The 72,089-nt window shown below is 38.5% G+C and overlaps 1 protein-coding gene and 1 pseudogene across 1 annotated transcript; one reads left to right on the top strand and one right to left on the bottom strand.

Moving 5' to 3' along the window:
- The first annotated feature begins 45,606 nt into the window (after positions 1-45,606).
- LOC120072334 (zinc finger BED domain-containing protein DAYSLEEPER-like) lies at positions 45,607-48,682 on the top strand. Its single transcript, XM_039024807.2, has 2 exons — positions 45,607-45,904; positions 46,392-48,682. The coding sequence occupies exons 1-2, from the start codon at positions 45,849-45,851 to the stop codon at positions 48,418-48,420; spliced, it is 2,085 nt and encodes a 694-aa protein (XP_038880735.1). The 5' UTR covers positions 45,607-45,848; the 3' UTR covers positions 48,421-48,682.
- Positions 48,683-50,735: 2,053 nt separating this feature from the next.
- LOC120080160 (protein FAR1-RELATED SEQUENCE 6 pseudogene) lies at positions 50,736-53,144 on the bottom strand (annotated as a pseudogene).
- Between the last annotated feature and the right edge of the window lie 18,945 nt (positions 53,145-72,089).

The raw sequence follows: 72,089 nt of genomic DNA, 5'->3' as shown, positions 1-72,089 counted from the left end.
AATATAATTCTGACCATTCGATGGTAGGAATGGTCCCATGAAATCAATGCCCTAGACATCGAACAATTCCAGTTCCAACATGGTGTTCATAGGCATCGCATGTTTCCATGAAATATTACTCGTGCGCTAACACCAGTCACACTTCATCGCGTAGTCATTTGCATCCTTAAATAGTGTTGGCCAATAGTATCCACTTTGTAAAACTTTAGCTGCGGTGCGCTGGCCTCTAAAGTGCCCGCCATATGGTGAATCATGACATTGCGATAATATGTGTTGTTAAGCAGCATTCGGTACACACAGTCGTAGAATCTGGTTTGCCCCCTCTTATACAGATTTGGCTCATCCCAAAAATATGATCTGCATTCATTCCTGAGTCGCCTCTTTTGGTGGTCAGTGTAATCTGAAATTGCTCGCAAACCAGATAATTTACCACGTCTGCATACCATGGCAATTCTTCAATATGAAACAACTGCTCGTCTGGAAACACTGCACTCACCTCTGATCGATTACGATCAACCTCTGGGTTTTCCAATCTGGATAAATGATCCGCAACTTGGTTCTCCTTCCCCTTGCGATCAATTATTTCTATATCGAATTCCTGGAGGAGAAGAACCCATCTAATCAACCTCGGCTTCGCATCCTTCTTTGTCATCAAATATTTTATCGCCGAGTGGTCAGTGTGGATGAGTACTTTTGTTCCCAGCAAATATGCTCTGAATTTCTCCAACGTAAAAATTACCGCAAGCAGCTCTTTTTCTGTGGTGGTGTAGTTAGTTTGAGTAGGATTCAAAGTCTTACTCGCATATGCGATGGGATGTAATATTGTTTTTCTCTTCTGTGCCAGAACTGCTCCTATCGCATACCTGCTCGCACCGCACATTAATTCGAAAGGAAGTGTCAATCTGGTGTGATCAACACGGGTGTGCTCGTCAATGCGTTCTTCAAAATCCTAAATGCGTTGAGGAAATTGTCATCAAAGTCAAATTTATCGGCCTCCATCAACGCATTCAGCAGTCGTGCAATTTTTGAAAAGTCCTTGACAAAACGTCTGTAAAATCCGGCATGTCCCAAGAAGCTCCTAACAACCTTTACACTCGTTGAAGGTGGGAGCTTTTCAACTGCTTCAATTTTTGCCTTGTCCACCTCCAACCCATCCCTAGATACCTTATGCCCCAGCACAATGCCCTCCTTCACCATAAAATAACATTTTCCCAATTAAGTACGAGGTTCGTCTCCTCACATCTTTTCAATATCTTCTCTAAGTTGGCAAGACAGACTTCGTATGTGTGCCCATATACAGAGAAGTCGTCCATGAATATTTCTATAGAGTCTTCGATATATTCTAAAAAGATGTCCATCATGCACCTTTGAAAGTGCTCGGCACATTGCAGAGGTCGAACGACATGCGACGAAAAGCGAAAGTTCTATACGGGCAGGTGAATGTGGTCTTGTCTTGATCTTCGGGAGCAATCATAATCTGATTATAACCGTCATACCCATCCAAAAAGCAGTAGAAGTCATTTCCAGCTAGGCGATCAACATTTGGTCAATAAAAGGTAAAGGGAAATGATCTTTCTTCGTTGTCGCATTCAGCTTACGATAGTCTATACAAATCCGCCACCCGGTGACGATTCTTTGCGGTATCAGCTCGTTATTTGCGTTAGAGACTATCGTCATCCCTTCTTTTTTTGACACGCACTGCACGGGGCTGACCCACGTGCTATCTGCTATCGGATAGATCATGCCCACATCTAACCACTTGATTATCTTCTTCTTCACGACCTCTTTCATCGCAGGGTTGAGTCTCCGTTGATGTTCAATCGATCCTTTGTGGTTTTCTTCAAGACGAATTCTATGCATACAGTATGCGGGGCTAATTCCTTGAATGTTTGCGAGTGTCCAGCCAATTGCTCTCACATATTTTCTCGGAATGCTCAGCAGCGCATTCTCTGGGTCTTCGTTAAATCCAGAGGAAATGATTACCGGTAGCTTTTCATTCTGCCCCAGAAACACATACTTTAGGTGGTTAGGCAGGGTTTTCAGCTCTATTATTGGTGGTTATTTTAAGGACGGTTGCGTTGTTTTTCTTTCTTCATTTACTGTTGGCTCTTCTTCTTGGGTTGCAATCATCTCATCTTCCTTGTTTGTTTTTTCTAGGATCACATTACATGCAACAATGGATACAATTGCATCCTCATCTTCATTTTCATCCTCAGGCTTTTCTTCTTCATTCAAACTCTTTTCGTCGTCAGATTCATTAAGGTCTTCTTCATCAGGATATTTCATGGCACGAATAATGTCAAACTTGAGCTTCTATCCATTCACGCTCAAGGTGATCTCTCCTTTGTGCATATCAATCTAGGCACGACCGGTTGATAAAAATGGTCACCCCAGGATGATGGGCACATCCTTGTCGGTTTTGTAGTCCAAGATGATTTAGTCGGTTGGTAATATAAATTTGTCAATTGTGACTAGTACATCCTTCACCTTCCCCTCTGAATGCACCAGAGATCTATCGGCTAATTGGAGAGTCACTATCGTGGGCACAATTTGCCCCACATTTAGCTGCTTAAAAATTGACAGAGGCATAAAGTTGATGCTGGCTCCAAGATCGCATAACGCTTGCCCGATGTACAATCCTCCAATGGAGCAAGGTATAGTAAAACTCCCAGGATCGTGCATCTTTGGTGGGATTATAGATTTTGAGCTCTATGTCAAAGCCACCGTGGCAAACTTACCAGTGCCTCTCTTCTTGGTCACCATATCCTTTAGAAACTTCGCATATGCGGGCATCTCCTCAATTGCTTCAGTGAATGGAATGTTAATATGCAATTATTTTAACATAGTCATGAAGCGTTGGTACTGTACATCATCATTTTTCTTCTTTCTGAGTCTCTGTGGGAAAGGTGGCAACTGTACTCTCATGGTCCCCTGTTCTTTTGGCTCTGAGGTGGACGCAATCTTTGGCTCTACCGCTTCTTTTTCTCCTTTTTTTTCTCGAGTCACTGCAATCTCTGGTTCCAGTGCAATTGGAGCAATCCGGCTAGGCTCCTTCTTCTCCACAGTCTTTTCACTCCGCAATGTCACCACTTGACACTGCTCTTTACTCGTACCCCCTGGGTTGCGTGGGAGTTCCGTTGAACTCGACAGGGCCCCTTGCAGTCTGTTCTTGAGCTCGCTCGCAATCTGGCTCATCTGTAGTTCCAGGTTGCGGATAGACGTCGCCTAGTTTTGAAGCACAGTTTCGTTCTTCTCAATATATTGCTTCAACAAACTTTCTAAAGAGGAATATTGCAGAGCCTACGAATTGCTGGCTTAATTGCTCGTCTGACTGTTATTTCGCGGGAAAAATCCGAGTGGCCCTTCTTTTTGTGCCACTGATTAGAAATTTTGCTGCTGATTTTTCCACGCAAAGTTAGGGTGGTTTCTCTACCCAGGGTTATACGTATTAGAGAATCGATTATTCTTCACAAAATAAATAGACTGTGGATTTTGCAGGCATTCCTCCATTGTGTGTCCTTCACCGCAAGTAACACACCTTATGGCGGCCTGGTTGATTGTGTTCACGTGCCCACTTTGTGTTGTGGGGCTATTGATTATGATTCCCTATATCAAGTTCATCATTGCAGTCATCTGACTCTGAAGTGATGCGATAGCACCATTGTTTACGCCATTATCCTTTATTCTCAATCTCTGATCGCTCTCTCTTCAGTCCTCGTGATTTTTAGAGATGCAATCAAGGATTTTCTTGGCCTCATCATACGTTTTGTCTAGAAGACCTCCAGCGGCTGCCGCATTGGCAGCGGTCTGTGAAGCGAGATTTAATCCTTGATAAAAAAAATCTCCATTTGCAAGCAGTCTAGTAATCCATTGTGCGGTCAGTCTCTTACCAGCCTCTTAAACCTCGCCCAAGCATCGCTGAGCGATTCGTCCCCTGTTCAAAATTGGTTATTAATTTCCTTCTCCTATCATTCTCAGTTGGTGGGAAATATTTCTTCATAAACTTCTCTACCATTTGTTCCCAAGAAGTAATCTCCCCCGGTTCGAGAGAGTACGCCCATTTTCGTGCTTGATCACACAAAGAAAATGGAAACGAAGTTAGTCGAACTTCTTTGGTGGAGATATTAGGGAACACAAAAGTGTTGTAGATTTCTATGAAGCTCCGAAGGTGGGCATGTGGGTCCTCACCATGCCTTCCTCCAAACTGTCCAGCAGTCTGGATCATCTGCAGCATCACCTGTTTCATTTCGAATTGAGATCCATTAAGAACAGGCCACATGATTCCTGGGGAGAAATCGTAGAGGTTAGGCGATGCATAGTCCTGAATGGGTCTATTGCGATCGATTGCCAGTAAGATTGGATTCGCCATGACATTGTTTTCATTTGATGCTCCGTTTTCAGATTGCTCTGCCATATTATCTTTCTCAGGTGGTGGTTGTTGGTGGCTATCTCTCAGTCTTCATCGGAACGTCCTCTCAATCTCTGGGTTGTAATTCGCCAGAGATCGAGAGCTGCAAAGAAATCAAAAAAATTACCGTTAGCACACTGAATTGCCGAAGTCCCTGGCAACGGCAACAAAAAACTTGATGCATTATTTTATGCGGTGATTTTATGAAAGGAATTGCGGTGATGGGATATGAATTGTGCAACAAGTTTTCTTAGCAAAATCTAAGTATAAATCCTAGTGAGTTTCCTAGTAAGTCTAGGGTCGACTCAGGGACTAAGAAAAACAGTATACGGTAATAATTTTTAAGAAGACTTTGCGGTAACCAATAAATCAAAGAGTTGTTTTTGGGTTGTTGTTTGCGGTATAAAAAGTATGCGGCAGAGTTAAGACAAGAGTTGATAATACGGAAGATGCAATGAATATGCGGGAAGGGTTGAGAAGGGGTTCGACTAACACTTCCTAGGATTGCGTTCATGTTATGCGATCATGCAACACACATACAATAGAAAATCATCTCTCAACGCAAATGCTACGGCTTCTATTTCTAAAACGCATGCGATATATGCGATAAAGCCTATAGGACCTACACATAAGCCTCTATTCTTGTCTATGCGATGACAAATGACACACACATAAACAAGGCGACCGCATAATATCATAACCTATCTCTAGGGTGCATGCGATGCATGTTGGCAAATAGAGCTTATCTCTAAGTCCCTATCTCTTGCTTATGCAGATCTAATCTTGCTCTCTCAAGACTAGACTCTAACCTAGCTCTCTCAAGTCTTAGGTTCTTTCTTTAGACTCTCTAAAGGGGTGTTGGGCGCAACATAAGACAAGATGATCACATGCAATGAGGATCCTAGGTCATGTTAGCTTAGTTCTTCTCAACCCATTCGATGGATTTAGCTATTCATGCGTGCTTTTAAGAGAGTGAACAGATGTAGATAGCAAGTTCCATTTTCTAGAAATATAATTGAAATACAGAATAACAATGTGAAATGAGAATAAAGAGCTTGGTAGCAATCTCTTGCTTCCCAAGGCTTTTACACTGTTCTTCTCTACTCTACTCAAGCGAGACTCGACCGTCTCTCTGCTTTTCCACGCCTCTAGGTTCTCTCTTGAGTTGACCAAAGTGATGTTCCGGCGTCTCTTTCCTTCTCTCGCTCCACCTTCGAAGTAAAAGAACTATGAACAAGGCTACTTCTATCTAAGGGGAAAATTATCTAACTATCCGAACTCCTTCACTAAAGGTTGCCTTCAGTATTTATAGAGCTTTGGGGTGAAAAGCTTCTTTTCTCTTATGATTGCACTGATGGGATGACATTAATTCTCTATCTAATGTGCCGAATATTTGTCACCGAAAAGTTGAGTGTACTTGCTACAGTAGTTTGTTAGCGGCTTTTCAACTTAATTCAGAATCGACTGTCATCAGCTTTCTGCCTCATCGTGATTTATTATGCTTTTCATCCAGATGCGCCCACCAAGTTGCGCCAGCTCTATGCGGAAACCTTCTTGAGCAGATATTTGCGAGCAGAAAACACCGCATAGCCTTGCGGTAACGCAATCTTTTGATGCGCTCGGCCGTTGATTTCTTGTGATCGCATTTTTTGCCTTGCGTCAATGCATATTCTGCACAAAAATACACAAGTTAACTGTTTTAATGTGATGGACGCATGCAACCGCAATATTATGAACTTAATGCTTTTTGGACGCAATCTTACATATTTTATCAACGCAAACCTGTACTGTTTAATAACTTAGCACTATAATAACATGCATTTCTGTCTGTTATCAATCATCTCTCAATGCAAATTCCATAATTCCTATTTCTAGGATGCATGCGATGTATATGAAAATGTCGATAGCTTATGTCTAAGCCTCTATTCTTGTTTATGTGATGATGAATGATGCACACATACACAAGGTGACCACATACTATTATATCCTATTTCTAGGGTGCATGCGATGTGTAAATAGCGATAGAACTTATGTCTAAGTTTCGATTTCTTGCTTATGCGGTTCTAATCTGACTCTCTCAAGCCTAGATTCTAATCTGACTCTCTCAATTCTAGATTCTTTCTTTAGACTACTCTCTCCAGTATCTTTAAAGGGTGAATAACGCATACATAAGACAAGATGATTGCATAAAGTGTAAATCTTAGGTCATGCTAGCTAAGTACTTCTCAACCCATTCGAAAATTTAGCTACTCATGCGAAGTATGGAGAGATTGCACATAAGTTGAAATGAGATTTCCATTTTTTATAAAAATTTTGTATACAGAATAACAATGGAATGTAGAGATAAGAAGCCCGGTAGCAATGTCTTGCTTCTCGTGGCCTTTTACACTATCTTTTTCATTCCAACTCTGTCCAGATGAATATTCTTGCTTTCGCAAATGTTGGCCCTCTCTCCCTTTGTAGCACTTCCCGATAGTCTCTCGATCTTACTGGGAATGATCCCTCGGCTTCTTCTTCTTCCAACTCGTCTCTGTCCTCTAAAGCTAAGTATGAACGGACAAACGACTCTAACTTATTCTCTCTTCTATATGGCAATCCTTGTTACAATGGTGGCCTTTAGTATTTATAGAGCTCAAGGTGAAGCAGCCTTTCTCTCTAATGATTGCAATGATGGGAGGTCATTAAATCTCCTACTCTGATGCACTGATTAAAGGTCACCGAAAGTTGAGTGTATTTTCTACAGTGTGACTTTAATGGCTTGCCAACTAAATTCGAATTCGACCGTCATCAGCTTTCCGTCCCATCATGATTTATTATGTTGTCACCTTGATGCACAGTCTTTATGCGGCCACCTTCTTGAGCAACCTCTCACGATCGCATACGATCGCAATCTTTCAAGCGCGTGGACGCCTAATTCCTTTGTATCGAAACTTCCTTTGCACCAACACATTTTTCCTACATAAAATAATTAAATTAACTACTTTTATGCGATGGGCGCATGCGATCGCAATTTCTTCAGTTTAGCGCTTTTGGACATGATATATTTTTACCGTCGCATTTTCTCATTATTTTACTTATTTGCGTTGTAATAACATGTATTTCTACCCATTATCACACCCCCAAATTTAAAAAAATGTTTGTCCTCAAGCATAAACTAAAGATCTTCTTTAAAGAGTCAACTGCCTTTACCCTACCTAAATTTCTCATGGTGCCTTATTCAAATTTCATGAACCAACACCTTCTTAATTTCTATCCTGATCTTTTCCTGAAATATTTCTAATACTTAGGGACCACTTGTTTAACCTTCAAAAAAACTTTACTTGTTTCCTAGACATCGCATGATTTATTTCAAAACTTTCTCCAACCGGGGTGTTTCCAAATGATTTTTATCCTTGCACTGTTTAGATATTCTTTTTGTGACCTTACGCTGATCCAAGAGCAAGGTTTAAAATAAATACTAGCACCTCTAAATTTATACATAGCAATGTCCTCATTGCTGATAGATGAAATAACTCATGCGTTGCTCTTAGGAAATTTCGTAAAAATCGTTTTGAAAGAAAGTTGGTGGATCGCTAACTTTTAGAAATGTTTCATGAATTGACTATCCTGAAATTAAGTTAATTTTAGTACATGCGGTAAGAAATAAGGGCATGAATTTCATCATTGAAATCATAATTGGTACGGGGAAGAATGCGGTGTCTAAATAGAGTAATCAAAATTTAATGATTGCGTCAAACTAAAGAGGATGTGATGATAAAATTTAGCAATATTAAAATGAGATGCGAGACATGCAAAATTTGGAAAGAAAGATACAACCCCCAAATTTTCTTTGTTTCCCACATCATCTATGATCGCATCCTTCTTTGCGGTGGGTTGATTCCTCGATTGTGATGGGCTGGTCGAACTGGTCGTGTGTTTGATATTATCGCGTAGCTCCCCCACAATCGTTTACTACGATCATTGCTGAATATTAAGAGGGTAAAAAGTATGAAGGACGAAGTTGGAAATTTCAAAGAGTAGTGTTTGTACAAAAAAGGGTAAAGTAAGTTCATGAAAGAAAGATATCAAAAGGATACTTCAAAAAAAAAAAAAAATTGTGTCCCTGATGAGTTTGTTTCGCATAATAGCACGGGGACTGCTCATTCTTCTTCAGTTAGGATTCCTCAGGTCCACAGAGGTTTTCTTGCGATGAAAGTCTCCTCCGTCATCTTGACTCTTTGCCCGTTGACCTTGAATGTGCTAGTCCCTTCTTCATTAGTTAATTTAAGTGCATCGTGCGGGAATACTTCTTTAATTACAAATGATCCGGACCAGTGTGACTTTAATTTTCTGGGAAAGAGTCGTAGCCTAGAGTTGAATAGCAAGGCCTTCTGTCCAACCTGGAGATTCTTTTCGCATAGTCATTTGTCATGCCAACGCTTTGCACATTCCTTGTAGATCTTGGCATTTTTATATGCTTGAATTCTCCATTCGCCTAGCTCGAGCAACTGAAGTTTTCTTTCCTCCTCTGCAGTCCTTAAATCAAAATTGAGCTTCTTTACTACCCACAGTGCCTTGTGCTCTAATTTCGGCGGTAAGTGACATGCCTTCCCAAACACCAACGCATACGGGGACATGCCTATAGGTGTTTTATAGGTGGTTTTATATGCCCACAAGGCATCATCAAGCTTCATGGCCCAATCTTTGCGTGAAGGATTCACCACCTTTTCTAGGATCAGTTTGATTTCCCTATTAGACACCTCGGCTTGGTCGTTTGTCTGTGGATGATATGTGGTGGTGACCTTATGGTGGATATTGTACTTGAGCAACAGTTTGTTGATGATGCCATTGACAAAGTGGGAGCCTTCATCACTTATTATGGCACGTGGGGTGCCAAAACGAGTGAAAATGTTTCTTTGCAAGAATCTGGAGGCTATCACCACTTCATTTGCGATGCATGATACCGCTTCAACCCATTTAGAGACATAATCGACAGCCAACAAAATGTATTTGTGACTATTTGATGGTGGAAATGGTCCCATGAAGTCTATGCCCCACACGTCGAAGAGCTTCAATTCCAATATAATATTCATCGGTATCACATTCTTTCATGAAATGTTTCCTGTTCGTTGACACTTGTCGCATTTCATAGAATAGTCTCACGCATCCTTGAATAAAGTCGGCCAATAATACCCGTTTTGTAACACTTTCGCTGCTGTGCGTTGACCTCCGGAATGTCCACTATAAGGTGAGTCATGGCACTGGGAAAGTATGCACTGATAAGCAGTCTCTGGCACACACAGTCGCAAGATCTGGTTTGACCCCCTCTTGTAGAGATTCGGCTCATCCCAGTAGTAGGATTTACATTCATGCATAAGCCGTCTCTTTTGGTGGGTTGTGAAATTCTCTGAAAATTGCTCACAGACCAGGTAATTGACAACATCAGCGTACCATGGCAATTCTTCAAGTTTGAACAACTGCTCATTTGGAAAGGTTGCGTTCACCTCCGACTGAATGCGGTCGACTTTCGGATTCTCTAATCTCGATAGATGGTCAGTAAGTTGGTTCTCTGTCCCCTTGTAGTCAATTATTTCCATGTTGAATTCTTGAAGGAGGAGCACCCATCGAATCAGTTTCGGCTTTGCATCTTCTTTTGTCATTAAATATCTGATTGCCAAGTGGTCAGTGTGAACTATCACTTTGGATCCCAGTAAATAAGCTCTGAATTTTTCGAGCACAAAGATCACCGCAAGAAGCTCCTTCTCAGTGGTAATGTAGTTTACTTGGGCAAGGTTCAATGTTCTACTTGTATATGCGATAGGGTGTAGCATTGTTTTTTTCTTCTGTGCTAACACTACCCCCATCGCATAACTACTAGCATCGCACATTAGCTTGAATGGCTTCGTCCAGTCTAGTGCGATCAAAACAGGTGTGGTAATTAATGCGTTCTTCAGTTTTTTGAATGCGTAGAGACACTGTGTATCAAAGTCAAAAGTTCTGTCGACCTCTAGCAATGCACTCAATGGTCGAGCTATCTTTGAAAAGTCCTTCACAAAACGACGGTAGAATCCTGCATGTCCCAGGAAACTCCTTATAGCCTTCACATTTGCTGGAGGTGGAAGCTTTTCAATAGCCTCAATTTTCTCTTTATCCACCTCCAGGCCTTCTCTGGAAACCTTGTGCCCAAGCACAATTCCTTCGTTCACCATGAAATGGCATTTCTCCCAATTCAGCACAAGATTTATCTCTTCGCATCTCTTCAATATATTCCCCAAGTTGTTCAGACAGATTTCCTATGTTTTCCCGTAAATTGAGAAGTTGTCCATAAAAATTTCCACTGAATCCTCAAGAAACTCGGAGAAGATAGCCATCATGCACCTCTGAAACATGCTCCGCGCATTGCATAGTCCGAATGGCATGCAGTGAAAAGAAAACGTTCCGTATGTGTAGGTGAATGTAGTCCTTTCTTGGTCTATAGGAGTGAGAATTATTTGGTTGTAGCCCGTCTACCCATCAAGAAAACAGAAGTAATCATTTCCTGCTAGGCGGTCTAGCATCTGATCAATAAAAGGCAAAGGGAAATGGTTCTTCTTCGTCACCGCATTGAGCTTGTGGTAGTCCATGAAAATTTTCCAGCCAGTGACGGTTCTCATTGGTATTAACTCATTGTTTGTGTTCGAGACTAGCGTCATTCCTCCCTTCTTGGGCACACATTGTATGGGGCTTACCCAAGTTTCCCTCAGGGTGAACTAGGGACCTGTCCGCAAGCTAGAGAGTCGCTGTCGTGGGCGTCAGCAGCCCCACATTCAACTGTTTGAAGACTTAAAGGGGCATTAAATTTATACTGGCCCCAAGGTTGCATAGCGCTTGACCGATATAGATCCTGCCAATTGAGCAAGGTATCGTGAAACTTCCTAGGTCATGCATCTTCGGTGGGATTATGGTGTTTGACTTTTGCATTAACGCCACCGTTGCGAACTTTCCCGTGCTTCTTTTCTTTGACACCATGTCCTTCAAAAACTTAGCATATTTTGGCATTTGTTCTATCGCTTCTGAAAAAGGGATGTTGATGTGTAACTATTTTAACATTTCCATGAAGCGATGATACTGCACTTCATCATTTTGCTTCTTCTTAAGTCTTTCCGGGAATGGTGGCAGTTGTACCTTCACAGTTTCGTGTTCTATAGGCCTAGAGGTGGACACAACTTCCGGTTCCATCATCTCAGGCTCTTCTAGTTCATTTTGCGTCAACAAGTTCTTGGATTCCATCGCAACTGGATTGGTCCTACTCGGCTCCTTCTTTTCATCCGCTATCGTCTTTCTACTTCGCAAAGTCACTACTTGACATTTCTCCTTTCCTGCATTCCCCGGGTTGCGAGGGAGCTCAGTTGAGCTCGGTAGTGTCCCTCACGGTCTATTTTTCTGCTCTTCCGCAATCTGTCCTATTTGGATTTCGAGATTGCGGATAGAAGTCGGCTGGTTCTGGAGAACCGTCTCATTCTTTTCAATGTACTGCTTTAATAGGCTCTCTAGAGAGGAAGATGGCGGTGCTTGCGAGCTGCTTGCTTGATGTTATGGTTAATCGTTCGTTCGTTGGAAAAATCCTAGCAGTCCTTCTTTTTGTGCCATAGGTTGATAACTCTATTGATTATTTTTCCAAGCGAAGTTTTCTCCACCCGGGGTTGTATGTATTAGAGAAAATTTTGTTCTTTACGAAGTATACTGACTGCGGGTTCCTTGAACATTCTTCAATCGGATGCAATTCTCCACAAGTAGCACAACTCGTGCTCGTCTATTCAATTGCGTTGACCTGCCCTCTTTGCATTCCAAGGATGTTGATTGCGATGCCCTATAACAAATTAATCATCGAATTCATTTGATTCTGTAGAAATGCGATGGCCCCATTGTTTGCGTTTACCTTCTCGGATTTTTAGTCGTTGATCGCTTTCCTGCCTGTCTTCATGATTATTTGATATGCGATCAAGAATATTTTTAGCCTCATCATGAGTTTTATCAAGCTGACCACCAGTTGCTACCGCATTGGCAGCTGTCTGCGATGCAGCGTTCAAGCCATGATAAAATATCTCCATTTGGAGACAGCCTGGTAATTTGTTGTGCGGACAATCTCGCACCAATCTCTTAAACCTCACCCACGCGTTACTGAGCGATTTGTCAATTTCTTGTTCAAAATTTGTAATTAGCTTCCTTCTTCTTGCATTCTCAGTAGGAGAGAAGTATTTCTTCATGAGCTTCTCTACAACTTGTTCCCACGAAGTTATCTCCCTTGGTTCGAAAGAATATGCCCATTTCCTTCCTCAATCGCATAATGAAAATGGGAACAATGTTAGTCGAACTTCTTCAGCTGATATATTTGGGAACACAAAAGTGTTACAGATTTCAATAAAACTCCAGAGATGGGCGTGTGGATCCTCGCCACACCTTCCATCAAACTGTCTGACTGTCTGGATCATCTGTAACATAATCGGCTTCATCTCACACCTCGATCCGTCTAAAGCTGGCCTCATGATTCCTAGGGAGAAATCATATAAGTTAGGTGACGCATAGTCTTGGATGGGTCTATTGCGGTCGTTCGTCAGGAGAATGGGGTTTTCCATGATGTTGTTTCCATTTGCGGCTCTTTCTTCCGGTTGTTCTGCCATTCTGGGATTTCTCTCTTGTTGTTGTCGGCGATTGTTTCTCTGTCTTCTTTAGAACGTTCTTTCGATCTCTAGGTCGTAGTTGGGCTCAGAAATGGTTCCTTCGCTCATGCGACACCTGCTTCTTCACTTAACAAAGCAATGTCAGTGCACAGAGGTCAAAAGCTACAAAGAAAATCAAAAGGTTTACTGTTAGCGCAATATGTACTGCCGTAGTCCTCGGCAACAACACCAAAAACTTGATGCGTTGTAAATTGTGATGCGATTATGGTATGAGTTGCGGTGATGTGTTATGCATTGGACCCAAGTATAAGCCTCACTAGGTTTCCTGGTAAGTCCAGGGTCGAACACAAGGACTACTGAATACAGAATAGCAATGGAATGTAAAGATAAGAAGCCCAATAGCAATGTCTTGCTTCCCGTGGCCTTTTACACTGTCTTTTTCACTCCAACTCTATCAGATGAATATTCTTACTTTTGCAAGTGTTGGCCCTCTCTCCCTTTGTTGCACTTCCCGGCAGTCTCTCGATCTGACCGGGAATGATCTCTCGACTTCTTCGTTTCCTAGCTCGTCTCTGTTCTCTAATGCTAAATATGAGTATGTACATGAACGGACTAATGATTCTAACTTATTCTCTCTTCTATATGGCGATCCTTGTTACAATGGTGGCCTTCGGTATTTATAGAACTCAAGGTGAAGTAGCCTTTCTCTCTAATGATTGCAATTATGGGCAGTCATTAAATCTCCTGCTCTGATGTGCCGATTAAAGGTCACCGAAAGTTGAGTGTACTTGCTACAATGTGGCTTTAACGGCTTGTCAACTAAATTCAGATTCGACCGTCATCAGCTTTCCGTCCCATCATGATTTATTATGTTGTCACCTTGATACACAGTCGTTATGCGGCCACCTTCTTGAGCAACATCTCACGATCGCATACGATCGTAATCTTTCAAGCGCGTGGATGCCTAATTCCTTAGGATCGCATTTCCTTTGCGCCAACGCATTTTTCCTGCACAAAATAAGTAAATTAGCTACTTTTATGCGATGGGCGTATGCGATCTCAATTTCTTCAGTTTAACGCTTTTGGACATGATATTGTATATTTTTACCGTCGCATTCTCTCATTGTTTTACTTATTTGGGTTGTAATAACGTGTATTTCTACCCATTATCACATGCTCATGCATCATATAATATAAGAGTTATATTTATGTATGCATAAAAAGCATTGACATGCATCATCTTTATCTTATAATTGTTATAGTATACGGGTGAATAATAGCATGTTTGCTTGGTTATTACGCGTATATATAAAAGTTATGTATAGTAATGACCAAACATTGCATGAAGCATGACACATAGGTTACTTTATAAATGTTATAAACACCTTGTTGTGCGCAATATTTTTTTTATTTGTTTCTTTTTAAAAGTTAAAGAGAAATTAGAGCTAAAAGAAATAAGAAAGACATGCATGCTCAATTAGGTTTAATTCATAGTTTTAAAATGTTTAAAACTTGGATCACATAGACCTAAGATCACAGTTCTAATATGATTAGAAACCCTAAGGCTTTAACCTTTTTCATCAGTTCAATAGGATTAAATTGACTAATAAAAGGTTAAAGTGTAGCAAATTTATCTATAAGGGACCTTTTGTCTAAGGTGGGATTTGTCTAGGCTGGGATATTTAAGTTGACAGAAACGTAACACCTCTACCTGGGACCTTACCTTGAAAGGTGAATTAGATAGATTTGATGCATACATGCAAGTTAAGGACAGTCCATTAAAGCGTTTCAATGTGACTACTTGAACTTGTTCATATTTTATAGACAAACGTTGTTTATGAGTAGAGTTTTAAAAAGACGACTTAGACTAAAATCAGTAGTCGGATTGTCTAGGTTAATGAATCCCTAGATAGAATATTCAGTGGAAGGTACTTCGGGCAAGAGATGCTTCACTTAAACCTTTCACGTTTCTCTTAAATAGTCCACACCGTGAGATTTACCCTCGGCCTCGAGGAACCTTTGGCATGTCCCCTTAACGGATGGTGTTTGGGTAGGTAAATATCAAGGTGGATGGAGAGAGTGTAACACCCCGCACATTTTTTTAGTAATAATGTAATTTCAGTAACTTTATTATTTGGAATTTCAGCAATTGTTATTAGTTGGAGGGCATTTTTGGAATTTTGGACTTCAAGTGTAAGTGCGGGAATTTAATTGTTGGCGTGAAATTATTCAATTTGAAAATTTATGGCAGGAATTAATTAAATGTAATGGAATTAAATTTCCTTTTTTGTTTTATTATTATTATTGTTGTTGTTGTTTTTTTTTTATATATATATAAAAAGTCAAACCCCACTTCCCATCTATTTGTTTTCTCCTTCCAATGAACAACGACAACGCCCTCAATCTCCAACCAATGTCCTCTGACACCGCAGCATACAACTTCAACGGCCACAACGCTTGCGACTTAGATTTGAGTTACCCACTTCTTAATGGCTCCAAATTTCGAACAACAACCAACAAGGATTAAAGTTGTTTTTCATGTTTCTTTGATTCAAGGTTCCATTGGGCAAGGAAGAGGTTGAGCTTCTTGTTTCTAGAGTTTGCGATTAGAAGTAAGTAATCTTACTACTGAAACCGCCTTTGTGTCGGACGGTAAATTTATGATTTATTTTGAGGATTTTAAGACTAGTTACAAGGATAATTCTGACTGTTCTGAGATTTAATGGATTGTTTAGAAAAGACATATGAGCATGTGATAATATGTCTGAAGCATGTTAGTGTATGAGTATGATTTAGAATTTTATGAGATATATTAAAAGGACGAGTGGGCATGACCCTAAATTATGAGTTAAGCGACACTACTACGAAAATGTTTTAAAGTTAGGTGAAAGTTGGAGTTTTTTGTTAATGTGCTTATTGATGTAATTTATTATGAAAGTGTGTAAGTTATATGATGTATTATGAAATTTCAAATGTTTGATTGTTACATGAGTTAGTGCATGAAAGTGATGTACTAAAGTGGATCCATTAATACTAGATTAATTACGTATGTTGAGGTTAACTAACCTGACCTTGATCAGGAGATTTTAGAGGATTCATGATTAGGTGAATGTTATATGTAATATGAAGTTAGATGCAATCTCTTTTCCTTTCTAGACTATGTGACTGCATGAAAGTGATGCACGTCCAAGGGCGCTAGTACATGAAAGAGATGTACTAGGGCTGGTGTGTATGACAGTGATACATACCTAGAAGGTACTGGGGTGTACGAAAGAGGTACATACTCAGTGGGTTATGTGTATACAAAAGAGGTATGTGCCTAACCATGTGTACGAAAGAGGTACGCATCCCTACACTTATAAAGAGGATCTGGGATGTAGAAAGAGGTACATACTCAGTGGGTTATGTGTATACGAAAGAGGTGTATACATAACTAGATGTACGATAGAGGCACATACTCAGTAGGTTAGGTGTATACGAAAAAGGTGTATGCTTAACTAGGTGTACAAAAGAGGTACACATTCAGTGGGTTATGTGTATACGAAAGAGGTGTATACATAACTAGATGTAAGAAAGAGGTATATACTCAGAAGGTTAGCTGTATATGAAAGAGGAGTATGCTTAACTAGGTGTATGAAAGAGGTACACATTCAGTAGGTTATGTGTATACGAAAGAGGTGTATACATAACTAGATGTACGAAAAAGGTACATACTCAGTAGGTTAGGTGTATACAAAAGAGGTATATGCTTAACTAGGTGTACGAAAGAGGTACACATTAAGTGGGTTATGTGTATACGAAAGATGTGTATGCATAACCATGCGTATGTAAGAGATTGTGTTTCCCTCAGGATTCACCAAAGGTAGTGGGCATACTTAACTACAGTAGGATAGAAATAAGTTTTTCATGCATGTATGAGTCCCATGAGGACTTGAGCAGTTTATATGTTCCACTAGAGGTAGGCATCTAGAGGACATAGATGCCTAGCCTGACCCCAGTAGTGGGGTTACTTACTGAGTATTTTATACTCACCATTTCTCATGTTTTTGTTTCAAGTAAGAGTAGGGACGCACTGGCGATTGACAAGCAAAATCCGTGATCGAGCCACTGGGACCAGTTTTATGCTTCCGCTCAGGATGTTTAGATTTCTTTAATGTTTTTTCCACCTCCAGTCTTCATGTTTGAAACTTATTGATTAGTATTCGTTTCCAAACTTTTACATTTTTCCAGACTCATTAAATTTCTAATTATGATTTATGGGTACCCTGTTGTTTGACTTTTATTTAGTTTTAATGAAAATATTTTATTTGACTTTATTTATTTAGCATTTATTTCACCATAAAAGAGTGTCATGTTAAGTTCCATGCATGCATGTATTTCAGTAACGGCCTAACTTAAGTCCTAGGGGTTCGGGTCGTTACAGAGAGTGTTCATAGTAAGTGGGAGCGGGAAGTGCGACATCATATCCCTCGGTCTCCCTCATTGGGTTGAATAAAGTTACTGCGCATCGCCTCGAGGCACCCCTGGGAGTGTTCCCCTAAAGGATGGTATTTTTGCGCGTTACTTTATTTGATCTCCTGTAAGAGGATAAGGCAACTTAGTTTCTTATCCTAATCTGCTTCTTCCCTGCGGTGGGCTCATTAGGGTGGGACTATGGCACCAAAAGCGAGGGTCACACTTACGTAGAATTGTTAAAGGTTAACAGTTCTGGACCGAAAAATGATGGTTGTTAAGTTCAGTTCCAAGAGTTGGTTCTGCCTAATGGTTGAGAATGTCTCATCCCAATAAAGGGGCATCAGATCACCTCACCGATGACATTTATCCTGCCTCACTGGGACATCATTGCAAAATAGAATTCTTTCACTTAAGGTATATGAAATTGTTTTGCAAAACTAATTGGTTAAATTTGGTTTAGCAAAATCTAATAAAATTCTGTTCGTATTTTTAGCAACAACTTTTTCAAAATGGCAACAGCCACGTTAGCTTTGCTTAACGCCGAAAAATTAACTGGTGACAAATTTTCGACATAGAAACATATGATCACAATGATCCTAATCATCGAGGATCTCATGTTCACTCTTACGGAGGTTTGTCCTCCTATTCCAACTCCAAATGTCACTCGAAATGTTCGTGAGGCATACGAGCGATGGACACAGGCGAATGAGAAGGCCCGAGCCTACATCTTGGCAAGTCTTTCTGAAGTCTTGGCTAAGAAACATGAGCCTATGGTCTCAGCGCGTGAGATCATGAAGTCCCTACAGGGGATGTTTGGACAACCGTCTGAACAGCTTATGCATGAGGCTCTTAAATATATATTTAACTGCAAAATGGAAGAAGGCACCTCTGTTTGTGAACATGTGCTTTAACATGATGGTCCACTTCAATGTGGCGGAGTCGAATGGGTCTACCATCGATGAGGGCAGCCAGATTAACATAATCCTACATTCTTTGCCAGAGAGCTTTCTGCACTTTGTTAGTAATGTGATTTGTTGGGATATTTTAGGAACGCGTTTTTTTTTTGTTTTGTTTTTATCATTTAAGAACGAATGGGTTTAAACATGAAATCATGCATTAGACATAACTGATGTATTTGCTCCCATGCGTCTGAGGTCATGCGTCGGAATGATGATGCGTTAATCTTAGCATGCAATGACCACGTGTTCTTATCACAAGTTTTCTTATGCTTGCGCCAAGTATAACACAAACGCAAGTTTCTCGGGTAATCTGAGGTTGAACACGGGGATTTTTCACTCAATAATATTTGTGAAATGATACGTTTGACGCGATGAATAAGAATAAAAATAAAGAGAAGAAGGTTTAAATGTTTTACACACTACTCCTACTCCTAACTAAATAGATTGAGCAATAGAAGACTTGCAATGAGAATAAGTAGAAACACAACAACCAATAACACATAGTAATGTTTACTATCTTAAATCGCCTGAGTAATCCCAGCTCGTTGCACTAACGCATCACACCACTCGGTGGTCAGCCGCATGACTATATCTCTATAGTGCATGGTTGCGTCAAGCATAAGATTGTGCCTATCTCTAGAAACAATACGAACCTTTCTTAGTGCGTTCCATCCCTTACCTTCTCAGGCAGTTGGACGCAGCTACTTAACTTATAGACAAGCAATGCAGCATCCCATAGACAGGCGTTGCCATAACCTTTCACCAAGCAAAGAGGATTAGCTCACTGTACTCACACAACGCACACCTCTCAGTGGGTTGCTACATGTGTCCTATCTCTAGGCTACATGATTAAGCATGCGATTGACTTTGATAAATAAACGCTGAAGATAAACTATGATAAAGATAGAGATGATGAAGAAGATGGAAATGAAGGAATGAAGATTTGCATTGATCACAAAATATCTTAATATCTCAAGCTAAAATGTAATACAATACAGAGATTAGAAAGGAGATGAAGGACTCTGCGTCAAGGCTGCTGGTGGTGCCATGATTGAATGGTGGAGATGTCTCTTTCGAGCTCTATCTCTGGTGAATGCTCCGATCGTCACTCGGTCTGGGTTGTGGAGATGAAGAATTCTCATTGGAAATCTCTTTCAGACTCTCATTTGTGATCACAAACTTCTGCCTTGAGGCAGATGCTTAGATGTCTTAAAATGAAGGTCTCAAGGGCTATTTATAGAGTTTGGACGCCAACAGTTGTAATGATGAAGGTATGCTCACTGGTACTTTTGTCACGATATGGGCATGGTCACATCACCTTATCTTGTTGATACTCCGAGGGTATGCGTCCGAGCTGAATTCAGCTAAAGTTATCAACACGTTCTACCCATCTTGCAGTCTTCTATAATGGTTGTCAATCCGTGGTCGCATTCTCTATTTGTTCACTGCTTTCTCCATGCGTTAAACGCATGTGTTTACCGCAACTTCCATGCGTTAGATGCATGTGATTGTCATCCGCATCATCTTTGCGGTAGATTGCCTTTAGTGCATGCTTTTGTCTGTGATTGTTAGTTCAAATGCATGCGTTTGATTCTGGAGATAGCTACAAATATAGACACTTTGGCACGAAATAATGCATAAGATTGGGTCGGTGAGGATTTAGGTGCTAATCGACGCAAAACTCAATTTTTCACAAATTCTAATTATTATCACTGCATTTTCTACCATTAGCCCTCATAATTCTAAATAACAGGCTTATAATAACCGGCATTTCTGCCAGTTATCACCCCCTCAAACTTAGAATCATGCTTGTCCTCAAGCATGCGTTACACTTAAGAAATTCTTAACTCACTTCCGGCGTTCCTTTGCGATGACTAGCTTTTTAGAATATAATTATCTCGTACCTCTAATCATGGCTGCAATGCTCTCCTCTACTTTGGCTGCTTCTTCAAAAAGATCTTTTCTAAGTTGAAATTTGGCAAGCCCTTGCTCAAAAACTTTTTATTCATTCTCCGCAATTTTGCGTCAGCTCATGAGAATGCGTTCGTTCAAAACAATTCAAGCTTATGCGTTTACTTATTCGAATGCAACGTTGAACCTGGTTTCGCTCTTTGTTTTGGCTTACCCCCATGTGTGTCATGCGGGCATCCAACTTCGGTGGCATTCCATATTCAACTCAACTCATGTCTTGCTTAATTTGGCTTGCGCCAGACAGAGGAGTTCACTGATGCGTCGATCCTGGCGATTTACCTTCGTTTTGGCTTGCCCCCACGGGTGTCATGCAGACATCCAACTACGGGTAAATGCCTTTCACAACTTAGCTCTTATCAATATGCCTTTCAAAAGTTTTTTTTTTTTTTTTTGAGGAAATGACCGTAATGTGATGAACGCAATTCTTCGAGACCACTGCCACCCCCCAAAGTTAGAGGGTGGCAGTGTTCTCACTGCAAGCTGAAAACAAACTTAATAGGAATGTGATAACGAATGTTTGAGCAAAGGTTTGCACACAATACAACTATAGACTTTCACAATTTGAAGAAACTATTAAAAGTATGGGGTGCCTTGCGATACTAGTTAGAGGACGCGATGAATTATTTGTACCATTATAGACGCATCGCAAAGAACCACAGTCAAACAAGGAGAATTCCAAAAGGATAATGTGAAAACCAAATTTCCATTTTTCCTACTTAAGCAGGTGGTTAAGGAAATTAACTAAGTAAAAGTTAAATCCTATGTTGAAGTGAAGGAAATTTCTAGGTGTTGAATAGGTTTTCCTTAAGTAGTTTGAGTTAAGCTTTAATTTGAAAAATTGACTAAGTGTTGGAATAGGCATTGCCATGCATTGGCCATAAGATCTTGAAAAGATTACTTGAGCAAAGGGAGAATTTAAAGTGGGAGTGACGAATGCCTTGGAGATTAGACCAACGCATTAGACTCAATGGATGTATTGGAAGAAAGTTGAAAGGATGCGTTGGTGGTGGTATGCGTTGGATGCGTTGGATGCGTTGGATGATGGATGTGTTGGATGCGTTGGATGCATTGGTGAAGGAAGGTAAATGGAAGTGAGGCATTGGGATGAGAGCTGGAGGGTGGCATGCGTCGAGCAACCTCAACCAAACTACCCAGGCATGCGTCGATGTACCCAGCCCATGCGTTGAGCACTACCAAGCCTGTCGAGCACCCATGCGTGTGCCGAGTGCCATGCGTCAAGCACTGCTGAGCCTGTCGAGCGGCGATGCCCATGCGTCAATGCCATGCACCGAGCACCCCTGCCCATGCGTCAAGCGGCCAGCCTATGTAGCGAGCGCGCTGTCGAACGGCCATGCCTATGCGTTGAAGCATCAATGCGGCCGAGCACGCCCATGCGGCCGAGCAATCTTGCGAGAGATGGCCAACGCCTATGCAGTACGCCCATGTGTTGAACGATGGCCAGCACCTATGCAGCACGCTCATGCGTCGAGCGGCTAGCGCCTATGCTAGCCGAGCAAGCCTTGCGGTGGTACTTAGTGACCCATGCATTGAGGATGAGCGGCCACCCTATGTGATGGTGATGGCTGGCTCTTGCAATGGCTAAGTCGGATTGCAATGGTAGTTAGTTGGCTTCCTATGCGTTGATTAGAGACTATGCGTTGATTATGGACTATGCATTGAACATCCAAGAGTTGGACGCATATAAAGGATGAGATCACCTAGAAAATGTTATCAAACCATGTGTCTTCTTGGGAGGAAGCCTTAAGCCTTAAGAATTTGAGGTGGTTGCATCAGATTGGAAGCTCATTAGTTGGCTACATAGGAGAAGGGCACTTAGATTGCGCTGATGCAAGATTGCATTGATGGTGTAAGGAAGAGACACTTGGTCATGCGGCCAAGTAGAAGGGGTCGGCCATGGACCAATCTTGGATGCCTATAAATGGGCCAAAAGACTTCATTTTCATATCACAATTCAAAAATACATTAAAAAGAGAGTTGAGCAAACCTTGCGTTGAGGCCAAAATCCATGCATTGATCATAGAATTTCAAAGAGGACGCATTGGACAGTGAAGTCTGGAAAACAGCATCAACTTGGGACGAGAAGTTCTCCCAATTTATTCGTGCATTTGATGTGATTCTAAAGCCATATGAAAGATAAAAGAGTCTAGTTTGGGCTTTTGGAGAAGAAGCTCGAAGGAATCGGGTTGCAAGCTGAGAAAAACACAGAAGGGTCGAGCTGTCGGGTAAGCTACGCCAGTATTGATGTTTTGATGATTCCGGCCAAACCACGAGGAGTTCTGAATTAAGATTTTAAGGTAAGATTATGGAGACATTTAAACAAGTTTGTAGAAGGAAGTATCTTAAAATAAGGTCAAGAACTATGTGTAATCTAAGCTGATATTTGAATCAGGGATTTAGGGTTCAAAAAGGGAAACCAAGGAAACCTAAGGAACTTCGGAAAGGAAAGTTCCTAACCAACCAAGGTGAGTGGTTATTGTGTGTTGCATTGTTGATATAATTTCTATATATAGGGATAATGTTAAATTGGCATGATCAGGGATATATGTTTGTTAAGATATTGCTTGTATGTTTGTTTTGGAAACTGAAATTGTACCTGGGATACATAGTTAGCATGCTTGAAAATGGTACTTGGTGGGAAAATATAGTCGGCTTCGGTCAGTGGGAAATGATAGTCGGTGAAGACCGGCGGAAAATATAGTCAAGTTATCTAAGCATAGCTAGCGGGAAAATAGTCGATGTGCATTTTGGCGGGATAATAGGGTACAGGGAAAGTTTCCACAGGAATTGTTGTTTTCTTAGTATACGTGTGAAAGTACTGGGGATGTTTTTATTATGTGATAACCAGTAGTCAAGCTAGGGTTGATTGTTTTAACCAGCGGTCAAGCTGGGGATTGTCCAGTGGTTTGGCTGGAAAATAATAATGAACTTGTGGTAATGTTCTTGTTGACTATGTTACTTTCCCAAAAGTATATATCCGTTAACAAAGTTATTTATTTATCTAAAGGCACCATTCACTGGGCTTTATAGCTCATGTTTTTCATGTTTTATGTTTACCCCCCCCCCCCCCAGGTAGCGAAAGGTGAGAAGTTCCAGGGTGCTCCTAAGGTTAAGGTCTGCCACGTGCCACAGTTACACTTCCGGAGGGTTTTATAGTTGTTCTTGTAACTTTGTTGATAAGTCTTGTATTTGTATAAACATTACATTTTTGTAATAGAATGGGCCTACTTACTCCGTTGTTGTTTGCCTACTTGACTTAATTAGTTGGTTGTTGAATTTATTCATTGGTATCAGAGTTATTTCTGCAAGAGTTATTAGGCAGTAAGTGTCAACCAAAGGGTTGATAACTGTTACAGTCACGCCCTTTCCTAGGCTAAGAGGGTGGTCTGGGGCAGGGTGTGACAGATAATGCATAAAAGATAACAAGAAAAGAACCTTAAGTAGAATAACGCATGCAACAATGCGTTGGAGTTCATGCGATTGAAGCCATGCGTTTGAAGGATGTGGAGGATTCTTCCATTGTAACTGCGTACTGAGGAGAGTTATTATCGCACCTACAAGGAGCAAACGCACCACAACCAAGGAAGCAGCCACATATCTAAAATAACAATAAATAAATATAATAAACTAAACTAAGAAAGCAATGTAAAAGATAGAGTAGAAGACGTCCCTGAGAAATTGGAGTGTTATCACCACAAGGAATCTCCCATGCAAGAGATGGTTCTCAACTGCTTAGGTCAAGGGGACTCGCCCTGACCATTGGAGCTTCCAGCAATTGTTGGACACATGATGGTTGACATGCGTCTAAGACTGCTTCCAGCTCATGTGACAGATAGCCTTTCTATCTCGGGGTCAATATTTTACTTTCGACGCATCACCTATACTTCAAATATTGTTTGCAGTTTGGTCGCACAATCTACAATACGCCTAAGATTGAAAGGGTGCCTGCGAAAACACAGAAACTTCACAAAACATTAGCTGCCAAGTCCCCGGCAACGGCGCCAAAAACTTATTGGGATATTTTAGGAATGCGTTTTGTTTTTTTTTATTTTTATTATTTAAGGACGGATGGGTTTGAACATGAAATCATGCGCTAGACATAACTGATGCGTTTGCTCCTATGCATCTGAGGTCATGCGTTGGAATGATGATGCATTAATCTTAGCATGCAATGACCACGCGTTTCTATCACAAGTTTTCTCACGCTTGCACCAAGTATAACACAAACGCAAGTTTCTTAGGTAATTCGAGGTCGAACACGGGGACTTATCACTCAATAATATTTGTGAAGTGATGTGTTTGAGGCGATGAATAAGAATAAAGATAAAGCAAATAAGGTTTAAATGTTTTACACACTACTCCTACTCCTAACTAAATAGATTGAGCAATAGAAGACTTGTAATGAGAATAAGTAGAAACACAACAACCAATAACACATAGTAATATTTACTATCTTAAATTGCTCGAGTAATCCCAGCTCGTTGCACTAACGCATCACACCTCTCAGTGGTCAGCCACATGACTATATCTCTATAGTGCATGTTTACGTCAAGCATAAGATTGTGCCTATCTCTAGGACCAATACGAACCTTGCTTAGTGTGTTCCATCCCTTACCTTCTTAGGCAGTTGGACGCGGCTACTTAACTTATAGACAAGCAATGCAGCATCCCATAGACAGGCGTTACCACAACCTTTCACCAAGCAAAGAGGATTAACTCACTATACTCACACAACGCACACCTCTCGGTGGGTTGTTACATGTGTTCTATCTCTAGGCTACATGATTAAGCATGCGATTGACTTTGATAAATAAATGTTGAAGATAAACTATGATAAAGATAGAGATGATGAAGAAGACGGAAATGAAGGAATGAAGATTTGCATTGATCACAAAATATCTTAATATCTCAAGCTAAAATGTAATACAATACAGAGATTAGAAAGGAGATGAAGGACTCTACGTCAAGGCTGCTGGTGGTGCCATGATTGAATGGTGGAGATGTCTCTTTCGAGCTCTATCTCCGGTGAATGCTCCGATCATCAATCGGTCTGGGTTGTGAAGATGAAGAATTCTCATTGGAAATCTATTTGAGGCTCTCATCTGTGATCACAAACTTCTGCCTTGAGGCAGAAGCTTGGATATCTTAAAATGAAGGTCTCAAGGGCTATTTATAGAGTCAGGACGCTGACAGCTATGATGATGAAGGTATGGCTCACTGCTGCTTTTGTCGCAGTATGGGCATTGTCACATCGCCTTATCTTGTTAATACTCCCAAGGTATTTGTCCGAGCTGAATTCAGCTGAAGTTATCGACGCATTCTACCCATCTTGCGATCTTCTATTATGGTTGTCAATCCATGGCCGCATTCTCTATTTGTTCACTGTTTTCTCCATGCGTTAGACGCATGTGTTTACCGCAACTTCCATGCATTAGACATATGTGATTGTCGTCCGTGTCGTCTTTGTGATAGACTGGCTTTAGCGCATGCGTTTGTCTGTGATTGTTAGTTTCAAATGCATGCGTTTGATTCCTACGATAGCTACAAATATAGACACTTTGGCATGGGATAACGCATAATATTGGGTCAATGAGGATTTAGGTGCCAATCGATGCAAAACTCAATTTTTCACAAATTCTAAGTATTATCTCTGTGTTTTCTACCTGTTAGCCCTCATAATTCTTGATGAAAGGCTTATAATAACTGGCATTTCTGCCAGTTATCATGATTGTTAACAAAATGAAATATAACATTACAACTCTACTCAACGAGTTGCAGACCTACCAATCTTTATTTAAAAGTAAAGAGAGGAAGAAAGGTGAGGCAAATGTTTCTTCATCCTCTAGGACGTTCCATAGTGGTTTGACCTCAGGAACGAAGTATGCACCTTCTGCTTCTGGCAAGAAGAATAAGAGTTGTAAGGAAAAAGGGAAGGTGCCTGCTAACCAACCACCTGTCGCCCCAAGGAGGCGTCCACCGATTGAAAAGGGAAAGTGTTTCCACTACAATCAGGATGGACACTGGAAGAGGAACTGACCTCACTATCTGAAAGAGAGGAAGGCCACCAAGGCTAAGGCCAAGGCAGAAAAGGTAAATATGATTTACTTGTACTTGAAACTTGTTTAGTGGAGAATGATGATTCAACCTGGATAATTGATTCGGGCGCCACTAATCACGTTTGTTCTTCTTTTCAGAGGATTAGATCCTAGCGACAGCTGGAGGCTGGTGAGATGACAATGCGAGTAGGCACCAGACACATCGTCTCAGTTGTGGTAGAGGAAGGGCACCAGTTAGCTTAATTCTATAAAGTATTGAATGATGTATATATTGTTCCCAAACTTAAAAGGAACCTTAATTCTATAAAGTATTTGCTGCAATGTAAATACACTGTTAGTTTTAATGTGGATAAAGTGTTTATTCATAAAGATTGTGTTATTATTTGCAGCAAATCTGGAATCTAATTTATATGTGCTCAGGTCGTTAGCCATTAATTCCCTCCATAACACAGAATTGTTTAAAACTATTGTAACTCAAACAAAACGTCGATGTATTTCTCCAAAAGAAAATGCCCATCTTTGGAATCTTCATTTAGGGCACATCAATCTCAATAGGATTGAGAGATTGATGAAAAATGGACTTCTAAGTGAGTTAGAAGAAAATTATTTACCAGTGTGCTAGTCTTGCCTTGAGGGTAAGATGACTAAACGACCGTTTACTGGAAAAGTTTAAAGAGCCAAGGAGCCTCTTGAGTTAGTACATTCTGACCTTTGTGGTCCTATGAATGTGCGAGCCCGAGGTGGCTATGAGTATTTTATCAGTTTTACTGATGATTACTCCAAGTACGGGTTCGTTTATCTTATGCAACGGAAATCTGAATCCTTTGAAAAGTTCAAAGAGTTCAAGGCTAAAGTTGAAAACACATTGGATAGACAAATTAAAACACTTCGATCGGATCGAGGTGGAGAGTTTTTGGACTCAAGATTCCAGGACTATTTAATTAAACATGGAATCATTTCCCAACTCTTAGCGTCGGGTACACCTCAGCAAAATGGTGTAGCAGAAAGGACAAATAGAACCTTGTTGGAGATGGTTCGTTCGATGATGAGTTACGCTTCCTTACCGAACTCATTTTGGGGTTTCACAGTGGAGACTGCGGTATATATACTTAACTGTGTTCCCTTTAAGAGTATTGCGAGAACACCTCTGGAGTTGTAGAATAGGCATAAAGCTAGTTTACGTCACTTCCGCATTTGGGGTTGTCCTGCACACGTGCTTGAAGCTAATCCCAAGAAGTTGGAACCACGGTCGAGGTTATGCCTCTTTGTCGGCTACCCCAAAGGTACAAGAGGGGGTTATTTTTATGATCCGACTGTTTGTTTCAACAAACGCTACTTTCCTGAAGGATGATCATATAAGGGAGCACAGTCCACGAAGTAAAGTCGTATTGCGTGAGCTTTCCAATGAAACTACTGATACTTCAACAACAGTTGTTGAAGAGCCTGTTACATCAACAAGAGTTGTTGATGGGAGTTCATCTAGTAGGTCGGTTCCACCTCAAGAGTTGAGGGAATCTTGACGGAGTGGGAGGGTTTTGAACCTGCCTATTCACTATCTGGGTTTCATGAAAATCCTTGCTATGGTAGCAAATGGCGATGTTGAGGATCCGTTGTCTTATCAGAAGGCAATGGAGGATGTTGACCGGGATGAATGGGTCAAAGCAATGGATCTCGAGATGGAGTCGATGTACTTCAACTCAATATGAGATCTTGTAAATCAGCCTGATGGGGTAAGACCTATAGGTTGTAAATGGATATACAAGTGTAAACGGGGTGCTGATGGGAAGGTATAAACCTTCAAGACACGACTTATGACAAAAGGTTATACCCAGGTAGAGGGAGTCGACTATGAGGAGACTTTCTCGCCTGTTTCCATGTTAAAGTCAATCTGCATCCTCCTATCCATTGCAGCTTATTATAATTATGAGATCTGGAAAATGGACATCAAGACGGCCTTTCTGAATGGCAATCTTGAGGACCATTTTTATGGTTTAACCCGAGGGATTTATAGCCTAAGGCCAAGAGAAAAAGGTTTACAAGCTGAATCGGTTCATTTACGGGCTGAAATAGGTGTCTAGATCTTGGAACATACGGTTTGATACTGCGATCAAGTCGTATGGCATTGACCAAAACGTTGATGAACCTTGTGTCTACAAAAAGATCATCAACGCTTTAGTAGTCTTCTTAGTGTTGTACGTAGATGATATACTACTCATTGGGAATGATATAGGTCTACTGACTATAGTTAAGAACTGACTAGCGACCCATTCCCAATGAAAGATTTGGGAGAGGCTCAGTTTGTTCTAGATATAAAGATATTTTGGTGTTGGGGTTGATGCCCTAAAGTCTCGTATCCTATAGTTTGTAAACAGTTTGTACAACGATTGTGTTGTTAATATATGATATTTACTTCACATCTTGTATTTTTGCTCAGTTACTTGTTTTATTTGCTTTACCATAAACCAATTAACATAAAATCCCTAGTTATCTGTATGTGACTCAAGCATGTATGTGGTGACATGCAAGTGGATCATGTCTTGAGTGATAACTAAAATGGTCTATAGTATATCGATATAGGAGGGAAACCTTATCCTAGTAACGCTGCGGATGCAGCCCGCTTTGTGGAATGGTCACAAGTGTTGTGACTTGTCACAGATGGTCTGATCCTGATCATTCGTATTGAGGACATGCGAGTGGAGGTATCCTATACAAAGAGTTTGTATAAGACCTGACCACGAAGTGTTAACGTCTCGTTATATAACACCGTTCATGACAGAGACTTGACTTCACTAGGATGACCATAGGTAACATAACCTTAATCCTGAGCAAGTTGGAAACTTCTGCCATTGAGGGCGATCCTTTGATTTGTATGGGTGCAAGTGGCCAGATCGTCAATTCAAACCTACCATTTTGGGATTCGTCTGATTTAGGAGCTAGGAACTCAGCTACACAAGATGGAATTCACTTCTTCCCCGAGGCAGGGATAAGTAAATACATAGCTCCCTTAAGGGCTGATTCCGGGGCTTGAACGATGTGGTGCCACATACCTTCTCTTGGCCTGAGAGGTGTTCACACATAGTTGGACTATGTTGTATTGTTCATTAGAGGAATCAGTGGTACTTAAGGAGTGAGATGTAACTATAGAGGCAAAACGGTAATTTGGCCCAACAGTACTTACGAGCATATTTGAAGGGTCATCGTACTCATGATTAGTTATATCCAATGGACACAAAAATATATTTGTGGTAAGAAGAGTTCAATTGTCAAGCATTCCATTAAAGACCAACAGTTAAACTCTTCTTAGTCATGGCTAAAGAGTTTAGTCAGCTATTCACAGACCATTATAGCTTCGAGCCACAGGTCCATTAGGTCCCCTCGGTAGTTGGATAAAGTCGAGAACCAGTATTTGAGTTCATTTGAAATGTTCAAATTGACAAAAGGAAGTTCGATTATATATGATATAATTAGACTAGTTAATTATATATGATATAATTGGTTAAATGTATGAGATATATTATTTTGGAGGAAATTAGATATAAATATGATTTATATCAAGTAGAGGAGAAAATACTATAGTAGATATGTGATATCAAACTATAGGATAAAAATATAATATGACTATATTTATTAATTAATTAGTTGATTAATTATATGATAATTAATCCAAATTTCACGTTTGGACGTGGGTTAGTGGGGAGCGTCGGTTAATGTAACCGATGAATTAAAATGAAAAAGGTTCTCATTTTGATCGTTCGTCTTCAGATCGCCTAAAAATTTTTCGTAAGCGCGCGTTGAAGAAAAGAAAATGATCACTTAAGTCTTTTCGAGAGCCTATATGATAGCACTCTCCGCCTAAACGATCGTCCACCTTGCGCTAAACGATCGCACACAATCGCCTATACGATCGAATAGCTTTTCTAAATGATCGTATAGTGTGCCGATTTTACTAAACGATCGTGTACCTTTTCCTAAACGATCGTTCAATAAATACTACACGATCGTGTAACTCCTCCTAAATGATAAGCAGTCTATTATGCGATAGCGTTTGTTTTCCTCCCACTTACTTATCGCCTGCACGATTCGTGTTTCCTCCTTCCTCTACCAAATTCACCAAAGCCCACCCTTTGGTTTTCACTCTGAGAATACCCGAGGCTCTTTGGTGGTGGTGTCGTCCTCGTTGCGGTCGTGAGTTCGCAGTTGTTCGTGTTGCTGCAGCCAACGCTTCCACCGGTCGTTGGTAGATCACGTCGAGGGTTTCCACTGCGTTGGAGTTCCAAAGTGTGAAGAACATCTTCAACTAATATGGAACTCTTTCCCTTATGATTTTGTTGTTCATAGCATGCCGATAATTTGTGTTGTTTGCATAACTGTATGTATTGAATATATAATGTGTATTTCAGTCATAGTGAGATCGGAGCGATCCGAACGTGCTCATGGAACTCTTAGATATGAGATCCTTCATCGGGATCATAAGAACAAAGTGATAGCACTGTCTCAGGAATCATACATTGACAAGATGTTGCTCAAGTACTCGATGCAAGACTCCAAGAGGGGCCTACTGCCATTCAGGCATGGAGTCACTTTGTCTAAGGACAAGTGTCCTAAGATGCCTCAAGAGGTTGAGGAGATGAGACGGGTCCCATATGCGTCTGCCATTGTCAGTTTTATGTATGTGATGCTTTGTACTCGTCCAGACATCTGCTACACTGTGGGCATAGTCAGTAGGTATCAGTCTAACCCAGATCAAGGTCACTGGACCGCAATGAAGAATATCCTCAAGTATCTTCAAAAAACGAGGGACTACATACTCATGTATGGTTCTAGGGATTTAATCCTTACTAAATACACGAATTCTGACAGACTGATAAGGACTCTCGCAAGTCCACATCAGGGTCAAGTCTTTACTCTTAATGGAGGAGCTGTAGTGTAGCGAAGCACTAAGCAAGGGTGCATCGCTGACTCCATTATGGAGGAGGAGTATGTAGTGGCTTGTAAAGCTGCTAAAGAAGCCGTCTGGTTTAGGAAGTTCTTGACAGAATTGGAAGTTGTTCCAGATATGTTGATAATTGGTAGAAATACAAGTTATTACAGCTCAAATTAGTAAAACGTGAGAGAAAGCGATGGTAAAGTAGGCAATATCATGTCTGAAAGTGCTAAACTAAAAGCAATTGTGATCGTTAATTCTCATCACATAAAAGCAGTTAATTTGCCTATTCTATGCAGGTACAATGCGATGGCGCATATGAAATTGCGATCCAAGGGCACAATGCAACAGCGTAAGTCATGCGATTATAAGAAGTTTCTCAAAAAGTGATCGCATAAAGACCTCGCATCAAGACGACAACATAATAAACCATGATGGGACGTAAAGCTAGTAACGGTCGATTTCGAATTTAGTTGACAAGCTGTTAAAAACCATATTGTTGCAACTACATTAAACTTTCGGTAACTTTTAAACGACGCAACAGAGTAGGAAAATTAATGCCGCCCATCATTGCAATCATTGGTAAGAAGAGCTATTTCACCTTGAAATCTATAAATACCCAATGCTACCAGAAAGAGATACATACGCATATACACAAAGACGGAGAGAGAACAACGAGGCGAGGTAAAGCCGAGAGAAATTGCTCTCGGATAGATCGAGAGACTGCCAGAAAACAATACAAAGGAGAGAAGTCCAACCCTTGCAAGAGCAAGAATCCGCATCTAGAATAGAGCTGAAGTGACAAAGAGTAGTGTAAAAGGCCACGAAAAGCAAGACATTGCTTACCTGGTTTGTTATTTCTCAAATTCATTTGTTATTTTGTACTCAATACTTTATTTGCAGAAAATGGAAATTTCATTTCGATTTATGTTCAGTATCTCCACACCATGCATGAGTAACTAAATTTGTGAATGGGTTGAGAAGTACATAGCCAACATGACCTAATCTATGCATTTTATGCGATCATCTTGTCTTATATATGCGTCATTCATCATTTGGAAGTACTTGAGAAAATAGTCTAAAGATAGAATCTAGGCTTGAGAGAGTCGGATTTAGATTGCATAAGCAAAAGTAGAAACTTAGAAATAAGTCTATCTATTGTTTCTCATACACATCGCATGCGTCCTAGAAATAGGAAATGTGGCATTTTGCATTGGGAAATGTAGTACTAATATCTGTGTATCGCATGATCGCATAACTTGTACACAATCTTGGGAAATGTTAGCTAAGTCTCTTCTCAACCCCTTCATCGCATACTTGTTATAACTCTACGCTTGCATCACTTCGCGTTCAACTCAGTCGCATAGGAAAATCTAAATCAAAACACCATCTACTTATTGTTTACCACTGCAATAGAATCAAAGAGTCTGTCGCATATCTATTTAGTAGTCCCTGTGTTCGACCCTGGACTTACTAGGAACCTAAGAAGGCTTATACTTGGGCTTTGTTAGGAAAACTTGTATGAACATCGCATCCACACATCATGCACCATAAAACAATGCATCAAGTTTTTGGCGTCATTGTCGGGGACTTGATAGCTAATAGTTTGTTAAGTTTTGTGTTTTTGCAGGCACCCTTTTAGTCTCGGGCGATTGTAGCTTGTGCGACCAAGTTGCAAACGATGTTTGAGTGAAGGCGATGCGTCGAAAGTCAATATTGACCCCAAGATAGAAAGGCTATCTATCGCGCGACCTGAAAGTAGTCTTAGACGTGTGTCAACCAATATGCAGCCATCAAATGCTGGAAGCTCCAATGGTCAGGACGAGTCTCTTGACCTAAGCAATTGAGATCAATCTCCTGCATGGAAGACTTCTTGCGGTAGCTTCACTCCAATTTCTCCTGGGACATCTTCTACTTTGTCTTTACCTTGCTTTCCTAGGTAACTTTAGTTTATTTATTTGATTATTGTCATTTTGGAATTGCGGCTGCTTTCTTAAATGTGGTGTTCGTTCGCTCCTTGTGGGTGCGATAACAATTCCTCGTGGAGCGTGGTTTCAACAGAAAAGTCCTCTCCATCATTCAACATATGGCTATGTCTGCATGAATTCTAAAGTATGGTCGCAATTGTTATTATGCTCGTAGGTTCTTTTCTTGTTATCTTTTGTGCGTTGTCCTTCTGAAATTCTCTTTTGTTCGCTTGCCTACCTTTCCGTTGAAAGATTAGCACCCATGGCAATACTTATTATTCACTCCATCCACTAACTAAATGTCGCAAGGCTCACCTCACTTTAATAGCTTCTTCAAGGTTTGACAGTTTTATTATGTGTAAACCTCTCAAACATCTATTACCGCATTCTTGACGAGTTTGTTTTTAGCTTTTCGGCCAGAACACTGACACTTTCTAAGTTTAAGGGTGGCAGTGGTCTGGGCAAATGCGTCCATCACATTACGATGCTAAAAAAATGATAAAAACTCCACTGTCAGTGCAAAGGGGAGACCCAAGCTGATAAGAGTTAAAGTTATAAAAGGAACTTATCCATAGTCGGATACTTCGCATGACACTCGTGCAGGTAAGCCAAAATAAAAGTAAGTGGCCAAGATCAATGCATAATAACAACTCCTCTTTCTGATGCAGCCTAAATAAGCTAAGGCAAGAGTTAAGTTGAATATGGCATGCAACCGAAGTTGGATGTCCGCATGACACCCGTGGGGGTAAGCCACAACGAAGAGCGTAACCAGGTTCAACGTTGCAATCTAATAATGTTTGCAAAGCTTTGAATTGTTTGAAATGAACACATTGTAAAAAGTTAAACACAAAGTTGCCAGAAATGGGTAAAAAGGCTTTGAGCAGAGGCTTACCAGATTTAAACTTAGAAAATATCTCTTTGAAGAAGTAGCCAAAGTTGAGGAGAGCGTTGCTGCTAAGGTTAGAGGTACGAGTGAATTATACTTTGAAAAGTTGATCATCGCAAAGGAAAAGCCAGAGGGTGAATTTTGAATTTCCTAAGTATAAGACAAGCTTAAGGATAAACATGATTCTAAGTTTGGGGGTGTGATAGCTGGTAGAAATGCAAGCTATTGTAGCCTTTTACTTAGAATTATGAGAGCTAACAAGCAGAATATGTGTTGATAATACTAAGAATTTATGTGAAAAAAAACTTGCGACGATCAGCATTAAAAATCCTTGGTAACCCTATATCATGCGTTATACGGTGTCAAAATGTCTATTTTGTAGCTATCGCATACGCTGAAGCCAGACCATCAAAAAGTTGATCGGACCATCGCATACGTTCATCGCATGGATGTTGCGACTACAGAGTAATAACCAAGATAGAAGGTTGATCGCAAGGTGGGTGGAATGCGTTGGTACTTCGGGAAAAACAAGCATTAACACATACCTTGGGAGTATAAAAAAGGTGATGTTGACATTTCACCAACCGCACCAAAAGTGGCAGTGATTTAAAGCAGGACCATCAATGTTGTCGGCGATTGAGCTTTATAAATAGAGCTTTAGAGCCCAAATTCAAGACATTCGAGCTTTTGCCTTAAGGCAGATCCTTGTGATCATAGATGAGAGCGTGAGCAAGACATTCTTTGAGAGTTCTTCATTCCTTTAACCCATTCCGAGTGACGACTGGAGCTTTTCCGGAGCTAGAGCTCGAGAGAGACTACTCCATTGCCTATCCATGGCACCACCGGCAGACTTGACATACATCTGATGGAAGCAAGAGACTGCATACATCTAGCCCTCCACCTCTCTTCTTATCTCTGTATTGTATTACATTTTGGCTTAAGACATTAATACATTTTGTAATCAATGCATCTCTTTATTTCCTTCGATACCATCTTCATTATCTACTTCTTTATCATCCCTTACCTTCATTGCAACAAACTAAGTAAAGATTACAAGCGTTATCGCATACTCAATCATGTGACATAGAGATATAAAGCATGTAGCAAACCACAGAGAGGTGTGCATTGTGCGAGTATAGTGAGTTAATCCTCTTTGCTTAGTATGAGGTTGTAGCAATGCTTGTCTATGAGTTGATTAGCCACAACTAACTGCCCAAGAGGGTAAGTAGTGGAACTCACTAAGCAAAGTAAGCAGTGTTCCTAGAGATAGGAATATTCTTATGCTCAGTGCAACCATGCATTATAGAGATATAAGCATGTGGCTGACCACCGAGAGGTGTGCGCCACATTAGTGTGGTGAGCTGGGATTACCCTTGCAACCAAGCTTAACGATGCTGTGAATTTATCCCCTCTATTCTATTTATTTCTCCATGCATCTTATTATGCGTTAACAGTTGTCGTTCTCTACCAATTCTCATAATCATACTTCCATTGCTCAATCTGTTTAGTTAGGAGTAGGAGTAACGCATAGTCTTTTAGCTTCCTTTTTTTTTCTTTTATTCATTGCCTCAAATGCATTGCTTTGCAATATTTAGTTACAAGTCCCTGAGTTCGACCTCGGATCATCCCGAGAAACTTGCGTTCTCATTATACTTGGCAAAAAAGCAAGAAAACTTGTGGCAGGAATGCATGGTCATCGCATACATTCTTAAACGCATATTGCATATTTCTTAGTCCAACGCATGACCATCGATGCATGGAGATTAATGCATAGCATAAGTTGCACGCATATTTACTCTCCCTTTTCCACGCATTATATGTCTAGGCCCATTACCCTATATTGTGATAATAGTGGGGCAGTAGCAAACTCAAAGGAGCCAAAGAGACAACGGCGCGGCAAACACATAGAGTGGAAGTATCATCTGACCTGTGAGATAGTGCATCGAGGGGATATGATCGTCACGAAGATCGCTTCGAAGCATAATGTTGTTAACTCGTTTACGAAAGCTCTCACGGCTACAGTGTTTGAGAGTCACCTACGAAGCATGGGTCTACAGGATTGCCTGCAGCTGGACTAAGGCAAGTGGGAGATTTTAACACGATATTGATCATTGATGATCTAAGGTTTGTTCTTATGGAGAAGTGTTCTCCTATTCCACCTCCTACCGCTGCTCGAAACGTTCAAAAAGCATATGAGCACTGGACATGAGCAAACGAAAAGGCCCAAGCATATATCTTGGTCAGCCTTAAGGAAGTTTTGGCCAAGAAGCATGATCCCATGGTCACTGCACGAGAGATTATGAAGTCCCTGAGGGGAATGTTCGGACAACCGTCTGCGCAGCTCAGGCATGACGCTCTAAAGTACATCTTCAACTCTCACATGAAGGAAGGAACATCTGTTCGAGAACATGTTCTCAACATGATGGTCCACTTCAACATGGCAGAAATGAACAGGTCGAGCATCAATAAGGCCAACCAAGTTAGCATAATTCTGGAATCCTTGCCAAAAAGCTTCGTTCACTTCGTTAGCAACACTATTCTGAATAGGGTTGACTATAACCTTACAACTCTACTTAATGAGTTGCATCATTTTCAATCTTTTCTAAAAAGCAATGAGAAGAAGGTTGGTAAAGCAAATGTTGCTTCATCATCCAAAAAGTTCCACAAAGATTCGACCTCTAGAACTAAGTTTGCACCTTCTTCCTCCGGCACTAAAAAGTGGAAGAAGAAGAAGGGTGGTAAGGGGACGACGCCTGCTAACCCACAACTTGTTGTTTTGAGGGGTAGGAAACCAGTGCGGGTTGACAAAGGAAAGTGTCTCCATTGCAACCAGGATGGGCACTGGAAGGGGAACTGCCTCAGTTATTTGGCGGAGAAGAAGAAGGTTATACATGGTAAATGTGATTTACTAGTTTTGGAAACTTGTTTAGTGGAGAATGATGATTCTGCTTGGATTATAGACTCTGGGGCCACTAACCATATTTTTCTTCATTTAAGGGAATTAGTTTCAAGCAGCAGCTTAATGCTGGTGAGATGACGATGCGAGTTGGAACTGGGCACATCGTCTCAGTTATGGCAATGGGAGGTCTCCAGTTGACTTTATAGAATACATTTCTCATTCTAAATGATGTATATGTAGTTTCTGATTTAAAGAGGAACTTAATTTCTGTAAAGTGTTTGCTTGAATGTAAATATCAACTCTTTTTCTCATTTAATAAAGTGTTTATTACGAAAATGTGTTGATGTTTGTTTTGCGCAACTAGAAAGTAATTTGTATGTGCTAAGGCCGTTAGCAAAAAATGTCCTCCATAACATAGAGATGTTTAAAACTATCATAACTCAAAATAAACGACTTATAATTTCTCCTAAATAAAATGCCCAACTTTGGCACCTAAGGTTAGGACATATTAATCTCAATAGGATTGAGAGATTGGTAAAAAATGAACTTCTAAACAAGTTAGAAAAAAATTATTTACCTATATGTGAGTCATGCCTTGAAGGCAAAATGACTAAAAGGTCTTTTATTGGAAAAGGTCATAGGGCCAAAGAATCTATTGTTGGGGTTGATGCCCTATAGTTTCGTCTCCTATAGTATGTAAATAGTTTGTACGACACTTGTGTTGTATAATATATGATATTTACTTCACATCTTGATTTTACGCAGTTGTATGTTTTATTTGCTTTACCACAAACCAATAAACATAAAATCCCTGGTTATCTGTATGTAACTCAAGCATGTGTGGTGACATACAAGTGGATCATGTCTTGAGTGATAACCAAAATGGTCTGTAGTATATGGATATAGGAAGGAAACCTTATCCTGGTAACGCTATGGATGCAGCCCGCTTTGTGGAATGGTCACAAATGTTATGACTTGTCACAGATGGTTTGATCCTGATCATTCATGTAGGGGATATGCGAGCGGGGGCGTCCTATTCAAAGAGTTTGTATAAGACCTGACCGCGAAGTATTAACGTCTCGTTATATAACACCATTCATGACAGAGACTTCACTTCACTAGGATGACCATAGGTAACATGACCTCAATCCTAAGTGAGTTAGGAACTCCTGCCATTGAGGGCGGTCCTTTGATTTGCACGGGTGTGAGTGACTAGGTTGCTGACTCAAACCTACCACTTTAGGGATTCGTCTGATTTGGGAACTGGGAACTCAGCTACACAAGATGGAATTCACTCCTTCCCCGATGCAGGGGCAAGCAGATAGATAGCTCCCTTAAGGGCTGATTCCAAGGCTTGAACGATGTGGCACCACATACCTTCTCTTGGCCTGAGAGGTGTTCACACATAGTTGGACTGTGTTGTATTATTCATTAGAGGAATCAATGGTACTTAAGGAGTGAGATGTAACTACAAGGGAAAAACGGTAAATTGACCCAGCTATACTTACGAGCATCTGTGAAGGGTCATCATACTCATGATTGGTTATATTTGATGGACATAGAAATATATTTGTGGTAAGAAGAGTTCAGCTGTTGGTCTTTAGTGAAATGCCTGGCAGTTAACGAATGATGGATCTCGTGGCTAAAGAGTTTAGTCAGCTGTTCATGTACCGTTGGAGCTTCGAGCCATAAGTCCATTAGGTCCCCTGGGTAGCTTGGATAAAGTCGAGAATCATTGTTTGGGTCAGTTTGAAATATTCAAATTGGCAAGAAGGAGTTCGATTATATATGATATAATTGGACTGGTTAATTATATATGATATAATTGACTAAATGTATGAGATACATTATTTTGGAGGAAATTAGATATAAATATGATTTATATCGAGTGAAGAAGAAATTACTATAGTAGATATGATATCAAACTATAGGGTAAGAATATAATATGATTATATTCATTAATTATTAAATTGGTTAATTATATGATAATTGGCCGAAAACCTTTCCTCGGTCATGTGTTAGTGGGAGAATCTGAATTCGGTTACAAAATGAAAATTTGTTTCATTTGGCAAAGAGTTCGAAAATTTGCAATCGGTGTGAAAACGTAACAACCATCTAGCCTAAGAGCCTATAAGATAGTTGCTCATCATCTAAACGATCACACACTAGCGCCTAAACGATCGCACGCCTGTCCCTAAACGTTCACTTAGCTTTCTAAATGATTGCATAGCGTGCCGCATTTTCTAAACGATCATCTACCTTTTATTAAACGATCGCTTAGTAAAGCCTACACGATCGTGTAGCTTCTCTAAACGATAAGCACCCTACTATATGATAGCTCTTTCTCTCCCACTTACTTATCGTCTATACGATTTGTCTTTTCTCCGATCTCTACCAAATTCACCAAAGACCACACTTTGGATTCTCACTCCGAGAATACCAAGGGCTCTAATTGGTGGTGTCGTCCCCGCTGCTTTCTTGTTCGTGACTGTTCGTGTTGCTGCCATTCGTGTAGACAATCGTGCTACTGTAGCGGACTGGTTTGCTGGGCGATAGGGTTCATGTGGAGGTTCTTCCGCTACTTCTGAGTTCAACGTTTGAAGAGGGTCTTCAACTGGTATGAGAACTCTTTCCCTTGTATTTTATTGTTCGAAGCATGCCGTTAATTAGTGTTAATTTGCATAACTGTCTATTGGAATGTATGTGTTATATTTCGGTCACAATGAAATCGAAGATATCCGAACGCGCTCATGGATGCTCTTCATTAAGAGTTCCTTCACCTATAGAGCTAGTGCAATCAGACCTTTATGGTCAAATGAATGTAAGAGCCCGAGTAGGTTGTGAATATTTCATCAGTTTCATTGATGATTATTCAAGGTATGGGTACATTTATTTAATGCAATATAAGTCTGAGTCCTTTGAAAAGTTCAAGGAGTTCAAGACTAAAGTTGAAAACGCATTAAATAGAACGATTAAAACACTTCGATCTGATCGAAGTGGAGAGTTTTTGGATTCATCATTCCAGAACTATATGATAGAACGTGGAATAGTTTTCTACCTCTCGGCACCTAGTACACCTCAACAGAATGGTGTATCAGAAAGGAGAAATAGAATCCTATTGGACATGGTTCGGTCTATGATGAGTTATGATTCCTTACCTGACTCATTTTGGGGCTATACAGTGGAGACTGCAGCTTATATCCTGAATTGTGTTCCCTTCAAGAGTGTTGCCAGAAACCTTTGGAGTTATAGAACTTTACGCCATTTCAGAATCTGAGGTTTCCCAGCACATGTGCTTGAGGCTAATCCTAAGAAATTGGAACTACGTTCAAGGTTATGCCTATTTGTAGGCTACCCCAAGGGAATGAGAGGAGGTTATTTCTATGATCCTAAAGAAAACAAAGTGTTTATATCGAAAAATACTACTTTTCTTGATGAGGATCATATAAAGGAGTACAGACCTAAAAGAAAAATTGTGTTGAATGAGCTTTCCAAAGAAACTACTGAATCATCAACAAGAGTTTTTGAAGAGCCTATCACCTCAACAAGAGTTGTTGAAGTAGGTTCATCTAACAGGTCAAATCCACCTCAAGTGTTGAGGGAACCTCAACGTAGTGAGAGCATTGTGAACCCACCTATTCGATATATGGGTTTAACTGAAATCCTAACTATGGTAGTTGATGGCGAGGTTGAGGATCCATTGTCTTACAATAAGACAATGGAGGATGTTGACAGAGATGAATGGATCAAAGCCATTGATCTCGAAATGGAGTATTACTTCAATTCAGTTTGGGATCCTGTAGATCAACCTGATGGGGTTAAACGGTAGGACATGGATCGATCATGACGAGAATTGACTCCACCGTTAGGTTGTAAATGGATCTACAAGAGAAAACGAGGTGTTGATGGGAAGGTGTAAATCTTCAAGGCTAGACTGGTGGCAAAGAGTTATACCCAGGTAGAGGGAGTCGACTATAAGGAGACTTTCTCACATGTTGCCATGCTGAAGTCTATCCGGATCCTCCTATCCATTGTCTCATATTATGACTATGAGATATGGCAAATGGATGTCAAGTCTACTTTTCTGAATGGCAATCTTGAGGAGACCATTTATATGGTGCAGCTGAGGGATTCATAGTCCACGATCAAGAGCAACAGGTTTGCAAGCTGAGTTGGTCCATTTATGGATTGAAATAGGCATCTCGATCTTGGAAGATAAGGTTTGATAATGTGATTAAATCTTATGGCTTTGATCAGAACGTAGATGAGCCTTGTGTCTACAAGAAAATCATCAACAGTTCAGTAGTTTTTCTTGTGTTGTATATAGATGATATCCTACACATTGGGAATGATGTAGGTTTATTGACTACAGTTAAGAACTAGCTAGCGATCCAATTCCAAATGAAAGATTTGGGAGAGGCTCAGTTTGTTCTTAGTATTCAGATCTTTCGGGATCGAAAGAACAAAATGCTAGCAAAGTCTCAAAAATTGTATTTTGACAAGATGTTGATCAAGTATTCAATGCAGAACTCCAAAAGGGGCATATTTCCTTTTAGGCACAGAGTTACTTTGTCTAAGGAACAGTGTCCTAAGACACCTTAAGAGGTTGAGGAAATGAGACGAGTTCCCTATGCAACTGCCATAGGCAGTTTAATGTATGCGATATTATGTACTAGACCTGAAATCTGCTATACAGTGGGAATAGTTAGTACATATCAGTCTAATCTAGGATATGATCACTGGATAGTCATTAAAAACATCATCGAGTGTCTATGGAGAATGAGAGACTACATGCTTGTGTATGGTTTTAAGGATTTGATCCTTACAAGATACATGAACTCTTATTTTCAGACTGATAGGGATTCTCGAAAATTCACATCAAGATCATTGTTTACTCTTAATGAAGGAGTTGTAGTATGGCGAAGCACCAAGTAGGTGTGCATCGTAGACTCCACCATGGAGGCTGAGTATGTAGCGGCTTGTGAAGCTGCTAAAGAGGCCATTTGGCTCAGGAAATTCCTAACTGATCTGGAAATTTTTTCCAGACATGTCAAAGCCCATCACACTTTATTGTGATAATAGTGGTGTTGTGGCTAATTTCCATGAGCCTAAAAGTCATAAGTACGACAAGCACATTGAGCGGAAGTACCATCTCATCCAAGAGATTGTGCATCGAGGATACGTGATTGTCACAAAGTTAGTTTTGGAGCACAACCTTGTCGATCCGTTTAGAAGGCCCTCACGGCTACAATGTTTGAGGGTCACTTGCAGAGTATGGGTCAATGGGACAGACTACAACTAGTCTAAGACAAGTGGGAGATCTTGTACTAGGTGTGTTATGCCCTAGTTTATTGTTTTGTGTACTTGTAATTTGATTATCTTGTACACCCCACTAGCTTAAGACAAGTGGAAGATTGTTAGGGTTGATGTCCTAAATCTCGTAGGGTTCTATACTTTGTAAACCTTGTACGAATAAACTTGTATGTGATTTATAATATTTGACATTTTATTCACTTTGTCTATGACATATATGATACTTTAGTTGCATTAACCACAAACCAATAAACTAAAATCCAAGGTTATCGTTGTAACTGAAACATGTATGTGGAGACATACAGGTGGATCATATTTAAGTGATAACCTAAATGGTCTGTAGTATATGGATAAGGTTGGGTACCTTATCCTAGTGACACTTCGAGTATGGCTCACTTTGTAGGTGTTACAAATGTTGTAAAGTGTTACAAATAATCTGATCCTGATCGTTCATGTATTAGACATGCGAGCGAGGATATTCTATACAAAGGAGTTTGTATAAGACCGGACCACGAAATGTTTAGTCTCATTATATAACACCGTTCATAATAGAGACTTTCATTTCACTAAATGACCATAAGTAACATGACCTTAATCCTGAGTGAGTTGGAATTCCTGCCTATAAGGGCAGTTCTTTGATTTGTATGGATGAGAGTGGCCAGATCGCCAACTCAACAAGCCTACCATTTTGAGGATTCATCTGATTAGATAGCTGGGAACTCAGCTACATAAGATAGAATTCACTCCTTCCTCGAAGTAGGGGTAAGTAGATAAATTGCTCCCTTAAAGGCTGATTCCGGATCTTGAACAATGTGGCGCCACACCCTCTCTTAGCCTGAGAGGGGTTTAGTCATAGTAGAACTATGATCTATTGTTCATTAGAGGGATCAATAGTTCTTAAGGAGTTAAAGGTAACTATAGGGGCAAAACGGTAATTTGGTGCACCTGTACTTACGAGCAATTTGTGAAGGATCATCGTACTGTTGATTGGTTATATCCAATAAACATAGAAATATATCTGTAGTGCGAAAAGTGCAGATGTTGGTCTTTAGTGGAGTGCCCGACGGTTAAGGGATGGTGGATAATGTGATTAAAGAGTTTAATTAATTATTCACGTGTCGTTGGAGCTTCAAGCTACAGGTCCATAAGGTCTCCTTGGTAGCACAAAAGAATTTAGTTGAGAATTAGTTTTTGAGTTAATTTGAATTATTCAAATTAATAAGAGGGAATTTAATTATATATGATATAATTAAATAGATTCAATTATGTATGATATAATTGACACAATGTATGATACATTAGATTTTGATTGGAAGAACAAATATCTGAATATGATTCAAATATATTTTCTATGAGTAAGATTTATAGTTGTTAAATTTAATATAAATATGATTTACATTAAATGCCATAAAATAGAGAAAAAAAAACTATAGTTTATATTGTATATGATGCAATATTAAAACTATAGGTTATAAATATAATATGATATGTTGGTTATTATATTTATTTATAATTATTAATTATTTGATAATTAATTCCTTTTTTTCTCTCTAACCACCTTAGTGGGAGGTTAGTGGGTTTTTTTTTATGAAAAATGGAATAAAAAGAAAAGTAGTTTTCTTCTTCTTCCTAAGTCATCTACACGAATTATGAAGAACCTATGCAATAGACTTGGTTCATTACACGATTGAGAAAACTCTATGCGATAGTCTGTTCCTTCCTCAATTGTCTTTCTCCTCCAAACTCCAAAACGCCCTTCTAACCAAAATAGCCAGTGTCCACCACTCCTGGGTTCTCACCCTGAGAATACCAAGGTAACCAAGTAGTAATGTCCTACACTTTTGGTTCGAGTATTTTGGTTGTCGCTGTTTGAAGTGTTCGTGAAAGTTCGTGGGATTAACGCGAATAAGAGTTCTTCAAAGGTATAATTTCTTAACTTTATTTCTTTTTTAAAAGCATGTTGAAATTTAATTAAAGTTCATAATCTGTATGTTTTACTGTAAATGTTTTTTTTCAATCGAAATGAGATTTGGACGATTTGCTTTCGCTCATAAGTTCTCTCTAAAACAAGTTCCTTCAGATATAGGTTATCCCCTTAGTTTGCCATTCAGAAATAGTTTCAGTTGCTTGATCCACTAGCCCAAGCATTCACTACATGTGAATGCATAGCCTGTTCCCGGTAATGGGATCAATTACGAAGTATTTTATACTCATTCTTTATGTTTACATATTTTTCATGTAAGGGCAAGGATACTCGGGCAACTAACAAGATGAATCTGTGATAGTGCCAATGGACTAGAAAACACTTCTGCATTTGAGTTCATATGTCTTTTTCATATTTTACAGTTTTCTTTTCATGACCTTGGTTATCTTAAATTTAGGTGTTAGGGATTTTTTATTTTTGGTTAATTTTTCTTATTTTAAAATTTGTGTTTTAAGGGTATTCCGAATTAAACGGTATGAAATTTTGATATGGAATTGTTTAATTTTTTTTACATTTAATAAAACAGTCCCATTTCACTTATTTTCAATGTAAATATTTATGCATGCATGTAGTAACGGATGTCTTAGAAAGTCAGATCGTTACATTAATTTTGGTAAATTTTGCTATGTGCGTAAACAGTTTAGTCCATTTTCTATTTTTGAAAATATCTCAATTCTAAATCCCAAAACTCTTACTTTTTTTTTTCTTGTTATTTTAATTTGAAGTGAACGTAAAACGTTTTCAAAGGTGTATTTTTAAATTTTTTTATGTTGTGTCTGATAACTTCAAATTTTATATCTAATAAATTCTTTAAAAAATTTATTGTCCTATTCGTATAAATTTGAATTTTATATTTGATATAATCCTAAATGTTTTATTTAATAATTAGTAAATTAGTGATTTTTAGAAATTCAATTCTAAATGATTTATCAAAAAAAGAAATTCAATTCTAAATATGTAATTTAAAATTTTAGTACTAAATAGACACAAAAACATTCAAAATATAATCAAATTTAAACCTCTAACAAAATTAACACGAAAGGAAAAAAATAAAATCGACGGTCAATATTAAATAATTAGAATTGGGCTATCAGCGGGTTAAATTCGCCCTAATTCCCTTTTTCGCCTCTTTTTTTTTTTTTTTTTTTTTTTTTGTTCGATTTTTCTGTTCGTTTCCTTTTGGTCCACTTTAGGGTTTATGAAGCTCTGAACCACAAAGCCCATTAAACTTCGTCTTCAACCTCCACAACCGACGTTGCGCCAAATTTTCAAATTTCTCTTTTCTGCAACTATTTTAATTTTTAAACTTTTTGACACTCCGAAGATTATACGAAACGCAACTCTTTTTTCTTAGTTGGTTTTCTGTGAGATGGAGTTGCAGAACGGAGAAAACGGAGAAACTGATAATGAAATTCATCAATCTGGGTATGTTTTTTTTTGCTTTCTATCAATCTTTTTCTTGTATGCGGCTTCCTAAGAGAGTGTTTATAGAAATACATTGTTTCGACGATGTTTTTCAGGGTTTTCTGGTTTGGTCATTGCTCTGGGGTTTATCAGAGTGCCCTTGCATTGAATTTCTGTCTCTTGAGTATTCGAGTTCGATTACTTATTAAACAGGCTTTCTTGTTCTAGTATGTTCATAGGATGGACTTTCTTCTTTTTGGGGCAGGAAAAAGGTAGAAGAGTCATTGGCTTGAATTGGGTGTGTAAAAGCAGGGTAATGGGGTGGGGGATTCTTATTTGTGTGCACCTTTTTGGTTGCTGTTGCATTCTGTGCATTGAGATTCTTACTTGCTTTTTGTAATTTTTAATTTTTTAATGAATATGTTCTTGCCAATTGTGGCATATGTTGAGGTTAAGTTAATATTGTATATGATGAATGTTTAGTGTAAACTTGTTGTTTCTCTTGCAGTGTTACAACTTCAATGGAACTGGAACCGAATCTTCCTTTAACACTTATGGATAATCCAAATAAGCGTAGAAGGAAAAAGTCTATTGTTTGGGATTATTTCACTGTTCAAACAGTTGAAGATGGATGTATCAGAGCCTGTTGTAACCAGTGCAATAAATCTTTTGCTTACATTACTGGTTCAAAGTTAGCAGGCACCAGCCACCTAAAGCGTCACATTGCGTTAGGCATTTGCCCTGTAAGCCGTGAGCGAAACCAGTCTAACAGTGCTCCTACAAGTTTCACCAAGGGGAATGCTGCCAATCCACCTAGAAAACGGTATAGAGCAACTCCTACATTTGCAAGCTTCCCTTTTGATCAGAATCGCTGTAACCATGATATTGCCATCATGATTATTATGCATGAGTATCCACTTTACATGGTAGAGCAGCCCGGGTTTATTGATTTTGTCAAAAATCTTCAACCACAGTTTAATATGATGAGCTACAACACGGTACAGGAAGAATGCACATCGATTTACCTTAGAGAAAAAGAAAGCCTCTTAAATTTTGTATGTGGAATTCCTAGCCGAATAAGTTTATCATTAGATGTTTGGACTTCTAGTGACACCACTTGCTATGTCTTCTTGAAAGGACATTTCATCGACAATAATTGGAACTCGCATTGTCGAATCCTAAATGTTGTTAGAATACACTCTCTCAAGGATGATGCCCTTAATCTAGCCGTTCTCACTTGCTTATCTAATTGGCAATTGGGTGGACGCGTCTATGCCCTCACAGTTGATCAGTCGTTATTGAGTGATACTATTGCTATGAATTTTAGAACTTTCCTAGTTGCTAATGACCCAAATTTTATTAATGGTCAGTTATTATTAGGAAATTGCTTAGCTCAAGTTCTTTGTCAGCTTGCACAGAATGCACTGATGTCAACAAGTGAAGTTGTACAGAAGATTCGTGAAAGTGTGAAGTATGTAAAGACCTCCTTTGTGCGAGAGGAGAAGTTTCTTGAGTTGAAGAACCAACTTCAAGTACCCAGCAATAAGGAGCTTTCAATTGATAATCAAACCAAATGGGACACAACATTTCATATGTTGGTAGCAGCCTGTGAATTGAAAGAAGTCTTTTCTTGCTTAGATGCATCTGATCCCAATTGTGAATTAAATATATCAGCGGATGATTGGAAGGTGGCAGAAACTCTTTGCACATATTTGAAGTATTTTTTCAGCGTGGCTAATATTTTAACTTCTCCCTGTTATCCAACTGCAAATGTGTTCTTTCCAGAAGTATCAAAAATTCAAACGGAGCTTACGAATGCTAGTATGAGCCAGGATCCACTTGTTCGTAACTTGACAAAGCCTTTGAAAGATAAGTTTGATAAATATTGGAACGATTGCTGCTTAGTTTTAGCATTGGCAGTTGTAATGGATCCAAGGTTCAAGTTGAAGCTTGTTGAATTCATCTTCTCCAAAGTTTTCGTTCAGAATGCAGAGGAGTGGATCAGAATTGTTGAATATGGTCTCCGCGATCTTTTTCTCCAGTATACCATGGAAACTCTTACTCTGTCAGAGACCTTTGGAGAAGATGGGAACATTGGTATCTCCATAACCGAGATGCACGAGGAAGAACACGAGGGGGAAATTTTTCTTACGACAGGAGACGGGCTCTCAGATTTTGATGTATATATTTCTGAGATCTCTGAAGGCCAGCCAACAAAATCAGAGTTAGATCGTTATTTAGAAGAGGAGTTATCACCCAAATCACAAGAATTCGATGTCTTGAGTTGGTGGAGAGTAAACAAATATCAGTATCCTACCCTGGCAAAAATGGCCTGTGATATTTTGTCCATGCCGGTATCGACCGTTAATCGTGACTCGGTTTTCAACACTGAAATCAGAAGAATGGATAGCTACCGGAGGTCATTGCCGTCTGCAACACTTGAGGCTCTCATTTGCACTAGAGATTGGTTACAGCATGGATCATTACTATCCCCATCTACTGAGATTTCTGATGTCACTGTGAAAAGGGAGTTTTAGATTTTTTTTTTTTTCTTTTCTTAGTGTAGATTTTGATTTTTTATTAAGAGAAATGATTCTTTTGAAACTAACAGGAATTGAATAGCATTCTTACTTTCTGATTTACTTTCATATAGATAATTTTTTTGTGTCAATATAACCTCAGATTTACTTGCAACATATGGCTTCTATGTTGCATCCTGTTGAAGATTGTTTGAAATGGAATAGAGATTTTATGCTTCTATGTCCAACTAATGAATACAGTTTATCAGTTTCCAGTGTATTTTTCAGACTTCAAATTCTACTTGATTTCTTCCTATTCAATTTCACCTGTTTTTCATAGGTTTATTTGGAGAGGAGCTTGTTTGCTGTAGTTTTTGGTTATTGTGAAGATTGGAAATCTTGTGGAGCTTCCAAAATTAATTTGTAAAACAAAATCCTTCTTTTAGCACTTAAAACAATGATTTTGTCATTGGTTTCTGTTATATGAAACTAAGATGGTAACCTTTACTTAGTATCTATATCTTTTAAATTTAAAGTTTTGCTTCTTAAAAGTTAAAAAAAAAATAGTTACCAAGCTTTAGAGATAGAATTTTAAAATATTTGTTGCAGAGCTTAATTAGTTAAGTTATACATTTTTAGCAATGCCATTTTTAGTTGGCATGTGATTTTAGATGTAGATCAGAGTGAAATAGTTGATAAATATAATTTGTATAAATAGAAAAAGGTATAAATATTTCAAACAAGTGCATACGTAAGGGTGAAGGTTCGAATTAGCACCATTTTGATCAAATATGGCTGATAAAATTATACCTAATTTAACTTTAATGATTGTGTTTAAAGAAGCATAATTCTATAAAATAGAAATAAAATTATATTGTGAAGCTTCGAACTTAATAAGATAGCTTGAACTACTAACATTTTGATCAAAGATAGTTTTAACTAGTGGCAGATTTAGAATTTTAGGTTAGGGGCACCATTATATAGAAGGTTAAAATTCTAGCCCAACTTCTAAAATTGTGTTCATGTATAGTTTTTTAATTTTTAAAAAAATATATATAATAGGTCATAAATTCTCCAACTGTGTCTAAGACTCTAATACATAGTATTAATGTTTTTTAAAAAATGTATTTATTGGCTACAAAATTAAAAATTAAAGGTTTAATTAGAGACAAAAATAATTTTTTATCTAATTAAATAATTGGTTTTTAAACATTTAAAAATTTAAAATTTATTAAATACAAAATCGAAAGGTTATATATCTATTAAACATTTTTAAATGACTTATCAAAGTTAAATTTGAAAGTTTAGAGACTCAGTAGTAATAATTTTCAAAACGAAGGATTAAAATTAAAAAAAAAAAAATAAGTGCATATAAATATGTTTACGTATGTGAAAAAAATTAAAAATGAAATTAGTATTGACTTGTTGCAAGTGTACTAAAATTTAAAATTTTATATATATGTATTTTGGAAAATTAGATAATAAATATGTTATAAAGTTGGAAATTGAAATAATATATAAATATAGTTTGGTAATTTTAAACAAGAAAAATTAACTAAAAAAAGAGATAAAAATCAACAATTCTCTTGAACTTTGTACCCTGGAACCAGGCTGATTACAAAGGACCTCCCAACGGTTGAAAGCAAATTACCCATTTTGTAAACTTTAAGAACAAGTGTTAATATATATCTATAATATAACTGCAAATTTTTTATTAAAAATATGTAAAACGTCACGATGTTAGATTTTATTAGTATTTTTTTTATTTATTTGGTTGGTTTTGGTAGGTGCAACCGACCTTTAAATAAAATAAGTCGTACTATAAAGATCTTTGATCAAATTAATTAATTAAAAAAAAAATTAAGCTGCATTCAGTCAAGCTTCTAAAGTGCAACAAAACCCTTAACAAGCTGTTTGAACCCCTCAGTTAAAATTTAAAGTGGGTTATTTGTAGTCCACTTCATGTTTAAAACTTTAAATATAATAATGGTGTTTACAACTATTTATTACTACTATTTCATATTCATCATCTCTCTCATTTGTTATAATATTCACTATTTCTTGCCCAAACTAAAATAGTTTGTACTCTAGCACTAACTATTATAACTCGCAAATTATAATAACTAATTTAACACCTGATAAAAGATTGAAGGGCTATTTTAATTAATATCATCACTTTTGAATATAGTAAAAAAAAGAGACCCCACTTCTTTTTATTAATATCATCACTTTTAAATGTAAACGAGATTCCAAACTAAGCATAAGTCCCCACCTCTTTTTTCTTTCTTTTTCTACGAACCTTTGACATCGAGGTTGATAATACATTTCTCACATCAGTTTAAATATGGTTTTTAAATGAAAGTGATTTCGAACAAAAGTCCTCCAACCACACCAAGAAGAGGCACCAACGAGAGGGAGAGAAACTAGACCATGGGATCTCCAATATAAGGGTTGAAAAAAAAAGTGAACTCACAACTCGGAACCAAGCAATATCAAGAAGAACATCTGATCGTTTTAACTAAAGAGTAAAATTGACACAAAAAGTAATAAGGCAATCATCTGCTCAAATCTCACTCCTGTGATCCTCCATAGCCTTACATATCTACAAACTAGTCAATTGGAAGGGTATGTTCCGAGACGAAACTTGCTCAGTATATCGTTGATTCCCTTTATAGCAATATCGTACCTCTCTTTCGATTTTCTCCCTTCTTCAACTACTTGCACCATGGATCTGTATATGTGGTCATACCTGTGAATTTGGCTGTTGGTATCGATACCAGAAGTGTAACTATAATCGAGAATGTAATTTCTTTTAACGTCTTTTCTCCATCGTGGTAGGATATACTGAGCCGGGATTGCCTCGATACTGTTCTGGGTAAGAACTGATAAAGCATGTCTGCATAAATATCCTTTTGAGTTGAACAAGCCACAATTGCATTGGACCTCCATTTCAGATTCATTGTATGGAACTTCAAACTCTCTCGTATCCCTCCTACTTCCCTCCATTTCTACATGTTCTTTCACAACATATGTCATTAGTGGCCCCTCCGCATTCAACTTCCTGGTGTCAAAACAACAACAATACATTCCCTCCACCTCTCTCTCAAACTTTTCAAGTATCTCATTGGTATACAATTTACAAAGCTGCACTTCAAAATAGCATCTTGATTTAAGCATGAAACTTGAATCTTTTGAATCTTTGTCTGCCAAAGCTTCCAGCTGATGATGCGTTTGGAGAGCTTGATCATACTGCTCAAAGAATTGCTTTAAAGAAGTATGCTCCCCCAAGTATTCTTGAAAGAAAGATGAAACTAAGTCACCGGATTGTATCGATAACACTCCAGCCAAAGATGTATCCTTCATGAAAACTGGAACCCACCGTCTCCGATTTTCACAAAGCCCTTGGAGCCATTTATGATCTCCAAGCCCATGCTGCTGGATCATACCCTCCCATAATGCCTCAAATTGTTCTGCCTTCAAGGAGTGGTAAACTGCTCTATAGATTGTGGTTTTGATTGCTTCATATTCAAGCAGTTCTCCAAGCTTCTGTGGAACTTTTCTCATAATATCATATAAAGAAATGCAATGAGAAGCTCTTGGGAAGACGTCGGCAAGAGCAATCTGCAGTGCTTCACATTGATCTGCAATGATAACTTGTGGAGGTCGTCCTAGTACAGAGGTAAGCCACGCCCTAAACAACGATATATAAGATTCTACAGTCTCCATGGCAAGTAAACCACAACCAAATAATACACGCTGCCCATGATGGTTTATTTCAATAATTGAAACCAATAGGACTCACTACTTATTTGCTAAACACGACGTGTCGATGTACATAAAATCACCAAAGTAAGTATATGCCGTCCATGACATAAAAGAAATTCGAATCTGTCAGTTGTGCTTAACATAAAAAATCTTCAACAGTTAGAGCATCTCCTTCATTAAGTTTCAATTGATTGGAATGATCAACTCTATTTCCAAATTCCCCTTCATCAACATCCAAGTATCCATTGTGATCAACATCGATTACAACCGTTTGAAACAGCCGAACTTTTTGAACCTCTTCAGCACTATCTAGTTGCAACAATCTTTTGGTTCCAACACCAAAGTTCTTATGAGATTTATAAAACTTTCCACTAGTTGGTTAATAAGTGATTGTGATCAAGCTCAACTTCAATTATTCTCCACCTTCTGGTGTCCATCAACCTAAATTTGATCATAGCAGGGCAACCAGTTCTCGTCTCCGGTCTCAGTCAGTTTGCTTCACTCTTCTTGAAACCTGCACTGCTACAGCTAAGTTTTCCTCTGTCCCTTTCCTTACTCTTCCTATACCAAGTGTTACTAACTCGGACTCCAAAGCCCTGTTCTTTTGCATAGCAACTATAAAAGTAGTACACATCCTCATAAAACTCAAACTCCATACAAACGGTAGGAGGAAGGGTATTTTCTCCTTCAAATACCCCACTTTGATCAACATAATCTACAATTACAGAATTCCCTTTGATATCAAAATAATCCCCCTCCTCATCGCCCATTGGCTCAGTGTTGAGAGAAACTTCATCCATTCTACCCTAGATCAAAAAAAGGGAGGAAGAAATCTACAAAGCGCCTGACCTTTGAGGAGTGAAGTTTTTAGGTATACTGGCTCATAATCTTCTTCTTCTTCTGCTGCTGCTGCCGCCGCCGCCGCCATTTTTGTTACTATTACTACAGCTTCATAACCATCGGCGAGAATTTTTCAAAAAAATTGTAAATTCGCCTTTTTATTTTTATTTTTTTAAAAAAATAATAATAAAAAAAAATCAGCTACAAAATTATTTTCTTTAATTTTGTTAATATACCTTAAAAAAATAATTGAAAACAACTCTACGCTCATTTTGACAACATTAGAAAAAAGAACAATCCAAATCATAATTGTCAATTGCAATTCAATCCAAATGTCCGTTGAAGGAGAAATTTTGGATCAATCACAAATTGTCACGTCATTTATTAAATTTTACAAATCATCTAATTTAAGACTAATTAAAAATTGATGTATCCTAAATTGAAATTGAAGACATAAATTGGCAAAACTCAATGATGCCACATGTTTTCGTCATGACCGTTGGATTGAATCAAATAATTTGATCCAATTTGATATTATTTTAGGCTAAATTTTGAGCCCAAAAATAGGCTCAATTTGACCTAAATATCAAATAAAATTCAAATCTAATCAGTTTGGCCTAAGAGCTAGATCCATAGACCAACCAAGTCCAAGCCTACAAAGTCTGCTTAAGAACTCTATAAATATAGGAATTCTCTTCGTTTGTGAGTCAGCAATTTTAGCCTAGAGAGAATTCTTCTAACAATCAGAAGACTCCTAGACTCCTGAAGCTACACATTCCTTGAAGTTACAAAAACTATTCCAAGACTTCGACTTCAAGAACATCACATGCTCCACTTCTTCAAGTCAAGCGTACGCATCCAAGACTTCGACTTCAAGAACATCACATGCTCCACTTCTTCAAGTCAAGCGTACGCATTCAACTGAGAAAGAATCAGAGAATTAAGTACTAGAGATTGAACCACGTCGCATCAACTCAAGTTCAACTCCACGAAACAATTTTCTCCATAAATCTCGTGCGAACAAATTGGAACGCCAAATGGGACATATCTACCTCTCATCTCTCTCGTTATCCAAATCAACAAATCAAAAAATGGCATCAAAGAAAGCCACATCCAAAACTATTGTCGCAAGCGATGCTTACGCAAGACCTGTCACTTGAAGACACTCAAAGGTGATTCTATATGAGCAAGAACAATGTCGTGTCATTACAAAGAAAATCTGGAAACAACTAATGGAATCTCCTAAAGGAGGGATCTTCATAAGAGAGAATCCCTTGTTTAACAACTATGCACCTGCTTCTGATCAATCAGAGAAAGAAGCACACTTTAATGTAGCGTCTATCATGATGGTTGACGTAAAGGCTAAGTCAGCCATGGCAGAGATGGAGAGGAAGATAAATCTCTTAAGGAAAACTATTGAGGAGCGAGACCATGAAATCATTGCCTTAAGAAATTAAATACAGGCTCGAGAAACTGCTGAGACGAGTCAAACTCCAGCTACCAAAGCCAATAAAAAAGTAAATACTATTTTGCAGGAAAGTCAGCCACAACAATCTACCTCTATTGCCTCCCTATCAGTTCAACAATTGCAGGATATGATCACAAACTCCATAAAGGCTCAATATAGAGGATAATCACAAATTTATTTTATGTATTCCAAACTGTACACCAAGAGAATCGACAACCTAAAAATGTCAGTTGGGTATCAACCACCAAAGTTCCAACAGTTCGATGGAAAGGGCAATCCAAAGTAACATATTGCTCACTTCATTAAAACTTGCGAAAATATAGAAACCATAGGAGACCTACTAGTTAAGTAGTTCATCCAAACCTTGAAAGGAAACGATTTCGACTGGTACACTGATCTAAGGCCTAAAGTGATTGACGATTGGGAACAACTAGAGAGAGAGTTCTTGAATCGCTTCTACAGCACAAGGTTGATTGTTAGCATAATGAAGCTGATAAACACCAAACAATGGAAGGGAGAGCCGATCATCGACTATATCAATTGATAGAGAGCTCTAAGTTTGGATTACAAAGATAGACTCATGGAGTTATCCACATTGGAGATGTGTACCCAAGGCATGCACTAGGAGATTCTTTAAATTCTGTAGGGAATAAAATCTCGTACATTTTTGGAGTTGGCTTCACGCGCTCATGACATGGAGCCAAACATCGCTAATAGGGGAACTAAAGATTTCCTAGTCCCTGAAGGGAGAAAAGACAAGAATGAAATCAAGGGCACTGAAAAGCTCGTGGATATGTCATCAAAGAAACTATCGTCATTCATGCAACCCCAATGAAATTTTTCTCTAAAGGAAAAAAAACAAAATTTGAAAGAAAACACAATGAGGGCGAGAAACGTCATCCAACTCTTAAAGAAAGGAAAGAGAAAATTTATTCATTCCCTGACTCTAATGTTGTCGACATGTTAGAGCAATTATTAGAGAAAAAACTTATTCAACCTCCAGAATACAAGTGGTCGGAACAAGTAGGAAAAATAATCTATCCTAACTACTATAAGTATCATCGGGTCATTAGCCACCTAGTGGAAAACTGCTTCGTGCTAAAAGAGCTAAAGTTGGCTCATGAAAAGAAGATTGAATTGGATCTTGATGAAATAGCTCAAACAAATCATCCTACAGTAGCATCAACTTCAAGTGCTCCAACATCGTCTGCATTTTATGATCATAGAGAAAACTTTATCCAGTTTGAGACCTTTGAGTCTATAGTTGTTCGGTTCCAACAAATGATTTTAACACCATACTCTCAAAACAAAGATGAATATATTGAAGATAATGACAAAGGATGGATCCTCATGACTCATCAAAAGAGAGGAAAGTTGAATTCCACCCAAAAGAAGTTGCGCTTCCGTCAAAATTACAGAAGAGAAAGTAAGACTAAGAAAAAGAAAAAAAACAAATAAAGCATGGAAACTTAAGATCATACAGGAAAAAAAAAAACAAGGACTTCCCCCAACTCTGACGACCAGTAACTTTGGCAGTCTTCTTCCCAAGAAACTTCCTCGATAATTATCCTAGGGAAGTATTAGAAGTTGTTGCATGTCGCTGGAGTTTACAACAACTATGTTGTTGGGTTTTATGTCCTAAAACTCGTGGTATGAGCTTATTCTGATAATTCAATAAAGGTGTTATTGAATAAATCTATTGCTTGAATAGAAATCCAGTAAATCTAAAAGTCCCTTGACTATTGGATGAGTACTTTGAACTTTATGTGGAGACATAAAGGTGAATCAGGTTCTAGTAAATAGTCAAAATGATCTATAGTACATGGATAAGGTTGGGTACCTTATTCTGGTAACACTATTGGATACGGCCTGCTCTGTAATTGTTACGAGAAGTTGTAAAGTGCTACAAACAAAGTGATCCTAATTCGTTTATGTTGGACATGAGAAGTGGGGGTGTCCTTGTGCAAAAGAGTTTGTACAAGATCAGACCACGAAATGAGTCACTCTTACTTTATAACGTTGTTTACTGTTTAAGACTGACTATTTCAAAGCGATGACCTAGGTAACTTGACCTTAATCCTAAGCTAACTATGAACTCATGTTTATTTGGGATTGCCCTTAGATTTGCATAGGTAAGGGTTGGCTCAACAGCGTCGGCTCAGTATGACTACCATTTCAGGGGTAAGACTGGATAGATAGTTGGGGACATAGGGTACAAGAGGGAATTCACTCCTACCCACTTTAAAGATAGTAAAGAGGTTGTTCTCTTAAGTGCTAATTCTGGGGCTTGAACAAGGGATCCCACCCTCTCATTTAGTATGAGAGGGACTCGGTTTTGTGATTGGATCATAAAACAATTATTCATTAGGGGATCAGTGGGGACTTAAGGAACAATAGGTAATTTCGGGGGTAAAACAGAGATTTGACCCAGCTGTTATTACGAACAACATATGAAGGATTAACTTACTAATCATGGTTATATCGAGTGGACATAATATATCTATAGTGAGGGGAGTTCAATTATGTATTTTAGTGGAGTGACCCATTAGTTAACGAATGGGGGTTAGATTGGTCTAATGAGTTTAGTCGATTAATCTCGGATCGTTGGAGTCCATGATCTATAGGTCTATGAGGTTCCCCTACTAGCTCGAAAATGGATTAGCTCTAAAGTAGCGTGATAAGTTAATTTGAAATGTTCAAATTAGAATCAAACGGAATTGAAGAAAATATGATTTAAATATGATTTAATATATGAAGATGACTTTGTGTAAAAAATAATTTAATATTGGATATTAAATTAATTAGAATTGTTTAAATTGTTTAAATAATTATTTATTAATTTTATTAGAAAATTAATTTATGAAATTAATTTTTAAAATTAATAAATTTTGATTTTAGAAATAAAAAATAATTTTAAAATCAATTTTAGATTTTTGAAAATTGAAAAATTACACAAAACTTGAAAAATGGGTTTTTCAAGTCATTTTCAACTTGTTCACAAGGAACCCACCATCTCTTCTTTGGTTTATTCCAAGCATGAGTTGCATCTCATGCAGCACATCTCTTTGCATGATAGTCTTCAATATATTGAAGAGATTGGAGTGAAGAAAAGGAGGAAGAACCGACTAAAATTTTTGCTGAAAAATTCGAATGAAGAAGATGTTCTTCAATGGGTTGGTTCTGTGAGCTTTCTCCATATTCCCTTTGATTCCAGCTTATTTTGAGTCTCACAACTCAATCTAGAGCACCAATAAGATAGTAAAGAAGATCTTGTGGTGGTCTACGCAAGGATTCAAAGGATTTTGCAGCTGGAAATGGAGATTTCGTTGGTTCAGCCAAGGTATGTTCTTGAAACCCATTATACTCTGTTTTTAGCATGTTTCTTTTCAACTAAAACTAATGAATTAGAATGCTTATAGATCCTGATTTCGTCCATTGTCTGATGGTGTTGATCCAACAATTGGTATCAGAGCATCTTATAAGCATTTAGTTCGGATTAATTCTGGTTTGGTGGGTGTTTTGTATGAAAATATGAAACTGCTATAATGATATGGTTTTCTAAGTTTTGGCCTTTAATTTATCTTTGATTTCTCGTTTAAATTTTTAATTGGCTCTTGCTTGATGAGTTTTAATGTCTTCCCAAGAGTCTATAATTTATTTGGAGTCATTAGAGTTGAAATTAAGTTGTAATTCGAAGAAACAAGCGAAGGGGCCGAGTTGCAGATTCCAGACGATCAGCCTCTATTCATATCGTCGTTGAGCTTCAGTAGCTAAACGATCATTTAGCTTCATACGTTAGACGATATGAAGGAAAAGCTAAATGATCGTCTAGCTTCGGGCGTTAATCGTTTAGGTGTTCTGCGCTAAACGATCGTCTACCTCTAGAGCTAAACGATGCGTTGTTTTGCTATGCGATGGCACTACACGATCGTGTAGCTTCGGGTGGGAGCTAAACGATGCGGCGAAGAGCTATGCGATGGCGCTGAGCGATCGCTTACACAATCGTTTACCTTCGTTCCAGAGCTAAGCGATGCGACGAAGAGCTATGCAATGGCGCTGAGCGATCGCTTACACGATCGTTTACCTATGAGTGGCAGTTAAGCGATGCGTCGATTGCTATGCGATATCACTAGGCGATCGCTTACCTCAGTCGAATGCTAAACGATCAAGACGCGGTGCTAAACGATGGAGCTATGCGATAGTGTTTGACACTAAGTGATCGTATAGCATCCTCTGGTGCTAGACGATGACACTATACAATAGAAGGCGAACACTATACAATCATGTAGCTTTGTTAAACGATAGGCGTTGGTTGCTAAACGATCAAGCCAATTGCATGACGATGGTCGTCATGCTAAACGATCAAACTTTGCGAGATTTTGAGCGAGAGCAAAAGATGCTGGTTCAACTGGTTCTCTTGAGGTTTGGTCTGGTTCAGCTTTAAATGGTTTGTGGTTGGTTCGGTTCAAACTGTTCGGGTCCGGTTCAAGCGATTTTGGAACGATTCGGGCGGTGTTGAAGCTGTTTTTGTAATAGTTAGGCTTTTGTTTGCTTGTTTTTGCCAAAACTAAAATCATATCAATACGTGTTTAATTATTTATGCATTGGATGTATGTTATAATTAAATAAATCTTGTAAGTGCATATAGTATGTCATTTAGATTTAAAATCCCACCATAGAAAGCATGCAACATGCATTGAAAGTATGTTATAATTTGTTATAAGATATAGTATGCATGTTAGGGTTTCTTGTATTTAATATAAGTGTTATATTAGATATTGAATGCTTGTATGTTGTTGATGTTTAGCATGTCTAAAGCTTTATAAGCTGTTATAAAATTGGGTTAGACATTTAAAATTCATAACAAAGAACAGTTGCATGCTCACGTAGGTTAACCACTTGTTTTAATTAGTTAAAATAGGTCGTTAAACTTGTAAAACTAGGGTTACAAACTCAATCGGTATATAATCTTGTCGAAGGATGGGGGTATTTAAGTTGGCGGTCTATGGAACACCTCCTACCTGGGGATTATGGCCGAATAATTTAGCGTTGTTAACTAGTTTTATGAGTATCCGTGAGCGATGTAAGGTAATAAAAGCGTTTATCACCTAGACATCGTAGGTTTAAGTCCATTTATAAGAGTTATACATGGATAAACTACATAGACTTAGGGTTATTTTTAATTAGCCAGAAAAGAACCTAAGTACAAGGTTACCCAAACAATAGAACACTTCAGTGGTAGTAAATAACTTCTATATGATAGAGTTATTAGAAAACTTCAGCAAAAGATTAATAACATACGTGGTATGTTATTCTTAACTCTTGCATCCCTAAGAGTTCAAAGTCTGGATTTAAGCGGTACTTCGTGTCACCTTCGGAGTGACCTCCCTTTGGAGAGTATTTTTAGCTTAAATTTAGATTCGGGTGAATAAGGGGAAGTTGTTCGAGAAGAAAACCAGTGTATGATTTCAACTGCCACGTCTCCACATAGTTGACACTGTGAGATTCATATGACGCTTCGTGTCACTCTAGGAGTGACCTCCCTTCGGAGAGCAGATGTATGCGTCAATACCTAGGTGAACGGAGGAAGTAGTTCATAGTAAATGGATGAAGGAAATGTGTCAACATATCCTACGTCCTCCATTAGTCTGAACCGTGAGATTCCTATGTTGCGCCTACTGGTTAGCTTTAAGCGGCCCTTTGCTAGTCGTTTAACGACAATTATCCCTACGGAGGGTTATAACATAGGATTCAGAACAACCCAGGCTTCAGTAAAATGAATAGGGTTTTATAGTTCCGTCTTGGGTATTGTTTTCCATTTCGGAGCAATACTCATAGCCTTCTATAAGAGCCGAAAATGGTGGGTCTACACTTACAGAATTATTAAGTGTTAATAATGTCTGACCAAAAGCGGTACCTAAATGACTATCGAAATATGAGTTATTCTGGAGGTAGTATTTAGTCAAAAATGTCTTCATGTAGTATCGTTGCAAAAGAATAATCTTGGGTAAATTATTAAAATTGCTAAAACTTGATTGGATATTTAATTTCAGAAAGACAAGTTCAATAATACAAGTGTTGCCGTCAGATAAATTTATTGGGGATAATTATGTGAATTAGAAATCAATTTGAACACGATACTTGTGATAGACAATTTGCGGTTTGTCTTAACTAAGGATTGTCCTCCCATACCTAGCTCTAACACAAACCGAAATGTTCGGGATGTATATGACAGATGGGTCGAGGATAATAATATAGCCTGTGCTTATATCCTCGCTAGCTTATCTGATGTGTTGACAAAAGAAGCATGAGGATATGAGTACTGCCAAAGAGATTATGGAATCTTTACGAGGGATTCCATTAAGTACGTTTACAATAGTCACATCAAAGTGGGGACCTATGTTTGTGAACTTATCCTAGACATGATGATCCACTTTAATATGACAGAAGTAAACGGTGTTGTCATGAACAAGAGAAGTCAAGTTGGTTTTATTCTAGAATCTCTTTTAAAGAGTTTTCTGCAATTTTGAGTGCAATAATGAATAAAATTTGACTACTCTACTGAATGAGCTACAGGCTTACCAGACAATGTTGAGAACAAAGGGTCTGATGTTAGAAGGAAATGTTACTACTGTCAAGAAGTGAGGAATGTCCTCCAAGCCTGAAGTTGCTTCCTCTTCGAAGAGTAAGAGTATTCTTGTGAAGAAAGGCAAAGGGAAAGGGAAGAAGATTCCTACTAGATTGAAAGGCAAGGATAGCGATGCAAAGGGAAATGTTTCCACTACAACGATGAAGGGCACTGGAGGAGACACTGCCCTCAATATCTTGTCGAGAAGAGAGCAGAGAAAAGGTAACCAGGCTAACTTGACCTTGGGACCATTTGCTCAGCTCATCCAGTGGGAGAAGTTTCTACTTGTTTTTAATTGTTAAAACTTGTATAGAACAAATTGTATATATTTTTGTAATAAATAAAATGTTCATTTACAAAAAGTATGTTTGTTCTAGCAACCTCTGTTGAGAATTAAATTGTTAAATGCCATTTATAGATATTCAGATATCTAAATGGCTAGATCAAAAGTATAGAAAGTTTAAAGATTTCTAGATCTGACGGTTAACAAAGAGTTGTTTAGACAGGTCAAATGCATCTTGCTCAAAGAGTTGAGAGTACTTCACTATAGTGGGAGGAAAATGTGCTTCCTGGCCATTATTGAGATTAAGATGCAATCCCCTTACAGTTTTAACTAAAGCCTATTGTATACTAAAATGTTTACAATAATTATCTCGGCTAAAGTGTTTGAGAATTATCTAGTAGGACTAGGAATACTAGATAACCTAGGGCAAGTGAGAGAAATATCGGGTATAAAGATACCGAATAGTAAAATATGGGTATGGGATGCCCTAGTTTATTGTATTTCTCTATAAAACTCATAAACTCGGTCTTATATATTGGATGTATAAGTTATCACTGGAGTTTTAGTCCAAGTGGGAGTTTGTTGGGTTTTATGTCCTAAAACACATGGTATGTAAACAATGGAGCTTATTCTGATAATTCAATAAAGGTGTTATTGAATAAATCTATTGCTTGAATAGAAATCCAATAAATCTAAAAGTTCCTTGACTATTGGATGAGTACTTGAACTTTATGTGGAGACATAAAGGTGGATCAGGTTCGAGTAAATAGTCAAAATGATCTATAGTACATGGATAAGATTGGGTACCTTATTTTGGTAACACTATTGGATACGGCCTACTCTGTAATTGTTACAAGGAGTTGTAAAGTGCTACATACGAAGTGATCTTAATTCATTTATGTTGGACATAAGAAGTGGGGGTATTCTTGTGCAAAAGAGTTTGTACAAAATCGGACCACGAAATGAGTCACTCTTACTTTATAACGTTGTTTACTGTTTAAGATTGTCTATTTCAAAGCGATGACCTATGTAACTTGACTTTAATCCTGATCTAACAATGAACTCCTGTTTATTTGGGATTACCCTTAGATTTGCATAGGTGAAGGTTGACTCAACAGCGCTGGCTCAATATGACTGCCATTTTAGGGGTAAGAATGGATAGATAGTTGAGGACATAGAGTGCAAGAGGGAATTCACTTCTACCCGCTTTAGAGATAGTATAGAGGTTGTTCCCTTAAGTGCTGATTCTGGAGCTTGAACAAGGGATCCCGCCCTCTCATTTGGTATGAGAGGGACTCGATTTTGTGATTGGATCACAAAATAATTGTTCATTAGGGGATCAGTGGGGACTTAAGAAACAAGAGGTAATTTCAAGGGTAAAATAGAGATTTGACCCAGTCGTTATTACAAAAAACCTGTGAAGGGTAAACTTACTAATCATGATTATAACGAGTGGACATAATATATCTAAAGTGAGGGGAGTTCAACTATGGCCTTTAGTGGAGTGACCCATTAGTTAACGAATGGGCATTAGATTGGTCTAATGAGTTTAGTCAATTAATCTCGGATCGTTGGAACCCATGATCTATAGGTCCATGAGGTCCCCCTACTAGCTTGGAAATAGATTAGCTCTAGAGTAGCGTGATAAGTTAATTTGAAACGTTCAAATTAGAATCAAACGAAATTGAAGAAAATATATTTAGATATGATTGAAATATATGAAGATGAATTTGTCAAAAAATTAATTTAATATTGGATAACTACAAGTCCCTAAATTCGACCTCGAATCACCCGAGAAACTTGCGTTCGCGTTATACTTGGCGTGAGCGCAAGAAAACTTGTGACAGGAACGCATGGTCATCGCATATAAGAGTAACACATATTTTCATTCCAACGCATGACCACCGATGCATGAGAATTAACACATAGCCTAAGACATGCATCGTATATTGCGTTCACTAATTTTTGTCATTAAGTTTTTGGCACCGTTGTCGGGGACTTGGCAGCTAATTGTTTGTTGAGTTTTGTGTTTTTGCAGGCAACCTTTCTATCTTGGGAGTATTGTAGCTTGTGCGACCAAGTTGCAACCAATATTGAAGTTTAGGCGATGCACCGAAAGCCAATATTGGCCCCAAGATAGAAAGGCAATCAGTCACATGTGCTGAAGGTAATTCTAAGCACATGGTGGCCAACATTCACCCAACAATTGCCGGAAGTTTCAATGGTCAGTGTAAGCTCTTGACCTAAGCAGTTGAGAGAAATCTCTTGCATGGGAGACTTCTTGCGATGACAACACTCCAATTTCTCCAGGGACGTCTTCTACTCTATCTTTACCTTGCTTTCTTAGTTTAGTTTATTTTTATTGTTATTGTTATTTTGGATATGCGGTTGCTTCCTTGATTGTGGTGCGTTTTCTCCCTGTAGGTGCGACAATAATTCTCCTCGGTGTGCAGTCACAACGGAAGAATTCCTCCATCCTTCAACACATGGCTTCGATCGTGTGAATTCCAACGCATGATTGCATGCGTTATTCCGTCTAAGGTCCTTTCTTGTTATCTTTATGCATTATCCTTTTGAAATTCTCCTTGTCCGATTGCGTTCCTTTGTGATGCATCTATGATGGTACGTATAATTCACCGCATCCGCTAACTAAGTATCGCAAGGCTTTCCTTACTTTTAATAGCTTCTTCAAATTTTGAAAGTCTTAAGTTTTATTATGTGCAAACCTTTGCTCAAACTTTATTACAACATTCCTATTGAGTTTATTTTTAGCTTTGCAGTGAAACCGCTGCCAACCTCTAAGTTTGGGAGTGGCAGTGATCCCAGAGAATTGCGTTCATTACATTGCGATCGTTCTACAAAAAAACAAAAACAAAAACAAAAAAAATAATAATAATATAAAATAAAATTTTGAGAATAACAACTCTACTGTCAACACAATGGGGAAACCCATGTTGATAAGAGTTAAGTTGTGAAAAGCACTTACCCGTAGTTAGATGTTCGCATGACACACGTGGGGGCAAGCCAAAATGAAAGTAAGTCACCAGGATCAACGCATAAGTGCAACTCCTCTGTCAGGCACAAGCCAAATTAAGCAAGACAAGAGTTGAGTTGAATATGGAACGCAACCGAAGTTGGATGCCCACATGACATACATGGGGGTAAGCCAAAACGAAGAGCGTAACCAGGTTCAACGCCGCATTCGAATAAGTAATCGCAAATTTTTTTGAAGTGTTTTGAACGAATGCATTCTCAAAAGCTAAACGCAAAGTTGCGGAGAATGAATAAAAAGTTTTTGAGCAAAGGCATGCCGGATCTAAACTTAGAAAAGATCTTTTTGAAGAAGCAGCCAAAGTAGAGGAGAGCGTTGCGGCCATGGTTAGAGGTATGAGTAAATTATATTCTGAGAGGCTGGTCATCGCAAAGGAAAGCTAGAGGGTGAGTTAAGAATTTCTTGAGTATAACGCATGCTTGAGGATAAGCATGATTCTAAGTTTGGGGGCGTGATGACGGGTAGAAATGAACGTCATCTTAGGCCTTTTATTTAGAATTACGAAGGCTGTTAAGCAGAATATGCGGCAATTATGTTAGAAATTCATGAGAAAATTAGTTTGTGTTGTTCAGTATTAAGAATCTCGGCTAACCCACTATTATGCATTACTATGCGTTCAATTGTCTATCTTTGTAACTAACGCAGACGCAGAAGCCGGGCGATCGCATAGACAACCGCATGTGGAGAAATTCTCCATCGCAAAGGCGAACGTATACATTCAACGCATGGGTGTTGCGATAATCAATCGCATGCGTCCATCACATAGGAGTTGCGATCGTCAAGCGATTGTGGTCATCGTGTAGAAGTTGTGGTAATCAAGTGAATGCGGTCATTGCAAGATTGCGACTACACGATGATAACCATAATAGTGGGATGAACGCAAGGTTAGTAGAATGGAAACATTAATGCATATCTTGGGAAAACCAAAAGATGATGTTGAAATTTTACCTACCACGCCGTTAGCAGTAGAGATTCAAAAAAAGACCAACGCGCTGCAAATGTCAGAATCAGAGCAGGTCCATTAATGTTGTCGGTGATCAACCTCTAAAAATAGAAGTCGATGAGCAGAATTTCATTTTATCCAAGTTTCTACCTTCGGGTGGATCCTTGTGATCCAGACCAAAGCGTTAGAAGAAAGCTTGAGAGTTTTTCATCTTCTTCATCCATTTCGAGTGACGACCGGAGCCTTCGCAGAGTTAGATCTCGAGAGAGTCAGCTCCACCGCCCTTCCATGGCACCACCGGCAGCCTTGGCACACATCTGCTGGAAGCAAGACATTGCTTCCAGCCGTTCCTTTCATTTTCTCTTCTTTTCTTATATTGTATTGTATTACATTTTGGCTTAAGAAATTAATACATTTTGTGATCAATGCATTTCTATGTTTCCTTCGATTCTATCTCCATCTTCCTTTACTTAGCATCTTTAACATTCATTGCATCACTTAGTGAGATTGCTAGAGTATCGTATACTTAATCATGCGGCATAGGAATATGAAGCATGTAGCAAACCACCGGGAGATGTGCATTGCGTGAGTGTTGTGAGAAAACCTTATTTGCTTAGTGTGAAGCTGTAGCAATGCCTATCTATAGGCCGATGCAATGCTTGTCTATGAGTAAAGTCAACAACAACTAACTGCCCGGAGAGTAAGTGGTTGGTCGCATTAAGCAATGTAAGCAAGTATTCACAAGAGATATAAATAATCTTACGTCAGCCAGGTTTATGTGATTACCTTGTCTTATAAGCGCATCATTCATCATTTAGGCATACTTGAGAGAGTAGTCTAAAAACTAAATCTAAGACTCAAGAGAGTGGATTGGAACGCATAAGCAAGAATGGGGAACTTAGGAATAAACTCTGTTTGCTATTACACAGCGTATGCACCCTACGGAGAGGATATTGCATGCGTCCAAGAAGTAGGATATGGTGGTATGCGGTCATCTTGTTTATGTGTGGGAGCACATGAGCAGGAATAGAAACTTAGGAATAAGGCCTCTCGACACTTCGCATATACATCGCATGCATCCTAGAGTTAGGCGCAAGTGTGTATAGCATGATCGCATAGCTTGTGTTGGCTGAGGTTGCCCTTGCGGTCAAGCTTAGGGTTGCAATGAAGACATCCTCACATTTTATCTATTTTCCATGCACTTACTACGCGTCAACAGTTGTCGTGTCTCTACCTCTCATTCATACTTCCACTGCTTTGTCTGTTAGTTAGGAGTAAGAGTAGTCATTAGCTTATACCCTCCACCATTCTTTTATTCATCCGCTGCATACATATTTACCGCATACGTCTAGCTATAAGTCCCTGAGTTCGACCTCGGATCACCCAAGAAACTTGCGTTTGCGTTATACTTCGCATGAGCGCAAGAAAACTTGTGACAGGAACGCATGGTCGTCGCATACAAGAATAACGCATATTTTCATTCCAACGCATGACCACCGACGCATGAGAATTAACGCATAGCCTAAGACATGCATCGCATATTGTGTTCACTAATTTTTGTCATCATAACTATGTTGGCTTTTTGGCTCTTAATCTTAAATTAATTAATTTTAATTAATTAATTAATTAATGTTTTGATGATAACAAACTTAATTTTTAATTACTAAAAATCTTAGTGTTTTAATATGTCCATAGCGTAGAGCTCGGTACAACGATTCCAAAACCTCTTGAATCACTCAAATTGGAGCTAAAACGAAGACGATATGACTGAAACAAGTCTATAGAGAAAATACTGTGGTGGATGACGTGGCATAACCAGACCATTTGCATGTAGACATATGGCAGCATATTACTTGAATGGTGGATCATTAAGAGATTAACATATGAACTTTTGATTTTTGGATTGATTTAAAATATAAAAAAAATGAAATTTAAAAGAAATTTAAAAGGAAAATAAATTTAAAATTATTTTATGTTTGTGTCTAACAGCTAGTTTTTTACACATGGTATGTTTTTTATTTTTGGATTGACTTTAAAGAGAATGAATTTAAAAAGAAAATGAATTTAATATTATTTTATATTTGTGTCCAACTGCTAGTTTTTGACACATGGTATGTTTTTTTTATTTTTTGGATTAATTTTAAAAAGAAAATGAATTTCAAAGGAAAAGAAATTTAATATTATATTTTGTTTGTATATAACGACTAGTTTAGTTTAAAATTTCCACCATTGATTTTTCTTTTCCAAAATCCAATGGTCCAAATTAATCATGGTTTCTAAAAATTTTTCCATCTCTATATAAATCATCTTCCTCTCCAAATTTTAAACCAACAAATTTTACATTTCATAATCCTCCAAAACTCAAAAGCTCCATTGTTGCTCTCTCTAAGTTCTCAATTTTTTTTTCATCTTATTCTTGAGAGAGTGTTATTGTATTGTGAGGATAAACTTATTGAGTGCTTAAACTTGTAAATCCACTCTAGTGAGAGTTGTATTGTGTTCTTCAAAAATTTTAACATTTGTAACGGTTTGATCCTAAACCGTGGAAAGGATCGGGTTTGCTCTTGAACCCGTAAAAGGAGCGGTGGTGTAAAGGTTGGGCTCTAATCCGTGGAAAGAGTCGAAAAGATTTTATTCAAATTCCCAAGAGGCGCTTGGGGAGTGGAGTAGGTCGAGTTTGACCGAACCACTATAAAAATTACGGTGTCTTCTTCTCTAACTCTTTCTTTTTTATTTTTGCAATTAATTTAAGCAATTTATTGTATGTTTTAGTTTGTTCTTATTTATTTGCTAAAATTTGATAGAATTAAATTATCACATTTTTGTCATCTTATTTGTTGCATAAATTGAATTTTTCTTATTATTTATAAAAAGTATATTAATTAGTTTAATTAAATTAATTTAGAAAAAAATGTTTAATTAAACCCTATTCACCCCCCTCTAGGGTTGTCATATCGATCCAACAAACTACAGGGACGGTTATTGGTCGAGTTGTACTTACGAGCGATCTGTGAAGGGTTGACACACTGATTGATTAAGATGGACACATAATATATCTGTGGTAAGGAGAGTTCAGTTGTCGGTTTTTAGTGGAGTACCTGGCAGTTAACGGATGGTGGATATCGTAACTAAAGAGTTTAGTCAGTTATTCACCTACCATTAGAGCTTCGAGCTACAGGTCCATAAGATCCCCTTGGTAGCTCAATGGATTCAGTTGAGGATCAGTTCTTGGTGTTGATTTAAAATGTTCAAATTGACAAAAGGTAATTTGATTATATATGATATGATCGGTATGATGTATGAGATACATCTAGTGGAGGATTAATGTAAATGAGATTTACATTAAGTACCATGGAATAGAAAAAGAACTATGGTTTATATGTTTCATGAGATGAAATATTAAAACTATATGTTATAAATATAAATGATAACCAATATAGTATGATAAGTTGGTTATCATTTATATTTATATTAATATTAATTATTGGATAGTTAATTCTTTTTCTCTAATAGTCAATTGAGTGGGAGGTTATTGGTGGTTCATGGTAACCGTGAGATAAAGGAAAATGGTTTTCCTAATTTTAGTAAGTTTTGCAAATGTTGAATTTGTGAATTTTCTCTCAGAAAAGAAGTTGTCAAGTAAATACGAATTTACTAAACGACGGCTTGACTAAGGTAAACGATCGTGTAGTATTTTGTAAGCGATAAACACGGAACTAAGCGATGAGCTAAACGATAGCTCAGCTTTTGCTAAACGATTGGGCATCGACCTATACGATAGGTCCAGTCTTCTCCCACTTGCTCAATCGTTTACACGATTGTTGAATCCTCCTTCATCTGCCTCATACCAAGTCCACACAGAGCCCACCCTCTAGATTCTCACATCGAGAATACCAAGGTAGCTTTCTTGGTGGTATTATACTCAACTCGAAACCGTCAAGGTTCTGTGGAGGGCGTTCGTGTTCTTGCTGGAGTGTTCATGACCGAGGCGATCGCGGAGTGCCAGTGCGCAGTGTGCGTGCTGTGTAGCGGTTTGTTGTTCGAGAGCTCGAGGTTGTTGCATTCAAGCGGTTCGTGATCAAAGAGCATGGAGACGAGTCTACAAACGTGCGTAGAGATTTCTCCTTGATTTCTTGTTGTATCATGCTGTAATTTTTGTATTGATTGCATAACCGTATGTTTTGTTTACGACTGTAATTTGTAACGTTCATACATGATTGTAATTTGGAATGATCTATTCCGCTACTCATGGAAATCCTCGTGATCGATTTCCTTCATCGTCAAGCTCAAATGCGAAGGATTCATCGATGCTTTGTCAAATTTAAATGTGTAGGATTTGTCAATACTTCATCAAGATCAAATGTGGAAGATCCATTGATGCTTCATCAAGCTCAAATGCGAAGGATTCGCTAATGCTTCGTCAAGTTCAAGTGTGGAGCATTTGCCAATGTTTTAGCAAGCTCAAGTGTGAAGGATTCATTGATACTTCACCAAGCTAATGTCCGAAGATCTGTCGATGCTTCACCAAGCTTACCCCGAAGATCCATTGATACTTCACCGAGCTTATACCCTCACTAAGGGCAGGATGATCCGATCCTTTCTAAGGATGAGTTGATTTAGCAGGATCAGATGATCTGGCCATCATTAAGGACAATATAATCTAACTCTCTCAAATGGAGGATGACCCGACCCTTACTAAGGACATGATGATCTGGTCCCCTCCAAGAGAGGATGCCTCGGTCCTCACTAAGGGCAAGATGATCTGACCCTCTCTAAGGGTGAGACGATTCGATAAGGTTAGATGATCTGATCCTCACTAAGAGCAAGATAATCCAGACCTCTCTAAGGATGAGCTGCTTCGGCAGGGTTAGATGATATGGCCCTCACTAGGGACAAGATGACCTGGCCCTCACTAAGGACAAGATGATCTAACCCTCTCTAGGGGAGGATGACCTGATCCTCACTAAGGCAAGATGATCTAGCCCTAAGATGACCCGACCCTCTCAAGGGCAAGATGATCTGACCCTCTCTAAGGGCAAGATGATTCGACCCTCTTTGAGGGTAAAATGACTTTCTAAGATCAAGATGATTCAGACCTCTCTAAGGTCAAAATGAGCCCAGATGAACCAGTCTTCTCTAGGACCAGTAAAGGTGACGATCGCATAACGGGACACGGCAAAAAAAAAATACCTCTTAACAATTACTCCCTAAGTGCAAGTCACGAGAACTTAAATCCGGTTAAAAAAAAACAAGGGCAAGTTAGTAAATTAAATATGTTTTAAAAAGTAAAAAAAAATGGTAATAGAAATTTTAAAAGGGAGTTGTTGAAAAAAAAATTCAAATGAAAAAAAAAAAAGAAGAAAGAAAGAAAAAGGAAAATCGTCAAAAAAGAAGAGATAAAAAAGTGAAAAAAGAAAAGGAAAGGAAAGGAAAAACGAAAAACGAAAAAAGAAATTAAGAAGGAGAAGAAGAAAGAGAAGAAGAAAGAGAGAATGAAATATTAAAAAAGAAGATGAAGAAGAGAGAAGTTTAAAAAAAATTATAAACAATGTGGGAAAAAAAAAAAAGGAAAAAAACCCAAAACAGTATATTTTTTTTTTCCAACCGCTTCGCAACCCATGTCTCTTTCTTTCTCTTTCATCCCTCCCTTTCAATTCTCAGCCTCTCTCAAACTGCTACCCCTCTCCCTCTCTTTGTCGACGGCCTCCACCATTTGACGTCCAAAGCAGCGACATAGATCTTGTAGGGCGTTTTCCAGCAGATCCCATTGGCAGCAGGAGAGCGCGAAGATACCCATTTATGGTGGCGGTGGACGAAAACATCCCAGCGACCGACTCTACTCTCCACCTCTAACGGCACTAACGGCTCGACAATGTCCAACTTCAGGGAGACTCTGCTCCTTACTCCGACGAGGTTTCACGACTTCCAAACCCATTCAAAATTCAAGCCATCATATTAGCAATTTTACCCTATTAATTTGCCACTTTTTTTCCCTCCAATTTTACGGGGAGTGATAAATTAAAATGCAGTAATGTTTCAAATTTTATCCAAAATTCAAATCATCAAAGTTTAGACTTTTATCGTGTAATTAAATTGTGGATGCTAAATCAAATTCTAGATAAAACTTCAAATTTATCTCAAATTAAAATTTGGACATATTCCAAATTTTTATCCCAAATTTAAATCGTCCAAATTCAGTCTCCTATCCCCCAAAGCTAAATTAAATTAGGGATAAAGTCTCACATTCACATTTTTATTAGGCCCTCAAATTGACGTAAAATCCAAATTTGGGCATCTTCCTAATTTTATTTCAATTCATCCAAATTTAGGTTTTTATCCCTACTTCATTATCCTCGGTCCAAATCAGATTGGAGGTAAAATCTCAAATTAAAATTCGGTCATATTCCAAATTTTATCTCAAATGCTAGTTAAACTTATGTACTAAATTTGTAATTTGGTTGGCACATCAAATGAAGTTTAAATCAAGAGCAAATAAACTCGTATTTTTTATTCCAACTTCATCTTTTTCGAGATTCATCCACCCACATATGTGCATAAATCTCGAAAATGGGTATTTGTTGAAATAGAAAATTTGGACCAATCACAAATTTTCACGTCATTCACTAAATTGATGGCAAAATTCCAAATAATTGAATTTGGGACCAATTAAAAGTTGACATATATCCCCAAATTGGAGTTGAAGACATA

Source organism: Benincasa hispida, chromosome 1 (assembly GCF_027475165.1).
Source record: "Benincasa hispida cultivar pf3 chromosome 1, pf3_genome.v1.1, whole genome shotgun sequence".
NCBI classification, from domain to species: Eukaryota; Viridiplantae; Streptophyta; class Magnoliopsida; order Cucurbitales; family Cucurbitaceae; genus Benincasa; species Benincasa hispida.
Note: the sequence above shows the minus strand (reverse complement) of the source record. Positions and strands in the feature narration are given on the sequence as shown.

Coding starts and splice junctions, on each gene's coding strand:
- LOC120072334 (XM_039024807.2), top strand. CDS start 45,849: ATGGAGTTGCAGAACGGAGAAAACGGAGAAACTGATAATGAAATTCAT. Junction 45,905..46,391: donor AATGAAATTCATCAATCTGG/GTATGTTTTTTT, acceptor TTTCTCTTGCAG/TGTTACAACTTCAATGGAAC.